Consider the following 72,089-nt stretch of genomic DNA (forward strand, 5'->3'; position numbering starts at 1 on the left):
CCTGATGCATCCTGAACGGATTTCTCTCCATTCAGAATGCATTAGGATAATCCTGATCAGGATTCTTCCGGCATAGAGCCCCGACGACGGAACTCTATGCCGGAAGAAAAGAACGCAGGTGTGAAAGAGCCCTAAATCCCATTTTCTCACTAAGTGTCCTATTACACCTGGAGATTCTGCAGACGATTGTCAGGAGGGAAGCATTCCTTCCCAGCAATCGTCTGCTCGTTAATGTTGGAGACACATTTACATGCAGTCATCTTTTCCACTGTGTGGGGAACAGTGATCTCTAATGCCATCGCTCGTCTCCACACAGAAGCGTTCCTTCCAGTTAATCGTCTGCTTGTTAATGGAGGAGACACATTTACATGCAGTGATCCCCTCCACAGTATGGGGAGCAGTGATCACTAATGTCATCCCTCGTCCCCATATAGAAGTGTTCCTTCCCAGCAATCACCTGGCTAGCTAGCGGAAGAGACTGCTGCTATTACATGCCTCGATCACCTCCTCAGTGTGTGGAGGGGTGATCGCTAATGACATCGCTCGTCCCTCTACTGAATCCTTGACGACAGCAGAGGGCTGATTATATGGCACAATCTGTCTCCAGAAAACGATTATTTTTAAACCTGTTGAGAGACTCTGATTACTCGATGAACAAGCGTTTTCTTGTTTATCAGGTAATCGGCAGCTGTATTGCAATGTCAGACCATCGCTAACGAGCATACGAACGCTTGTTAGCGATGATCTTCATGATTATCTGCAAGTGTAAAAGGACCCTAACAATAATGGGTACTTTCTTATCCTGAAACTCCAGACCTAAAAAGTGATCTTGAACAGCTCCCTATAGAGTATCCTTGCCTCACACAGAATACACCTTTATGACCATGCACACTCACAGCCTCCTGACTGATCTCCATTATGCCCACCTCCTCACAAACTGCACCCTCCACCAATGTTTGCACTCTAAAACTACAATCCAAAGCCACTGGACTGATATATCCAGCCCCAGAGACTCAACCACACAGCCCTATACGTCCTGTTTTCACACTCAGCCTCTGTCTGTACAGGATCCAGCACTGGAGTGCTCCTCTCCGTCTGTACAGGATCCAGTGCTGGAGTGCTCCTCTCCGTCTGTACAGGATCCAGCAGTGGAGTTCTCCTCTCCTTCTGTACAGGACCTGGCACTGGAGCACTCCTTTCTGTTTGTACAGGATCCAGCACTGGAATGCTCCTCTCTGTCTGTACAGGATCCAGCACTGGAGTGCTCCTCTCCATCTGTACAGGATCCAGCACTGAAGGGGGACACTCCCCTGGCTTTAGTAACTGGACACCTCTCTCCTGTGCCATTCAGCTCCCTGGAATAACATCTATGGGGTGCAAAAACAGAAACATGTCACCACACAGCCACATAAATAGAATATTTAAGATGAGGCATTAAACCTCAGACCACCATATGAAGCCCAAACCCAGGACCCACATTCCAGACATACATGCCGTACAACTCTCTGTAACTGCCTTGAGCTAATTCACAGCAACACCCCCTACTCCAGACGGTGTAGTTCCTACACCCCTTAAACATATTATAACCGACAGCCCCCTGGCTTTACAGATTCCACTAAATTAGGACCGCTCCTCATGCCACCCCTGAGATGTGTGAATATCATTCTATATTTTGTATCTCTAGGACTGTGTAACTGTATGATTTTTAAGTCGTTTCTTTATGCTGCTTGTTCCTTATCTCAAGTGCCTCCCCGCCCCTTTGCTAGACAAGCTGTCTGAAGAGAGAAGGGGGGCACGCAACTGCGGGCAGTGCTTGTCCTCTCCTCTGCCTACAGATGTGCCAAGAGTGATGTATAGACTGTAGAAGAATGCTTGAGCCAGTTAGTTAGGTGATACCCATGTATACTCATTGCCTATAAAAAAGCACCTCCTTGAAGTGTCATATATGACATATGTAGTATTAATGTTAGTGAGACACCATTACAAGATGGCGCTAGAATATGAATGCTTACATAAGTTCACATACCAAAGTTTGTAAGACAGTGCATACTGCGCAGAAGCCAAGTGTTATCTTCTTTTCCTTCTTAGCCAATTAAATAATGGCATGAGCCTCATAGGGCCCCCCCCCCCCCCCCGAAGATGTAGAAAACTGCTACCTCTGCTACCTTGATTTGGAGCACCAGAGTGCATCTTAAATGCATCAAGTGGAAGCATCTTAAATAGTTGGCGCCCAAAGTGGGGCCCCCGGTGAAGGGAACATCGACAGCCGACCCTCAGGAGCTCCCAGGACCTGACGAACAGCAGAGAGGAGATTACCGCGCCTTTAGTAGAAAGGTAAGAAAACCATTTATCTTACCTGCCTTTCTGCTATTCAGTTCGTCACGCACTGGTGGCTTAGTCTGCTGTACGGTAGAGCCCATTTGAGTATAGTAGTCGGCTGAAATGCTGAAAGCCTGGGGGTCCATAGAACCATAATCTGAATTGATAGCTCACTCTGGTGTGTATATGTGTAGATGTTAGTGTCCGAGGAGTGAATTGAGCACGAACGGTAAGACCACAGAACTATAATAGGTTGATGAAGATTACAGGATGTGATATTAATGCAGAACTGAATGTTGGAATATGGAAAAGAGTGGTACAGCGATGTCGGGGAAAGTTGAGTGATGAAGGAACAAAGATGTACATGTATACTGTGGGACAAGATGAGCCAAATGGGCTCAGAAACAAAAGGTTTTGCATCCCCCCTGTAATAGAAATATTTGTAGTAGAAATTCGCTTGCATCCGACTTTGTGTAAGGAAAGGTAAATCTCTTCAAGACACAGACAAAGGTGTTATCACGTTGAGTTCTGCTGAGCACTCTCTAGCTCCTGCCCAGTCTAGGGTTGGGTGATATACCGGTGTTGGCGGTATACCGCGGTATTAAGAATCAGCGATATGACGATATCGCTGTTTCCTAATAACCGCGGCATTTTGTGACGTCATAGAAGCGGTCATGTGCGCTGACCGCTTCAAAATCTGCAGCCGCCCGCCCCAGCATAATTCCGTACCAATTGCTACCCCGGCTCCTCCACGCAGGCTCCCATAATGCAGTCTCCCCCCACCGATGTCTGAGTCAGATGACAGGCCAGGCTGCGCAGGACAGGACAGGAGTCCAACCAACGCTTCTGCTTACAGCCTGCAATACACCCTCTAGTAGGAGATGATACACGAGATTACTATAAACCACTCGTTCTGGTACAGAATTAACCCTGTAATGGTACACAACAGCTTGTGAACACGGCACTGATGGCAGCAGCCAATCATAGGCCGTTTCACATTTGTATCTCCCTGAGTAAACATTGAAAGCAGCGCTCTGATTGGTTGTTGTGTTGCAAGGTCACATAAGTCTCCATCAAGGGCGACATAAAAACATATGAGATACAAAGGTAGTAAAAAATAAATAAAATAAAGAACATATACCTATTTGGTATTGATGTGATCGTACAGCCCCATAATACCTTAGTTATGTCACATGCTGAATAGCACAAAATATAAAACACAAAAATCTATGTTGGAATTGTTTTTGTTTTTCCATTGGCCCCTGAAAGTGTTACTAGAAGTCAATGGACTAGTTACAGACACCCGAAATGGTGAAAAATATGACATATAAAAGTATAACAATTAACGTCTCCTTGTGGCTGCTTGGCTGTCCCCATACAGTATGTCTCCTTGTGGCCCCCATACAGTATAGTGTCTCCTTTTGGCTGCCCCCATACAGTATACTGTCTCCTTGTGGCCCCCATACAGTATAACATCTCCTTGTGGCTGCCCAATACAGTATAACATCTCCTTCTGGATGCCCCAGTGCCCCATACAATATAACGTCTCCTTGTGGCTGCCCCTATACAGTATAACGTCTCCTTGTGGTGGCCCCCATACAGTATAACGTCTCCTTGTGGCTGCCCCCATACAGTATAACATCTCCTTGTGGCTGCCCCCATACAGTATAACGTCTCCTTGTGGCTGCCCCCATACAGTATAACGTCTCCTTGTGGCTGCCCCATACAGTATAACGTCTCCTTGTGGCCCCAAGTGTTTTTTTTTTCTAAATGGGCATTTATCACGATATATATCGTTATTGCGATAAATTTCTTAATATCGTTATCATGGGAATATTTTTGTTATCGCCCAACCCTAGCCCAGTCTCTTTCACTTTTATTTCTTACTCACAAAAGGTGTAACAATAGAAAAGGGACTGGCCCATCACCCGACCACTTACCTCATGTACAAGGATGCAGGAAGTGATGACATAGGAAGACAAGACACCATCATTTAAAATAACATAGCCAGCTAACAAACACATGTATACTATAATCTCCCATTACCACTGGAGTGAACTTTATCCAGCCTTGCTCAGTGATCAATGCCAAATAAAGTTACTATGATCCTCATGCATGTTTATTTACAGGACAACGTCATTATCTCCAGTGGCTGATCAGGCGCACTAGACAACAAACGCACGTTCCTTTCATATATTGTTCTCTTAACAAATGCATCCACATCAAGCCAATAAATCCACGTCTTGCGCGGGGGCCCTAGCCGGCATCCATACATTTGCCAAGAAAACACTGCTCTGCTGAATACATCAGTCTCCCCCAGCCCACAGCATAGCACATGGACCATTCGCAGACAGAGACCTCTGCGCCCGGCAGCTGTGTCTCCACATACACAGGAATATATCCACTCCAATGGTTTACCCTGACACTGAGAGACATGATGACAATACACAATATATTAAAAACACATCCTAATAAAATTTCCACAACACCCCATTCTAAAGTGCCCTCCCCCAACAGAGACCTGAGAGGTGGATCTGTAGTGTCTGCGGACAAACAAAATCTTGAAGTCTCAGGAAAGTTGGATGTCTCCTTGAGAGATAAGAGTCAGGGAAGCGGGGTTGACGGCTGTGGTGGGCTAATTTCATCCCCCAGCTTTAACAGAGAAGCATATAGTTTGCTATGCAAACATTCCTTAGATGAGGGAGGGAGTATGCTATGCGGAGTAAGTAAAGTGATATGTGTAATAACCTTTTACAAAATGAAGAAAGGTGAAGATTGCTTAATAATTTAATTCTTTCCCAAGCAGCTAACTGTAATGTGGGTATCCAGCCTTTAACAAAAATTATTATATATGTGCAACACCAATTAAGACCACGTGGCATATAAGATGATTTGGGTTTAACAAAAATTATTGTATGATTATAACTTATATGCTGTCTTGTGATAAGATTTTGATTAATCACAGATTGAAGACCAGAAGGCGTGGGAAAAAACGGAAGAACAACAGAGATCATCAGCAATTCTGGGTGTGGTGTGTCTATCTGTTTCCAGGAAAGCTGTGTTTGTTTGTGCTGCAAGTTTTACAATGAAACAAAGAAAACTGTGTGGCTGGTATGGAAGACATAAATCATTCAGTGAAATGTGAATGGGTGTGGCTTTAAGTTGTAGTTGAATTGAATTTGTGTGAAGACTGATGGATGCTTAGCAGAGTTGTGTGTGCAGTCTGTACTGCAGGCGTGGTTATGAGCTGTCTGTGAAAATGAATAAATGATGCTGCAGCAAGAAATGCACAAATGAAAATGTGAATGTGTATGGAGTAGGATATTTGTTTTTATATAATATGCGCATTGGGGATTTTTATTTAATTTTTCTTGGGAGATTTTGTGCTTTTATTAGTGCCAAAAGTGTTGATTGAGCTCAACTTTTTTTTTTATCGAAGTCAATGAAATATTTCTTATGGGCCCTTCTTGTGTTCATGTCTGTATTGTCAGATCTGTTTGTTTCGATGTTTGTAGTTATGTGTTATATGTTAAATGTTGTGCTAACATCAGAGATCTGTCCTCATGAACAGTCGAGACAATACTGACGGAGAGAGGGAGGATCACCATCCGACTGAAGGGGTGGACTTAGATAACTTAGAGGGGAGGGAGGAGGACGTCACAGACAATGACAGCCCTTGTGCCCATCCCCTAGTTACAAGACACCCCTATGAAAGATGAGAAGTCCTGTGTTTAAGTCTATTAAATTCCACATTAGGAAAAGCTGGGTACTTCGGTAAACCAAAATGCAGAGTAACATCAAACAGCATTGGTAGTTCAGTGGTGCCAACCACAGGTAGTGTTTCTTGGGCATTGCCTCAGCCCTGATGCCAAATGCCTCATTGAAGTGAGGAAAAAGTAAGCTTGTCGCCCTATAATGGTCCTGGGAGATGGACCTGCAGTGTCTGCGGGACCCAGAAGAGAGAGAGTTGTGCTGTGTGTGGCACTCCTCGTCCACACCACATGAGTGGATTGTATTCTGTGTTGACCATGCCCGGATCACTGTTCGTCCCCACAGACACCCATGTTTTTGTCATGAGGATGACACAAAGACAGGTGAGGGGGAAAACTTAGACCAAGATTAGGAAACAGGCAATCCAGTATCGGCTGTGCTTTTAAACAGTTTAGCAGATTCACTCTGGGTGATACAGAAGTAGTCCTATTTTTGATTGATACTGGAGCAGCCCAGACAGTTGTGCACAGCAAACATGTCCTCCCCTGACTTAATCTCCAAGGACACTAGTCTTTGGGTAAAAGTGGATGGGAAAGTAGTACACTCCCCTTTTAACAGAATCCATCCGTATCAGATTTGCCCTTAACCAAGAAGTGCTTGCCCGTTTGCTGTCAGTGATAATGCCCCTTGTTGCCTTCTGGGTACAGACTTGCTTGCAAAAGTACATGCTAGCATCTCATATCAGGACGGCACTGTGAAGCTTACAGGTGCCCTCAATGAACAAGAACTTTGTTTGTTGGCCATTACTGATAAAACTCCCTGGTCCATGTTTGTGTCAGTACTCCCAGAAGATGAGAAGGAACCCCTGCTTGCGGGAATGTCGGGACATCTGTGGGCTACTGGACCCACTGATGTTGGCAAATTCTTAGTTCCTCCTGTGGAAGTGGAGATAAAAACTGATGCTCCACTTCCCAGGAAGTATCTCTTGAGTATGGCACAGTCGGATGCCATATCTCAAACAGTCCGAGACTTTTTGAAAAAAGGGAGATTGTATCCCCTTCTAACACTCTTTTGTTCCCTGTGAAAAAGAAAAGTGAGAAGAGCAAACCCACTCCACTGTGATTGATTCGGCAAATGTTTTCTTTTCAGTACCACTACATCCAGACAGTAGATATTTGTTTGCCTTCACACATGACGGTAAACAGTATACCTGGGTGGCACTGCCGCAGGGAGCCTAGAACTCACCCAGTATGTATACTGCAGCCATGTTACTCCTGTCCTTTTTTGGCCCCTTTCACATGGGCGAGAATTCCATGCGGGTGCTATGCGTGAGGTGAATGCATTATACCAGCACTGAATCCAGACCCATTTACTTCAATGGGGCTGTGCAGATGAGCGGTGATTTTCACGCATCACTTGTGCATTGCGTGAAAATCACAGCATGTTCTATATTCTGCGGTTTTCACGCAACGCAGGCCCCATAGAAATAAATGGGGCTGTGTGAAAATCGCATATCATCCGCAAGCAAGTGTGGATGCAATGCGATTTTCATGCATGTTTGCTAGGAGAGGATGTTAGTAAATTGATAAAAGTCAACTTACTGTATTATTTTCCCTTATAACATGGTTATAAGGGAAAATAATAGCATTCTTAATACAGAATACTTACAAAAATGTTGCTTGAGGGGTTAAAAAAAAACAAGAACTCACCTCAGCCACCTGATCGCTAATATACCAGAGTCCACAAAAAATCTGCTACTAGATGAGATAGACGAGGCGGCAAATCATAATGAGGTGGTTATTATGGGGGTCTTCAACTACCCAGATATACAGTAGACTGGGAAACTGAAACTTGTATATCTCATAAAGGAAACAGGTTCTTGGCAATAACCAAACACAATTACCTTTCCCAACTGGTTCAGGACCCGACTAGAGGGACGGCCATACTGGACTTAGTATTAACCAATAGGCCTGACAGAACAACAGACGTGCAGGTTGGGGGACACCTGGGAAATAGTGACCATAAAGTAATAACCTTCCAATTATCATTCAAAAGAGCGTTTCTACAGGGAGGAACAAAAATACCAAACTTCAAAAAAGCTAAATTTAGCCAACTATGAGAGGCCATAGGCCTAACTAACTGGGACAAAGTCCTCAAAAATAAAAATTTGTTTTTGCAAATCGTCCATTTTGACAGTTTTTTTCTGTTACGCCATTTACCGTATTGGATTTTTTTGTGGATTTTAATATTATGGGTGTTTTTCGGTCGCGGTGATATCCAGGATGTTTATATTTATTGTTATTTAGTTTTTTTTTTTTATTATACGGAAAGGGGGGTGATTTAAACTTTTATATTTTTTTAATTTTTTATCATCATTTTAAGGATTCTTAAATGATTCATAAATGATTCTTTAAATTATGTTTTTGAATTTTTCATTTTCATCTTTTAGCGATTTAAAAAATGACAATTTCTTAGCATTTTGCTCATTTCTTATGTTGGCCTGCCATCTTGTGGCCAAAATAAGAATTGCAGCAATAATGCTCTGAATTTCTTAGTAGAGATTCGGAGCATTCAGCGCATGTACTGAAGTCCCGATTGGCCGCACGGGGCTTCAGTACTAAACCCGGTTTTTGCGCAAAGGAAAATTGGAAGCAGATTCTGTTGCAAATTGGTATTATCATTGTTGTTTTTATTTTGCTTGTACTAATTATCTGCTGTGTTATTCCCTGTGTAAAAAAAATAGTTCAGCAAGACAGTTGACGAGGTCACACCAGAGATGATGATGGGAGAATTGTATGAAGACTTCGATCCAGAGAAATCAGGAGCACAGATGACCTCCAGTCTCCCCCCATATAACGTCAGCGCAAATTAGGGAAAGATCATCTGACTTCCCCATGCTCAAGTCCAGTGTCATGGGAGACTATTCATTAAGAACAGGTTGTCATGGAAGCTGGTGAAGAGGAGTCGGAGAATTGGGACAGATGTTTAGGTAAAGAATGAGTTTCAAGGGGGACTGATAGAGATGTGTGAATATCATTCTATATTTTGTCTCTCTAGGACTGTGTAACTGTATGATTTTTAAGTAGTTGCTTTAAGCTGCTTGTTCCTTATCTTAAGTGCCTCTCCTCCCCCCTTTTCTAGCCAAGCTGTCTGAAGAGAGAAGAAGGGGGTGCTTGTCCTCTCCTCTGCCTACAGATGTGCCAAGAGTGATGTATGGACTGTAGAAGAATGCTTGAGCCAATTACTTAGTTAGATGATACCCATGTATACTCATTGCCTATAAAAAAGCACCTCCTTGAAGTGTCATATATGACGTATATAGTATTAATGTTAGTGAGACGCCATTACAAGATGGCGCTAGCATATGGATGTTTACATAAGTTCACATACCAAAGTTTCTAAGACAGTGCATACTGCGCAGAAGCCAAGTGTTATCTTCTTTTCCTTCTTAGCCAATGAAATAATGGCATGAGCCTCAGAGGGGGACACACCCCCCCCCCCCCCCCCCGTCAGAAGATGTATAAACTGCTTTACTTATTGTAATAAACAGAGAGACTGTCTTTGGCCTGCCTTTGTGTCAGCGTATGTCTCTGCCACGCGTGGATATTAACCCCTTAGGGTACCTTGATTTGGAGCACTAGAGTGTATCTTAAATGCTTCAAGTGGAAGCAGCTTCAACACCCCACTGTAGCAGACAGCAGGACAAGTACCCCTGCATATACCCACACATACCCCCACATTGCCAGGGCCACTCGTCACGCCACCCCTCTCCCACAGACAGCACAATGAGTACCCCTTGTTTGATCTGCATGGGTCCCGCACACAGTAGTACCCACTGACCTCTTTTCCCACACAAACACACTGCCCCCACAGAGCCTGGACTCCCCCACATTAAGACCTCACTCTTGCACTCATGATCTCACGATTATGCCTTAGAAAGTATACTGCACAATCTGTACAAAGGGCCATTGACCAGACATCTACCCTGGATAGGCATTCACTTATTTTTCCTAGTGATACACCAATGTTAAAACTGAATAAATGCCATCCTAGAGTTTTTAAACAAAAACAAGTCACGTTTACCACGCAGTACAGTGAGGAGTATCAGGATATATGTGAAATAATAAGACGTCATTTACCTGTTTTGAATTTTGACAGGGACTGGGGTGAAATAGTATCAGATGGTATCAGGTATGTCGCACGGAGAGCACCTAATTTAGGTCAACTATTGAGCCCCAGTCTGTTTTTGGACAAACCCCCTACAGAGCCCACCTGGTTGAAATATATTGGCAGCTATAAATGTGGTCAGAATAAATGCATCTGTTGTTCCCATATGCAAACAAGCAGGACATTTTGTTCTACAGCAAATGGGAACACACATAATATCAAGTCATACCTGAACTGCAACTCACAGTTTGCGATTTATCTGATCACATGCATAGCTTGTAACCTGCAATATGTGGGATGTACATCAAACGCGATAAAGACACGAGTACGAAAACATATTTCAGACACACCACACCATATGACAAGAAATGTTTCTGCAGTGAGCTTGCATTTTGCGGTAAAGCATCTGGGTAATACTGCCAACTACATGTCCAGGGGGATTGAAAGGGTTACTCCACCAGTGAGAGGGGGAGATCATAGAAAAAAACTCTTGAATAGAGAAACTTTTTGGATGCATGAACTGGGTACCTGTGTCCCAAGGGGCCTAAATAAGAAATATGATCTGATTCTGCAATATTAGGCTACTTTCACACTTGCGTTCAGAGCGTATCCGTCTGATGTCTGCCCAGACGGATCCGCTCCTATAATGCAGACGTTTGGATCCGTTCAGAACGGATCCGTCTGCATTATAACTTAGAAAAAATTCCAAGTGTGAAAGTTGTTCAGACGGATCCGTCCAGACTTTACATTGAAAGTCAATGGGGGACGGATCCCTTTGAAGATTGAGCCATATAGTGTCATCTTCAAACGGATCCGTCCCCATTGACTTACATTGTAAGTCTGGACGGATCCGTTTGCCTCCGCAAGGCCAGGGTGTCCGCTTGCTGAGCGGAGGCTGAACGCTGTACGGATGTGTTCGGGGCCGCTTGTGAGACCCTTCAAACGGAACTCACAAGCGGAGCCCCGAACGCTAGTGTGAAAGTAGCCTTAATGACAGATACCCCTAGCAATTGCCATTCTTTGTCGAAAGAGAAAAAATGTTATTTTAGTGTATATGTATTTTTCTGTAGGTGAAGGGTTAATGTGTGGTGATTGTCCAATTGCCTACTCCAGGTGAGCCCGCTTAGCTTCCCAGTGTTTGATGGGAGTTAGGGGGGTTTATATGGAGTGGCATTTGTAGGGCACTTTTGTCATGAGTAAGGACTGTAATTTGTGAGTCTGAAACGCGTAGATTGTATACTACTGTCCTGTGTATGGAAAACTTTTAAACCGCTGGAATAAAGAAATTGGATTTTTAGAAGCTGGACCTTCCGTTTTTCTTCATAATACAAGTCAGCAGCTGATCGAGGCTGCGTCCGTGCTTCTGGGAGTCGTTTTTTAGGTGAGCGCTGCTACCTTTGTATGCTCTATATTTCTAAAGGTAAAGATAGTACTCCCTCCCCCAAACAGGTCACCATCTCTATCTCCCCTCTCAGCACACAGATCGCCATCTCTGCATCCCACCCCCAGCACAAAGATCGCCATCTCTGCCCCTCCCTTCTAGCACAACAGGTCGCCATCTCTATCTCCCCTCTCAGCACACAGATCGCCATCTCTGCCCCTCCCTTCTAGCACACAGATCGCCATCTCTGCCCCTCCCTCTCAGCACACAGATCGCCATCTCTATCTCCCCTCTCAGCACACAGATCGCCATCTCTATCTCCCCTCTCAGCACACAGATCGCCATCTCTATCTCCCCTCTCAGCACACAGATCGCCATCTCTATCTCCCCTCTCAGCACACAGATCGCCATCTCTATCTCCCCTCTCAGCACACAGATCGCCATCTCTATCTCCCCTCTCAGCACACAGATCGCCATCTCTATCTCCCCTCTCAGCACACAGATCGCCATCTCTATCTCCCCTCTCAGCACACAGATCGCCATCTCTGCCCCCCTCTCAGCACAACAGGTCGCCATCTCTGGACCCCCCTCAAAGATCTGCACCCTCATGGCCCCCAGAATACACCATATGCCCCCTCCTCACAGATTTACACCCCATACACTAGAATACACCCAGATCTGTACCCTAAACCCCTAGAATCGCACCAGATTCCACTCCACCCCCCAGATACTCCTGCACTGCTCCCCATGTAGCTCAGTGTACCCCCGGACTGCACCACATCCTCCCTCACACTGCCGCCTGCAGACACACAGCTCATGCAGAGACAGTCTGTGTTTACCAGCACTTCCCACATTCGGTCATGTGACCATGAAGGAGCATGTGACCAGTGACGTCACAAACATCCGTCTGACAACTCCATTCTAGCTTCTACCGTTTTTTTTGTCGCACGGCCTTGATCAAGGGGCGGACTTCAGTGACACGGAACTGGCACGTCCATGTGTGTGACAGCGCTCCGTGCAGGGTCCGTGTCCTGCCCCGGCCTGCAGGTGCGTTCACACCCGTATCACTCCTGCTGAGACCCCAGGAAGCCGGAGGCCCGGAAACCGCAACCTGAGCCCGAAAGTCTCCGCTAGGACCGTTCTCTCATGGGGGAGGTCTGAGGACGGAGGCTGCCATGTTGTCATTGTACTCTATGGCTTTTGGGTGCTTTATTTGTCTTCTATGCTGGGCGCTAGATGGGTCAGGGCGGGGACTTCATGGCCCTGTTATTTGTCTGCTGCACTGATTTGTATGGACTCTGTATGGCCCTGTTATATACGGGCTCTGTATGGCCCTGTTGTGTATACGGGCCCTGTATGGCCCTGTTGTGTATACGGGCCCTGTATGGCCCTGTTGTGTATACGGGCCCTGTATGGCCCTGTTGTGTATACGGGCCCTGTATGGCCCTGTTGTGTATACGGGCCCTGTATGGCCCTGTTGTGTATACGGGCCCTGTATGGCCCTGTTGTGTATACGGGCCCTGTATGGCCCTGTTGTGTATACGGGCCCTGTATGGCCCTGTTGTGTATACGGGCCCTGTATGGCCCTGTTGTGTATACGGGCCCTGTATGGCCCTGTTGTGTATACGGGCCCTGTATGGCCCTGTTGTGTATACGGCCTCTGTATGGCCCTGTTGTGTATACGGCCTCTGTATGGCCCTGTTGTGTATACGGCCTCTGTATGGCCCTGTTGTGTATACGGCCTCTGTATGGCCCTGTTGTGTATACGGGCCCTGTATGGCCCTGTTGTGTATACGGGCCCTGTATGGCCCTGTTGTGTATACGGCCTCTGTATGGCCCTGTTGTGTATACGGCCTCTGTATGGCCCTGTTATTTTGGCACATTGTGATTTTTATGTTTGGACGGTTTATGGGCCTGTTATTTTGGCACTGTGTTATGTCTTCTTGACAGCAATTAATAGCCCTAAATGCCGCACTATTCTTACCATCAAAAGTGCAGGAATCCGTGACACAATGTCCTAGCACATGTGTGAATGTGGCCTACAGCAGTAGAGCCATCAGATGCCAAACATGGTAGCCAAAATATGAAACTAACAGCTACAAAAGCTTCTGGTTGGCAGTGGCACTACTCAGCGGCTCTGGCTCATGGCATAAGATTGTTGTAATGATGAAGCATCTCACTTAGTGAAAGTGAATCAGGTCTCGATCCGACCTGAAAGTTGCCGCAACTTGAGAGTCAAAGGAATCCTGCTGGTTTTCTAGCAGTTTTTGGGTCACGGTCACAACTGGGATGCTGCAGATCTACACTGTGATCTGTGGCCAAAGTCACCAGATAGCCCCAGCCTAGGTAGGAGGTAAAGACTCCTTCTCTACCAAGGGGTGGACATAACACAATCATATAGTCAGACACAGCAAACTGTTTAACCCTTAGGATACCGGAGTTTTTTGCGTTTTTATTTTTCTTCTTTATCTTGAGCCATAACTTTTTTATTCCGTTAATTTAGCCGTATGAGGGCTTATTTTTTGCGAGACAAGTTGTACTTTTTTAATGGCACCATTTAATATGGCATAGAATGTAGTGGGAAGCGGGAAAAAAATTCCAAATGGGGTGGAATTAGAAAAAACGCAAACATTTTTGGGAGTGTGTGTGTGACTTTTGATCAAATTTTCTTCAATTTTTTGGGTAAGAAGCAATGAAAAATGGCAGATTAGCCATTTTGACTTTTTTTTTTTTTCCCGTTACTCCATTCGCCTTATTGGAAAAATATTTTAATATTTTAATAGTACGGGCATTTTGGATGCGGTGATGCCCATGATGTTTATATTTTTTGCTATTTATGTATTTTTTTTATTCAACGTAAAGGGGGATGATTTCAACTTTAATATTTTATTTTTTATATATTTGTGTTTTTTTTTAACTTTTTTATGATTTTGAAGCTCTTATTTGAGCCTACAAAATCCTTAAAAAAAAATAAAATAAAATTATGAACAATCAGGGGTCTTTTAGACCTGCCGGTTGCGGTCATTAGCCGCGGGTCTCTGCTGTTTGAAACAGCAGTGACCTGCCGGCCACGACACCGCTGCACGCGCGAGCGGGCGGCATGCTTGCACTTCGCTCTGGAGCTGGTAGCAAACAGGTTCAATCTCGGTATGGCTGTGTTTGCATCTCTGGTAAACTGTTCTGGCAGAGAACAGCCTATCGTCAATTTTCTGGAGCTGGATTCAACAGATTACTGCTGAATCCATATTGACTATAATGGGATCTGGCAGTGATCTGGTTGTTTTCCTAAATGCCAGCTGTTGGCTGGATAAAAAACTTTTGGATCATCTCTAATGGAGATGTAAACACAGCCTAAGGCCCCCTGCACACGAACGTGTGGACCCCGTGGTCGTGCTGCGGCCCGCAAAATGCGGGCTGCAATGCACGAACACAGTCTGTGGGGCAGCCGCAGCGGATCGCGGACCCATTTACTTTAATGGGTCCGTGATCCGGCCGTTCCGCAAAAAGATAGGACATGTTCTATCTTTTTGCGTAACGGAAGTACGGGACGAAACCCCACAGAAGCACTCCATAGGGTTCCGTTCCGTGCTTCTGTTCCGCATCTCCGGATTTGCGGACCCATTCAAGTGAATAGGTTTGCATCCGTGATGCGGAATGCCCACGGAACGGCACCCGTGTATTGCGGGTCCGCAATACGGCAACAGGAAGCACACGTTCGTGTGCAGGGGGCCTAAGAGAAACAGAGAACACGTCTTCTCTTTTGAATCTGATCTGTGTTTTTGGGATAAAAAACAAACACACCAAATGTGACGCCACCACGTTGTGTTGAGCTGACCTTACATTGTTTACAGCATATTTTACCTGGTTTGTGGACCAGGGTAAGATTAGATCAGGCCTACCATAGAATATATAGGATAACATATTTTGCTCCCAGTGTTTGGACCTGGATGTCATTTCAGGTTTGTTGGTCAATAAAACAGGTTCTCCGTGTTCCTCCTAAAACTAAAAAGTATGGATGATGAGAATACCAAGTGAACATTTACATCAACCTGTGTCATCAGTCATTCCTCACTGATTTCTTTGACCTTCTTTACAGTAATGAAGAATTGATCTGAGAAGTGTGAGCCTTTTCAGCATAATTAAAGTAGACGCAGTGGGCCACCACAGTTTCTCTGCCTCGCTTATGATACCTAAAGAAACAAGAGAAGATCCTAGACCTCACTATTGACCTGCTGACTGGAGAGGTAAGCGCTGCTGGGACCTTATACAGTCACAATGAGGTATGATGTGTTTGGATGATGACTACATCGTTGTGTGTTTCAGGTTCCTGTAAGGTGTCAGGATGTCACTGTCTGTTTCTACTTGAAAGAGTGGGAGTATTTAGAGGATAAGGATCTCTACCAAGACGTCATGATGGAGGACAACCAACCCAACACATCACCGGGTAAGAATAGACTTTCACTAATTGTAAATTAGATGGAAGGTATGATAATGTAGATACAGACATGTAGTGTAAGTTAACATTGATTATCTCATGACAGTGCTGCCTATCAAAGAGGTGGTGTGTGTGTGTGTGTGTGGGGGGGGGGGGTAATATTGAACAGGCGGTTCTTGAAGTTGAAGTGCCGCAAATTAAAAATGTCGTACAGTCAGGTCCATAAATATTGGGACATCGACACAATTCTAACATTTTTGGCTCCATACACCACCTTAATGGATTTGCTTTAACTGCAGACGGTCAGCTTTTAATTTGAGGGTATTTACATCCAAATCAGGTGAACGGTGTAGGAATAACAACAGTTTGCATATGTGCCTCCCACTTGTTAAGGAACCAAAAGTAATGAGACAGAATAATAATCATAACTTTCACTTTTTAATACTTGGTTGCAAATCCTTTGCAGTCAATTACAGCCTGAAGTCTAGAACGCATAGACATCACCAGATGCTAGGTTTCATCCCTGGTGATGCACTGCCAGGCCTCTACTGCAACTGTCTTCAGTCCCTGCTTGTTCTTGGGGCATTTTCCCTTCAGTTTTGTCTTCAGCAAGTGAAATGCATGCTCAATCGGATTCAGGTCAGGTGATTGACTTGGCCATTGCATAACATTCCACTTCTTTCCCTTAAAAAACTCTTTGGTTGCTTTTGCAGTATGCTTTGGGTCATTGTCCATCTGCACTGTGAAGCGCGTCCAATGAGTTCTGAAGCATTTGGCTGAATATGAGCAGATAATATTGCCCGAAACACTTCAGAATTCATCCTGCTGCTTTTGTCAGCAGTCACATCATCAATAAATACAAGAGAACCAGTTCCATTGGCAGCCATACATGCCCACGCCATGACACTACCACCACCATGCTTCACTGATGAGGTGGTATGCTTAGGATCATGAGCAGTTCCTTTCCTTCTCCATACTCTTCTCTTCCCATCACTCTGGTACAAGTTGATCTTGGTCTCATCTGTCCATAGGATGTTGTTCCAGAACTGTGAAGGCTTTTTTAGATGTTTGGCAAACTCTAATCTGGCCTTCCTGTTTTTGAGGCTCACCAATGGTTTACATCTTGTGGTGAACCCTCTGTATTCACTCTGGTGAAGTCTTCTCCTGATTGTTGACTTTGACACACATACACTTACCTCCTGGAGAGTGTTCCTGATCTGGCAAACTGTTGTGAAGGGTATTTTCTTCACCAGGGAAAGAATTCTTCAGTCATCCACCACAGTTGTTTTCTGTGGTCTTCCGGGTCTTTTGGTGTTGCTGAGCTCACCGGTGCGTTCCTTCTTTTTAAGAATGTTCCAAACGGTTGTTTTGGCCACGCCTAATGTTTTTGCTATCTCTCTGATGGGTTTGTTTAGTTTTTTTCAGCCTAATGATGGCTTGCTTCACTGATAGTGACAGCTCTTTGGATCTCATCTTGAGAGTTGACAGCAACAGATTCCAAATGCAAATAGCACACTGGAAATAAACTCTGGACCTTTTATCTGCTCATTGTAATTGGGATAATGAGGGAATAACACACACCTGGCCATGGAAAAGCTGAGAAGTCAATTGTCCCATTACTTTTGGTTCCTTAACAAGTCGGAGGCACATATGCAAACTGTTGTAATTCCTACACTGTTCACCTGATTTGGATGTAAATACCCTCAAATTAAAGCTGACAGTCTGCAGTTAAAGCACATCTTGTTCGTTTCATTTTAAATCCATTGTGGTGGTGTATAGAGCCAAAAATTTTAGAATTGTGTCGATGTCCCAATATTTATGGACCTGACTGTATATCTTCTATATAAAAAGAATCTTCATATAAAAGAGGATCAAAAAAATATATATACCGTATTTTTCGCTTTATAAGATGCACTTTTTTTTCCCCCAAAAGAGGGGGGGAAATGACAATGCGTCTTATAAAACGATGGTTGACTTTTTTTTTACAGAGCTGACACTGATACATCGCCGGCCGCTATGCTGCACAGCGTGGCCGGCGATACATCAGTTACAGTGCGGGGAGGGAGGAGGGGCTGGAGGCAACTCACAGCGGGGCCCGGTGCAGTCACTGTATTACACCGGGCCCCGCGCACAGAAGTCTCTTTGTATGTAAAATCTTTCATTATTCCTGAATCAATCGCTCTCCTTTTGATAAACTAGCCTAATCGCCTGCATCAGTACTCACTATGAATGTAGTGTGCGGTCCCTCCGGCGCATGACTTCATCCTGCTCCTGCTTCATTAATGAAGTGGGAGGAGCGTGACTGACTGAGTGACGTCAGTCACACGCCGGCCGGACCGCACACTGCATTCATAGTGAGTACTGATGCAGCCGATTAGGCTAGTTTATCAATAGGAGAGCGATTGATTCAGGAATAATGAAAGATTTTACATACAAAGAGACTTCTGTGCGCGGGGCCCGGTGTAATATAGGGCCATGAGGGGGACACATATTGCATCCACACATATAGCATCTTATCCTGGCCCCCCTCATGGCCCTATGTGTCACAGCACACATCCCTCATAACAGTGCATCATCCATAGATCCCCCCCCCATAACAGTGCATCATCCACAGATTTCCCCCCCATAACAGTGTCATCCACAGATCCCCCATAACAGTGCGTCATCCACAGAGCCCCATAACAGTGTCATCCCCAGACCATTAGTTCAAAATCCACCAAAAGCACACCTTTTGGTTCAAAATATATTTTTTCTTATTTTCCTCCTCAAAAACCTAGGTGCGTCTTATAATAAGGTGCGCCTTATAAAGCGAAAAATACGGTATATATATAAAAAAAAATTATATGATCCTTCAGGCAGACATAAACGCCTCTAAGTTCTTTTATCGAGTATCTTAATTTGATTTTTGCAAGCAGTGAAACAAAGGGACAGTTGTCTATGCAAAATATAAAGGTCATTTATTATAAAACAAAGAATATAAAATCAATACAATTGCAAAACAAATGATGAAGTTACAAAATAATACCCAAAATATGCCACACGGTGGTGCTAACACACCCCTTTCTCACCAGCACAGTACAACTTAGTTACTTATGACAACCAGTGCCATACTTTTTAACAAACAGGCCAATAATTTATATACCAGGAGAAACGTAGGATCTTCTGTTTATCAAACAGGCTATAACAATAAAACACGGATTATACAGGAAAATAAATGTTATCCCTTGACTCTGTTTTCCTATGACCAATCAAAAATATATGATATTAATATGATAAAATATTCAGCTCGGCAATCAGACTATGGAAATAACTTTCCAAGGATTTAGTCCTCTTTTCAAATAATGTCAGATCTTCCATTACCAATATGCATCTTTGCTAAGAGAATAATCAGTATTATGGAGGCACCTAACACTATATATTCCCACAGTATGGGGACTCTTGGCTATATACCGAGAGAAATATCTTATTAATATCATGAGCAGTAAACACAATATACGTTACCGGGTCAGAGGTAGACAGAGTTCAGATGGGACCAGTTCTCAAGAACTTTCCTAGTAGTCCAAAAAAATAATCCAAGTTTCTTCTGGTGTAGTTTTCTTTCTTTTCTTGATCCCCTGATGCTCTGCACACGAGTAATTATTCCCCACCTTATCTAAGAATCATCTGGATTTGGGATTTCCAATCAGGTAAGGTGGGTGTATTTGCGTGTTAATAACACAATGATGTCATATTAACCCTTGACATGGCATAAAACAAATGGTAAAATAATATAATATTGTCCATCTGCCTCCAGATGGCACTGTGGTACTGCAGATGAATATCACAACCTTAAACATTAATTCTAAATGCCTAATAATACGTTCACATGACCTTCTTAACCTTTTTAATATACATAATTGAGGAAGGTCTTTTCCTGACACTTTTTTAATTTGGGAGGCATTGTCTTCTCCTATTTTTTTGAATAATATGTTAATAGATAACTGTGTATGTATAAGGGCCTTGATACTCGGCATCGGGACTTGTATACTTTACTTATCTACATGGATGAATAACTACCGTCTGAAATAACATTTAACTCTTCTCAGAAATCCAATTACCAGAAACTTACTTCAGTGTTTCTGTATCTTCTACAGGATACATTCTAAATGACACATACATGATATAATATATATATATATATATATATATATAATCGATACATTGTTACACATAAATAACACATGATATGAATTATTGGTTAAAATATGTTGGAAAAACTAAATATACCATACAGAAATATATATAATATAATTATAAATATATGAATTGGACCTCACACAGCAGGTGTGCCTTAAGGATATAAATTCTTATCTTGTCATGGCTTATCCATGAAACAACATTGTTCCCTTCAGACAGACATGTTTGAAGGAGCTAGTGTACTCCCCATAAATAAACCCATATCTTTAGCAATAACTTTTAAAATACAATGTCTGTTCATATTAACGATTATTCTTATATAAACTGAACTTGCCATGAACTCATCTTGGCTTCTTCAGCCACATAACAGAAGATTTTGGCTATAATATCATTAGATAAAATGGTATACTGATGAAAATGCACAGCAAGTATAAGTATCTGAGTAACTTTGACAAGTATCAAATTATGATAAATGATCAAAGCATCTCCTTGTGGGGTATTCCAAGTATACTGTGGTTTTACCTAATAAATGTGGTCCAAGGACAATCAACTGGTAAACCAGAAACAGGGTCATGGGCATGCAGGGCTTCTTGATGCACATCGGAAGCTAGGTGTCTCACATCTTAATGTGTTTGGGGCTGCGTAGCCACAGACCAGTCAGTGTACCGCTGCTGAGCCCTGCTTACCACCTAAAGCACCTATAGTTGGCATGTGAGCACCAAAACTGTTTATTTACATTATGTGGTCCGCTGGTGAGTTTACATTACTCTCCTGAGGACGAGGTGGCTCCAGGATGCACTATGGGAAGAAGGTGGAGCTACTGGGCGATGTTATAAGGGAAATCCTTGGGTTCTGGCACTTAAAGTTTCACAGATTTCAACCTAAACAAGCATATGTGGGATGTGCTGGAAAACAAGTCCAATCCTAGTAGGCCCTCACAACTTACAGGAGTTACAGGATCTTGTAGCATTTACCACAGGATATATTTAGAGGTCATGTGGTGTCAGTGCCTCAACAGGTCAAGCTGTTTTGGTAGTTAGAGGGACCTACTCAATATTAGGCAGGGAGTTATCACTCTATGGCTAAACGGTTTATATACATGGCAAGAAATCCATATGAAATAGAGTTATTGAGATTGATCACCCCAATAATAAAGTAAATGGGGTCCTGGGTCGCTCATCCCTCGTCTAGTTAGCAACATCCGTGAAAATCGTATCGCGTCCGCACTTGCTTGCGGATGCTATGCGATTTCTCGCCCATATTCCTTGGGGGACACAGAAGACCTTGGGTATAGCTCAGCTCCCTAGGAGGCGTGACACTAAGTGAAAACTGTTAAGCCCCTCCTCCACAGCTATACCCTCAGCCTGGAGAGAGAGACTGACAGTTTTTGCTTAGTGTCCAAGGAGGCAAGACACTCCCTGCTCCGCAGGGCTGTTTCTCCTTGTTGTTGTTTTTATTTTTTCCTTTTTAATTTTTAATTAAATTTTTGTTCTCTAGGGATACCAGAGACGCACTAGACCTCTCTGCTCTCCCGGGGTCGAGTTGCGCCAGTGCCGGTCACCCGCACTGCTGCCTCCCCCACAGAAGACAAGGTGGACCAGGGCAGCCTAGCTCCCCTGCATCCCGCCAGCGTAAGGGTCGCCCGCACGCCAAGTCCCTCTTCCAGCGTCCTAAACGCAAACAGGCCACAAGGGGGATATGTGCATGGTAACCACTGCGTTCGCGAAGAGCGGAACAGCCCGCCTAAGGGAGGGGGGATGCCCAAGGCTGGTACAGTCCGCAAGAAGCACTGCACAGTGTGGAGCCCATATATGCGGCCAGTACCGCAACCAGAAACATCACCACACCCTTGGAATCATCAAAGTGAAAAAAAACCTCTTCACCCTCCTTCTCTGGGAAACAGTATACACAGGGCTTCACTTACCACTTTTAAAACAATATATTAAGAATATGTCCCACAAGTGTCTCCAGCGTTGTCCTTAAATCCACAATCTCCTTATGTGATCTTTTATGTCGGCGTCTCTTCCCCTGTACAGCGGTGCATATCAATGTTTGATGGTCCCAGATAGAATGATAAACTGAAGTAGTTTTTATTTACTCACAAAGTCAGTAAACCAAACTCCTCAAATAAAGTCGTAAAAAATCTACGACAAACCTTTTCACCCGACCCAGGGTTTTGCATGTGTGGCGGCATCTTCCAGGGCATGGTTTGAATTCTCCCATTTGGTGTTTAAATATTTAACTAATAATTATTCTTCAGTTAATTTCATATGTGCACTTCATGTGTGTTTAAAGGCTATGTACACCTTTTGGGGGCAATTTTATTTTTATTACTGCATTGTGCTTATTTTGATATATTGTATGTTTGTAAATTTTAACTTGTATTTAATAAAATATTGATTTATTTTCATATAAATCTGTGTATGCTGTGTGCTTGCTATTTATTTGTTGGTGTTTATTATTTTGAGGTAAAAATCATTTTTTCAATTGGTCTTTATTAAAAATATGGAATCCTTTTTTGTTGTCTTTTCTGTCAGTTGGGGAGCAGACGGACTCCTTATCTCTGCTCTGACATTATAAATATTCATTAAAGCTTAATCCTTATCTTGCGTATAAGAATGTGACTTAAAGGGGTTCTGCAGTTTTTTTAGCATCTGATAGGCGGGGGTCCGACACCCGGGACCCCTGCCGATCAGCTGTTTGAGAAGGCAGCAGCGCTGGCAGTAGTGCCGCGGCCTTCTCGCTATTTAGTGCAGGCCCAGTGACATCACGACTAGTATCAATGGCCTGGACGGGGCTAAGCTCCATTCAGGTGAACAGAGCTTAGCCCCGCCCAGGCCATTGATACTAGTGGTGACGTCACTGGATCTGCGGTAAACAACGAGAAGGCCGTGGCACTACTGCCAGCGCCGCTGCCTTCTCAAACAGCTGATCGGCAGGGGTCCCGGGTGTCGGACCCCCGCCGATCAGATGCTGATGATCTATCCAAAGGATAGATCAGTTTAAAAAAACTGCAGAACCCCTTTGAATAAGTGTTTGACCTCTCAGTAGTTTAGAGATGAGGGTTATTAAAGTGAGTACCAGTCACACAGCTAGAAAAACAGTTAACCCTTTGTGACAGAATGGCTTAATATTTTTAATAAAAGCCAATTAAAAATATGATTTTTAGCCAGAATTGAGTAAAATGCAATCATAAGCAAAAATTGCCTCCAAAGGTGTACATAGCCTTTAAATCTAACATAATATACATCCAGGACAAACGGGCAAGTTTTTTTAATTTTTTTTTATTTATCAGAATGTATTTAACATTTTCTTTCAATTTGCAAACATGAAAAAGAAAATAGAAATCCTTCATGAGATCTAGGATTGAGTATACACAGTCCGGTTGATCATTCAGACAGATATTAAGATATTTTCATAAACGGCAACCAGCTTTCAATAATAAAGGCACGTTATACAGAGATATACCCATTCAATTGTGGTACAAAAGAGTATTGAATAAATCACCCCTCAACCGCCCACCCCCTTTCCAGCGACAATATGGGCACTCTACCGCCAACACAGGTACAATGTATCATGGCATCGAGGAAGACGCAGCCGACACCCTAAGTATAAGCCCATCCCCTCCTCTTACCATTAAAAGCTATTCTCGGGGCTTCTCCACTCCAGATCCTCCACCATAATTTCCCTTCCCAATCTCAGTCTCGTACATGCATGACCCAGAACTCTATGTATCACTGAAACCACTCCTCCCAACACAGCCCAGATACTCATATGCCATATCACATCACAGTAGTCCTATAAGATACCCACTTGTCCAAAATTTTGGAAAACTTGGCTAAGCATTGCCTTTTAATATATACCCCATTCTCCAGGCGGATAATCTCGTCCATTCTGTTCATAAAAAATTCAGCCCCAGATGGTGGCTGAGGTCTAAGCCAGTATTTAGCAATTAGTTTCCTGGCCTGGAAGAGCAGACGCTGCACCCCCAGACGTGAATTACGGTTTTTAATGTCCAATATTCGCAACACACATGCCCTCGGACCAGGCGGAACTTGAATGCTTCTTTAACCCCTTAGCGCTCTTTTTGACTTGTGTATACTCGCCATGGAGCGCCAAGTAGCAGTGCTCCATGACGAGTATACATCATGGCATTAAACTGTCACCATGTCTGCAGACATGGTGACAGCGCTGAGACCCCGGCTGTTACACACAGCCAGGGATCTCGGCTAACTGGCCCGGGACCAATGAGGGCGGTCCCGGGCCGGCGATCGCTCTGATTGGGTAGTCTGTACAGACTATCAGAGGATTCAAATGCCGGCTGAAAAGTTCTGATCCCCACAGTCTGTGGTCTGCTTGAAACGGCTGACATCGGTGCTGGCACCGATGTCAGCCCTTTAACCCCTTCCATGCCCTGGTCCATAGGCTGTATGGAAGGGGTTAAGAGATGGAGGGAGCTCCCTCTCCCATCAGACTGCTGCTGTGCTGTGGCAGCGGCCGATGCTTGATGGAAGCACCCTCCCTCCCACATCCGGCCGTTGCGCTGTTGTGGCAGGGCCGGATGGTTACCATGGCAACCGGACGCCTTCACAGGCTTCCGGCTTGCCATGGTATAGCTGTTCAGGCTCCTGCCTATTTCACACGACCGTTTTTTTTCCTGTTTACTGGCCGTTTTTTGCGTTCCGTATACGTAACCATCCATTTCAATGGTTCCGCAAGAAAAACGGAATGTACTCCGTATGCATTCCGTTTCCGTATTTCATTTTTTCTGTTCCGTTGAAAGATAGAACATGTCCTATTATTGCCCGCAAATCATGTTCCGTGGCTCCATTCAAGTCAATGGGTCCGCAAAAAAAACGGAACGTATGTCTTCCGTATCTGTTCCATTTTTGCGGAACCATCTATTGAAAATTTTATGCCCAGCCCAATTTTTTCAATGTAATTACTGTATACTGTATATGCCATACGGAAAAACAGAAACGAAAACTGAAAAACAGACCGCAAAACACTGAAAAAGCCATACGGTCGTGTGAAAGAGGCCTGTGAGTGACAATACTGCAGTGTATTGTAAACCATCAGACCCACTGGATCGTTAAGAACCAACTGGGTCTGGGTAAATATTTTTTTTAAAAAAAGGAAAAAACAAAGTGGGAAAAAAATTCTTCTTATAGCCACACATTTATAATTGATTAAAAAAAGAAAAAATACACTACAAATGTTTTTGTTATCATCGCGTCTGTAATCAAACCGTCACCTCATCCCGAAAAAAGAAGAGCCCCTACATGAGACAATCGCCCAAAAAATTTTAAAAAATATGGCCTTCAGAAAATGGAGACAATTTTTTTTTTTTCAAAAATGCTGTTATTGTGTAAAACTTTAATAAATAAAAAAAAAGTAGACATATCAGGTATTGCAGTGGCAAAAAAGCCATTTTTTTTTGTCACCTAACATCACATAAAGTGCAACACCAAGAGATCAAAAAGGCGTATGCACTCAAACTGTCACCTCATCCCGCAAAAAATGAGAACCTACCTAAGACAATCGGTCAAAAAATAAAAAGGCTATGGCTCTTAGGCTGAGTTCACACGAACGTGTGTGACCCGTGCCTGTGCTGCGGCCCGCAAACAGCGGGCCGCAATGCACGATCGCCTGCCGTAGGTCAGCCGCATCGGATCGCGGACTAATTCACTTTAATGGGTCCGCGATCCGCCCGTTCCGCTAAAAGATAGGACATGTTCTATCTTTTTGCGGAACGGAAGTACGGGACGTGACCCCACGGAAGCACTCCGTAGTGCTTCCGAGGGGTCCCGTCCCGTGCGGCCGTTCCACGATTCCGGATTTGCGGACCCATTGAAGTGAATGGGTCCGCATCCGTGATTCGGAATGCACACAGAACTGTGGCCGTGTATTGCAGCCCGCGATTTGCGGGCCGCAATACGGCCACGGATCACACACGTTCGTGTGAACTTAGCCTTATACTATGGAGACACTAAAACATCATTATATATATATTTTTTTAAATGCTATTATTGTGTAAAACTTAAATAAATAAGAAAAAGTATACATATTCAGTATTGCCATGTCTGTAACGATCTGGTCTATAAAAATGTCACATGACCTAACCCCTCAGGTGAACGCTGTAAAAATAAATAAATAAAAAACTGCTAATACAACCAATTTTCTGGTCACCTTGCCCCATAAGGTGTAATAATGAATGATCAAAAAATCCATATGTACACAAAAATAGTATCAATAAAAGTGTCAACTCTTCCTGCAAAAAACGAGCCACTGCACAAGACGATCGGCAGAAAAAGAAATATGGCGTTCAGAAAATGGAGACACAAAAACATAATAAAGCATTTTTGAAAAAAAATTATGTCAAACTGAAACAAACAAAGAAAGTAGACATATTTGATATCATTGCGTCCGTAACAACCTGCTCTATAAAAATAGCACATGATCTACCCTGTCAGATGAATTTTGTAAAAAATAAACTGTGCCAAAACAGCCATTTTTTGGTTACCTTGCCTCACAAAAAACGTAATATAGAGCAATTAAAAATCATATATACCCCAAAATAGTACCAATAAAACTGGCACCTTATCCCCTAGTTCCTAAAATGGGGTCACTTTTTGGGAGTTTTTACTGCAAGGTGCATCTGGGGGGCTTCAAATGGGACATGACATCTAAAAACCGGTCCAGCAAACTTTTCTTGTGCGCCCTGCCGTGTGCCCTTACATCAGTTTACGACCACATGTGGGGTGTTTATGTAAACCGCAGAATCAGGGTAATAAATATGGAGTTTTGTTTGGCTGTTTAACCCTCGATGTGTTAAAGAAAAAAATGGAGGCACGAAATGGCACTCTATGTGCTCTTTCAATGGCAAATACACGAGTCAGAGAGTCCTTGCCAAATTTAAGGGTCGGCCAATCTTCAAAAAACACCACTGCTTCAGACCCCTCAGCCTTTTTTGGGACCCCATCACCCTGAGATTATTTCTGCGAATCGTTGGTTTTGGACATCAATAAAGACACTTTATGTATAATTCTGCCAAGATCACTCTTCACTGGGGGTAGCTGATCCTCAATAGTGCTCACTCTATCTTCCACCTCCTTAGGACTAGTGTTGAGCGAACTTCTGTTTTAAGTTTGGCGTCTAAAGTTCGGCTTCCGGTTAGCGGAGAATCCCGATATGGATTCCGAATTCCGTTGTGGTCTGTGGTAGCGGAATCAATAATCGGCCATTATTGATTCCGCTACCACGGACCACAACGGAATTCGGAATCCATATCGGGATTCTCCGCTAACCGGAAGCCGAACTTTAGACGCCGAACTTAAAACAGAAGTTCGCTCAACACTACTTAGGACTCTTTCACACGAGCGGATGCCGTGCGTGGAATCCGCTGTGTGAAAGAATGCCAAACCCCGCTCCGGACAGCAGAGACATGGAGCATTAACATGATTGATAATGCTCCGTGCCTCTCTGATCTTTTTACTACAAAATCACAGTGACATAAAGTTGTCACAGTGATTTTGTAGTAAAAAGGTCACAGAGAGGCACGGAGCATTATCAATCCTGTTAATGCTCCATGTCTCTGCTGTCCGGAGCGGGGTTTGGCATTCTTTCACGCAGCGGATTAGCCGCATGGCATTCGCTCGTGTGAAAGAGCCCTTAATCCTCTTATTCACCTGCCTGAGGTCTTGTCTGGGGAGACATTTTCCTGTAAGCTGCCCATATTTGTATTAAGAATGTGTAGAGAGCTGCTGGAGTGTTTCACCGCATTAAAAATATCTGTGATGGTGGGCTAATTTCCAGGAGCAGCAGGGTTCTCCAGCTCCATGTGTGTAGCTGATGTCTCAACTACGGGGGCGCTTTCCTGCTCTTCTCGCCCCTCTGCTGATGATGTGGCCGCCATCTTGGGGACCATGTATGTCCTTTCAGGGCCTGCAGATTGGTCTTGTGTGGGCTCATCCCCTGAGGGTTTTGCTGGGGAACTGTCACGGGGGGGAGTGGGGAAACCCCCCCCCCCCCCCCCCACACACCGTACAATGTCACCACTTACTAGGCCATAGACAGGGAAAAGGGAGCTGGTCACCTCCTAAAGTTTCCCTTAAATAGCCCTAGTCTCCTGGCTGTATGAGCCGCCTTCAATAGTAAGGGGGCTTATACCCACGAACCTAGAAGTCTAGAAATCCCTGCATTACCCTCAACATCGTGACAGGGCAGAGACCTCCTGTTCATCCATCTCCACGGATGAAAGGCGTCTCCAGCGGCCCAGTAGCTAACAGGGAGAAAGACAGAATGCAGCAACTGCACGGCAAGTAAATAAACAGTGTAACAACAGAACACTAGCCAACACTTACCTGCCACAGCAGAGATAGAAAGATGGCACCAAACATCTACCCGGACCTCCATGCGAACAACTGATACACGGAAGCTCCAGGCAGTGCTGCATACAGGCTAATGGTTCACCCCTCCGAGGAAACCAGCCCCCTTCCGGAGGTAACACACACAAAAGGGGAAAACGTCAAACGTCCATGCAGGCCAGTACACACCTACATGAAACAAACACGCAGATGTATCACAAACCTCCTTCTAACAGGGTCTAACCTTCCCCCTCTTCCTCTTTATGGGCGCAGGGTTGTCAGTATGTCCGAGCCCAGGCCCCAGGCCCCGAAGCAGGCAGTCCCTTCTGTGCGTCATTTTGCTTGTTCATCGTGTCGTGCAAAATTTCCATCCCCGCAGTCAGACTCCCTCTGCTTTGCATGTGCTGCGCCGCCATCAAGTGGCTCGACCCCGGACCCAATGGTCCCTGCTGCCCAGCCTATGGCAGAACCGGAGTGGGCGCGTTCCCTGTCCAGGGTGGTACAGAAGGTCTCCAATACCAACAAAGCCATTATGGAGATATTGACGCCTTTGTCGGCAAGGCAGTCCTCTGACCGGTCCAATTCTGGGGATCAGGGGACTCGTGCCCATCACGGCCGTCCCGCAAAATTGGCCAGAACATCCTCCCCAAAAAGGGTGTCTGTGTCTCCCATTTCCTTGGCCTCTCCTCCTCTTACTAGAGAGTCTCACTCCGACGTGTCCTCAGTGGAAGAGGCATGTTCCGAGGAGAGAGGGTCAGGTGAGGATGTGGTCTCGCGGATGTGGTCTCGCCAGAGGGTCAGTCGTCCAAACTGTCCTCCATGGTGGACAATCTTATTACGGCGGTTACAGAGACGTTGTAGGTTGAGGACCCTGCACCTTCATCTGCCAGCTCGGGTTTGTTGTGCATTTTCATACGTATACAATATTATCTAATGACATTATAACCAAAATGAATGCTCATTGCCTTTAAAGGGCTTCTGTCAGCCCACTAAACCGTTTTTTTTTTTTTTTTGTTTAATAATAATCCCTACACTGCGATCTCTGCATAGATAAGTAAAATAATAATTTTCGTTCAGTAGAATTTGCTAAAACGCTATTTTTATAATATGTAAATTACCTTGCTACCAGCAAGTAGGGCGGCTACTTGCTGGTAGCAGCCGCATCCTCCGATCGTAATGACGCCCCCTCCGCTTGTTGATTGACAGGGCCAGGGAACGGAATCGTTCTCTGCTGGCCCTGCCTGTTTTCATTCAATATCTGGCGCCTGCGCCGCGGCCGTACCTATCTTCAATCTGCGCAGGCGCACTGAGAGGCGGCCACTCACTCGGCCACTCCATCCTCAATGCGCCTGGGGAGGGCGACCGACCGTCTCCGCTCCCAATACAGTGTCCTGATGCTGGGGAAAGGAGACTGGGCTCTCTATTCCCTGCTGGACACTCTGCCGCTGGGGAATGGAGACTGGGCTCCCAATTCCCAAAAAATCACTCTGCTGCTGGGGGGCAGGAACAACTACCTCTGCCCCCTGTAACTCAGCCTGCCGCTGGGGAGGGAGGACGCTGCTCTCCTCTCCCTGCATTTCACACTGCCTTCCCGGCATATCACTCTGCTGCTGGGGGGCAGGAACAACTACCTCTGCCCCCTGTAACTCAGCCTGCCGCTGGGGAGGGAGGACGCTGCTCTCCTCTCCCTGCACTTCACACTGCCGCTGGGGAATGGAGACTGGGCTCCCAATTCCCTGCAGGACCGGTGGAGAGACCTCGGTCCCATCTCTACCGGCCACCTGGGGTCCTTCCCAGTAACACTCTACAATATCTGCCCAGCTGAATGGGTCTGGATCTGGGTCTGTCACCTTACCGTCCTGCTGAGCCTTCTCAATGGAGTGGAAGAGATCTCGGTAGTCCTGCTCCAGTTCCCACTCCAGGGTTGCTAGGTGAGCCAGGTCTTGCTCTACCTCATGGGGGTCATCCCACTCATGCCTAGCCTCCCTCTCATAGAAAATGTCCTGAAGTCTGGACTGTGCAGGGCTCCCGAAGTCAGGCTCTGCAAAGGACTCCCATAACAAGCCAGGACCATCAAACGCCTCTCCCTCTAGCTTGTCATGTTCGGCTGTCCAGGGTATATACCTTGCCATATACCACCAAAGCGCCTGGTATGCATCCTCCAGCCATAGCTCCTGCCATACCCGGTGCTCTAGATCCTTCACCCATTCCTCCAGGGGCTGCTGTCCCAGGAAGGGCATCCGCAGGGCCACTTGCTTCTGCAACCGCTGCTCTTCACTGGGGAGACTCTCACCCCGCTGGTATTGTACACTATCCAGGGCCTGGTACCAGATGCCTTTCCTTAATGCATCCCGGCCATCCAGGTCCTCCTCCTCGTATAACACTGCTGGTTCCATCCTGTTGCTTTTAGGGTCGCTGTACTGGGACATGCGTTGCCTTTAAATTGTAGAATCCAAAGAAATGGTGTCTCCTGTAGCTGTCCTTCTGGCTGTAGGAACGATCCCACTGCTGCCACCAATGTAACGGACCGTTTCAGCAGACAAGGGGTTAAAATCCGTTTAGGCGATAAGCCCCTTTCTGAGAGACAGGCACAGCTACTGCAGGATACACCAAACTCCCGAACTGGATACAAAATAGCACTCCAAACTGGAACCTCACGAATAGCTGCTAGCAGACGAACAGGAAAAGCATACAATCAGCTTACACTCCTGGTAATCAGTCTCAGTGAATCCCCCCAATAACGAGACAAGGCTCCGTGTTGAGGGTCAAGCAGTGGTCTGAGGTGCTGGCACACCCAGCCTGGTTTTTATTACAGTTGTTGCAAATACAGGTCCGCCCACAGGGGTTTGAAATACAGCCAATCAATATGTTACAACACATACAATGTAAGTACACGCCCCTAGGGGACCAGAAGGAAGACTTGTGACATAGGACCGATACAACATATCCCCACAATGCATCATGGTCTCCTCCTCTCTGTCCCGGAGACAACCTGAGGAGCAATTCAATTATCTCTGAGGACAAAGGGAGATCGCCAATACACATGTGAGGACAACAGAACAGACATCACCATTTAAACACACAATGGGACAATGGCACAATAGAAACACACCCAGCATTTTCCTCCCAAGCTGACAAGTTACACTTATTATAAATTGTTACAACTTTGTGAGTTTACATTGGCCATACATATAACTTACATCAATTTAAACAGTATCGATTTAAATAGATATTATACCATGTATTTATCATTAGAAACATTGAAGTAAGTTTATATTAATTGGATTTCTGAGAAGAGTAAATGTTATTTCAAAACAATAGTTATTCATGGATGTAGATAAGTAAAATGTACAAGTTCCGATGCCAAGCATCAAAGCCGTTGTATAAATTTTTTATCAAGTCATTTCAAAAAGCTAGGAGAAGTCAGTGACTCCAACAAGTCCAGGATATAGGTAATAAAAAATGTCAGGAAAAGACCTTCCTCAATGATGTATATTAAAAAGGTTAAGAAGGTCATGTGAACGTATTAGATATTTAGTTTTGATGCTTAAAAGTTGTGATGTTCATCTGCAGTACCACAGTGCCATCTGGAGGCAGATGGACAATATTATATTATTTTATCATTAGTTTTATGCCATATTAGGAGTTAATATGACATCATGGTGTTATTAGCATGCGAATACACCCACCTTACCTGATTGGAAATCCCTAATCTAAAGGGGATGATTCTTAGATAAGGGGGGGAATAATTACTCGTGTGCGGAGCAGCAAGAGATCCATTAATCCATCCATCCATCCATCCCATTCATTCAATCAAGACCAAAAGAAAACTTAAGAAGAAAACTTTATCAGAAGAAACTTGGAATATTTTTTGGATTACTAGGAAAGTTCTTTAGAACTGGTCCCATCTGAACTCTGTCTACCTTTGACCCGGTAACGTATATTGTGTTTACTGCTCGTGATATTAATAAGATATTTCTCTCGGTATATAGCCACGAGTTCCCATACTGTGGGAATATATAGTGTTAGGCGCTTCCATAATGCTGTTTATTCTCTTAGCAAAGATGCATATTGTTAATGGAAGATCTGACATTATTTGAAAAGAGGACTAAAACCCTTGGAAAGTTATTTTCCATAGTCTGATTGCCGAGCTGAATATTTTATCCAATTAATATCATATATTTTTGATTGGTCATAGGAAAACAGAGTCAAGGGGTAACAGTTATTTTCCTGTATATCCGTGTTTTATTGTTATAGCCTGTTTGATAAACAGAAGATCCTAAGTTTCTCTTGGTATATGAGTCTGTTTGTTAAAAGTATGACACTGGTTGTCATAAATCACTAAATCATACTGTGCTGGTGAGATAGGGGTGTGTTAGCACCACCGTGTGGTACATTTTGGGTATTATTTTGTAACTTCATAATTTGTTTTGTGTAACGGACCGTTTCAGCAGACAAGGGGTTAAAATCCGTTTATGCGATAAGCCCCTTTCTGAGAGACAGGCACAGCTACTGCAGGATACACCAAACTCCCGAACTGGATACAAAATAGCACTCCAAACTGGAACCTCACGAATAGCTGCTGGCAGACGAACAGGAAAAGCATACAATCAGCTTACACTCCTGGTAATCAGTCTCAGTGAATCCCCCCAATAACGAGACAAGGCTCCGTGTTGAGGGTCAAGCAGTGGTCTGAGGTGCTGGCACACCCAGCCTGGTTTTTATTACAGTTGTTGCAAATACAGGTCCGCCCACAGGGGTTTGAAATACAGCCAATCAATATGTTACAACACATACAATGTAAGTACACGCCCCTAGGGGACCAGAAGGAAGACTTGTGACATAGGACCGATACAACATATCCCCACAATGCATCATGGTCTCCTCCTCTCTGTCCCGGAGACAACCTGAGGAGCAATTCAATTATCTCTGAGGACAAAGGGAGATCGCCAATACACATGTGAGGACAACAGAACAGACATCACCATTTAAACACACAATGGGACAATGGCACAATAGAAACACACCCAGCATTTTCCTCCCAAGCTGACAAGTTACACTTATTATAAATTGTTACAACTTTGTGAGTTTACATTGGCCATACATATAACTTACATCAATTTAAACAGTATAACTTGGGGACAAACCTATCCAAAATTCACTTGAATAGGTTCAGGGGTTTAAAAGTTAGTATATGGCCCATAATCCAGGGGCAAGAGGCCAGCAGCCAGTCCTCTCCAAAACCCAGTGGCGAGGTTGGTTTCGCCACATTTTGCAATTGTATTGATTTTATATTCTTTGTTTTTATAATAAGCGATTATATATTTTGCATATGCAATTGTCCCTTTGTTTCACTGCTTGCACAAATCAAATTAAGATACTCGATAAAAGAACTTAGAGGCGATTATGTCCGCCTTAAGGATAATATAATTTTTATGTTTTTTTTTATCCTCTCTTTTATATGAAGATTCTTTTTATATAGAAGATATATGACAGGTTTTTCCTTCAGAAGGTCCCGTCGCTCGCATAAATGTTTCCCCAACCATCAGGAGTTTAATTCCTCTCTGGACAAGGAGTGGAATTTTCCTGATAGATGTTTTGTTTTGCCAAAACGCTTAAACGTCCTTTATCCATTTCCGGAGGATTTGACTAATAAATGATCATTCTCCCCTATAGTGGATCCGCCAGTTTCCCGCTTGGCTAAGCATACTACCTTGCCAATGGTGGATGGGGCTTCTTTCTCTGACATCAGGGATAAGAAACTGGAAGCGTTTGCAAAGTCTTCTTTTGAGGCAGTGGGCACAGCACTGCAGCCGGTATTTGCTTCGACTTGGGTAAGCAAGGCGATGGGGCAGTGGGCGAATAATTTACGTCAGGGTCTCGACTCGGGAGTCCCCTCGGGGGAACTACCAGATATTTGTGAAGCATCTTTATGGCTCGTTCGTCTGCCCTGTTGGTTTCTATCTGCTGTACCCTATGGCTCTCCTGCTGGGCTGCAGATAATGCTTCAAAGCGGACCCTGATGGCCCTCCTCTTTACCGTCAACAGACTTTTTGGTAAGCGCCTGGATGAGATCATTTCGGACGCTACAGGGGGTAAGAGCGCGCATTTACCACAGAACAGGGGGCGGTCTAATAGGTCAAAAAAGTGAAAGCCTTTTTTTTTGCCCCTTTCAGAATTTTTCCAGCCTCAAGAGGGCGTCCGACAAGCTGGCCACAGATCAGAAGTGCAAACCTTCCTTCAAACCCCTCCCTTCCTGGCGTTCCCGTCAACAGGGTGCCAAGTCCTATAACCCTAAGCCCTCCGCGGCATGACAGGCAGCTCCGGGCGCCCTCTGTTCGGGCGGGAGGCCTGCTTCTTTTATTTCGGCATGTCTGGCTGGCTCACGTCTTGGATGCATGGCTAAGGGAGCTCATTGCAGAGGGCTACAAGCTGGAATTCGTCTTCCCCTTCGTCCCAGTTTTTTGGGTCGTCACCTCCGGCCTCACCCTCAGCCGCAAATTTTTTTCAGGCAATTTGCACGCTACTGCGGCAGTTGGTGATTGTTCCGGTTCCCGCGCAAGACAGTTTTCGGAGGTTTTACTATAATCTCTTTGTCATCCCCGGATGGTGGGCCCTTAGATGGTGGTTGGTCTCTCCAATGTTGACCTCGAGCCGCTCGTTCCTTCCTCTCCGGTGGACTGTGTTAACAACGGACGCAAGCCTTAGGGGTTGGGGGGGAGTGTTGGAAAATCTCAAGGTTCAAGGAGTATGGTCACGCGAGGAACGCTCCCTTCCAATCAATATTCTGGAGTTGAGGGCGATTCGTCGATGGCGGAGATGGCACTGATTCTCAGCTGGGTGGAGTAACATGTTCACATTCCCGGCGTCGACAACTGGATATCCGACTTCCTCAGCCTAGAGCGTCTCGATCCCGGCGAGTGGGCTCTTTTACCCGCAGTTCTTTCGAGCCATCTGCGAGAGGTGGGGTCGACCAGACGTGGATCTCATGGCCTCCCGCTTCAACAAGGTCGAGGACTTTGTCGGACTGTCCAGGGACCCCAGGGCCCTGGCGTGCGATGCGCTGCTGATTCCGTGGAGTTAGTTCACGTTTCCTTACATGTTCCCGCCTCTTCCTCTCATTCCGCGTCTCCTCTGCAAAATCAGGTCCGAAGGACTGCCCGTCATTCTCGTAGCCCCCGATTGTCCACGCCGGGTGTGGCACGCGTCTCTGGTCACCCTTCTCATCGACTAACCCTGGCGTCTTCCTCTTCGGGAGGACCTCCTGTCGCAGGGGCTGATCTTCCACCAGAATTTAGGGTCGCTACATTTAACGGCATGGCTGTTGAAGCCACTGTACTAAAGGCTCAGGGTTTCTCGGAGGCGGTGGTCCAGACCATGATTCGGGCCAGGAAGCCGTCGTCTTCCCGAATCTACCACCGGACTTGGAAGTCCTACTTTAGTTGGTGCGAGCGGCATCAGCTGTCTCCCGTTCAGTTCTCCTTGCCGCTTCTCTTGTCGTTTCTGCAGTCAGGTATGGACTTGGGTCTGGCTCTCGGCCCCCTCAAAGGGCAAGTTTCAGCTCTCTCTCTATTCTTTTTCAGAGGAATTTGCCTTCTCTTTCAGCGGTTCGGATTTTTCTGCAGGGGGTGGTGCATGCTGCTCCCCCTTTCCGTCCTCCGTTGGATACTTGGGATCTTAATCTAGTGCTCAACGCTCTCCGGTCTTCTCCGTTTGAGCCTTTGCAGCAGGTGTCGCTTTGCTTCCTGTCCTACAATGTGGCATTTTTGGTGGCTATCACCTCTATATGTAGGGTTTCGGAACTCGCGGCTCTGTCAAGTTGGTCGCCTTTTCTGGTCCTCTATAAGGATAAGATGGTCCTTCGTCCTGTTCAGGCCTTCCTTCCGAAGGTGGTGTCGGCATTTCATCTAATTGAGATTATTCTCCCTTCATTTTGTCCGGATACGGCTTATCCTCAGGAGAGGTTGCTCCACACTCTGGATTTGGTACGGTCCGTTCGCGTCTATCTGTCTCAGACGGCGTCTTTCCGGCGGACGGATTCCCTGTTTGTGATTTCGCAAGTGCTGAGACGAGGGCTGGCAGCATCTAAGACTTCCATTTCCTGATGGATTCGTTTGGCCATTGTTGAAGCGTACCACATTTAAGGACTGGGCCCCACCCTTCCGGGTGACTGCTCATTCGGCTCGGGCAGTGGGGGCCTCTTGGGCGGTGCATCACGGGGCTTCGGCCCTTCAGGTATGCAAGACGACGACCTATATGATATATATGATAGTAGCATGGTGCCTCAGTGGTTAGCACTGCTGCCTTGCAGCGCTGGGGTCCTAGGTCCAAATCCAACCAAGGACAACTGCATGGAGTTTTTATGTTCTCCCTGTATTTGTTTCCCCTGGGTACTCCGGTTTCCCCAACTCCCCCACCACCACACATACTCGCTCACACACAGACATACTGATGGGGACAGCAAGTGATGATAATGTCTGTAAAGCACTGCGGAATATGTCAGCGTTATTTAAGGCCCCATTCACATGACTGTATTTTTCTTTCGCATCCGATCCGTGTGCTGTCTGCATCCGTATGTCCGTTACGCCACACCACCAGAAAGACAGAAAATGTCCAATTCTTGTCCTTTTTGTGGACAAGGATAGACATTTTTACAACGTGTCTGGAAAAAAACAGATGCAACATGAACGTCATACATATTTTTGCGGATCTGCGTTTTGCGGACCCCAAAGTACAAACAGTCGTGTAAACACACCTCTACAGCCAGGTGAGTTAAAGGTAACCTGTCACCTGGATTTTGTGTATAGAGCTGAGGACATGGGTTGCTAGATGGCCGCTAGCACATCCGCAATACCCAGTCCGCATAGCTCTGTGTGCTTTTATTGTGTAAAAAAAATGATTTGATACATATGCAAATTAACCGGAGAGGAGTCCTGTCCCTGACTCATCTTACATACAGGACTCATCTCAGGTTAATTTGCATATGTATCAAATCGTTTTTTTTACACAATAAAAGCACAGCTATGGGGACTGGGTATTGCGGATGTGCTAGTGGCCGTCTAGCAACCCATGTCCTCAGCTCTATACACAAAATCCCAGTGACAGGTTCCCTTTAAATTAATATAAATTGGATAGATATCAGCAGTTGTACACACAAAGGCATATGCACATATACATTCATAAACCGACACTGCGCACATTATACATATTCACAAGCGTACAGTACATCTATACACTTCACATGGTATATTCATATCACACATGCATATACACACATAGGGGCACATTTATTAAGACCGGCGTTTAAGACCTAAACTGGCGGTGGATCCTCTGAAGTTATAAAGAGGCAAAGGCCTCTGCTTAATTTTCGGCGCATTCAGCGCTAGTTCTAAATGAAATCCAGCTTCTTTGCTGTCTTACATTTAGACCGTTTTCTACACCTAAAACGGGTGTAGAATATAATCAATAAGACGGGCCTGCAGGCCCATCCCTGCCACGCCCACGCCTGAATTTTTATTTTTTTATATATAAAAAAGGCAATTTTTTGTTATGTACATGTATATAGTAATCCAATTTGTTGCTGGGTACATAGCTTAATTGACACATAATGGAACATTCCACAGACGTCTTAAGATGGAGAAAAATTAGATCATGCAGAGTTGACAAGACTCCGGATATATGGTGAAGGAAAAAGATACACGTAGATGCTACTGCGCAGGGTATGGTCAGATAGATGTTGTCAAGGAGACCCGTATGGAATAACACAATGAGGTGCATGTACGTTATAGCGTGCTATACATTCACTCATGATTTCCATGCACCCCATTGTGTTATTCCATACGGGTCTCCTTGACGACATCTATCTGACCATACCCTGCACAGTGACATCTACGTGTATCTTTTTCCTTCACCATATATCCTGAGTCTTGTCAACTCTGCATGATCTAATTTTTCTCCATCTTAAGACGTCTGTGGAATGTTCCATTATGTGTCAACTAAGGCTACTTTCACACTTGCGTTCGGGGTTCTGCTTGTGAGTTCCGTTTGAAGGCTCTCACAAGCTGCCCCGAACGGATCCGTACAGCCCCAATGCATTCTGAGTGGATGCGGATCCGCTCAGAATGCATCAGTATGGCTCTGTTTGGCCTCCGTTCCGCTCAGCTGGCGGACACCCGAATGCAGCTTGCAGCGTTCGGGTGTCCGCCTGGCCGTGCGGAGCCAAACGGATCCGTCCTGACTTACAATGCAAGTCAATGGGTACGGATCCGTTTGACGTTGACACAATATGGTGTAATTGCAAACGGATCCGTCCCCCATTGACTTTCAATATAAAGTCAGGAGTCCCTATTAATATACCATCGGATCGGAGTTTTCTCCAATCCTATGGTATATTTTAACTTGAAGCGTCCCCATCACCATGGGAACGCCTCTATGTTAGAATATACCATCGGATTTGAGTTAGATCGGGAAACTCAGATCCGACAGTATATTCTAACACAGAGGCGTTCCCATAGTGATGGGGACGCTTCAAGTTAGAATATACTGAGAACTGTGTAATAACTGCCCCCTGCTGCCTGGCAGCACCTGATTTCTTACAGGGGGCTGTGATCCGCACAATTAATCCCTCAGGTGCCGCACCTGAGGGGTTAATTGTGCGTATCATAGCCCCTCTGTAAGAGATCAGGTGCTGCCAGGCAGCAGGGGCCAGACCCCCCTCCCTCCCCAGTTTTAAATTCATTTGTGGCCAGTGCGGCCCCCCCCTCCCTCCCCAGTAATATATTTATTGGTGGCCAGTGCGCCCCCCCTCCCTCCCCAGTATTATATTCATTGGTGGCCAGTGCGGCCCCCCTCCCTCCCCAGTAATATATTCATTGGTAGCCAGTGCGGCCCCCCTCCCTCCCTCCCCAGTATTATATTCATTGGTGGCCAGTGCGACCCCCTCCCTCCCTCCCTCTCCAGTATTATATTCATTGGTGGCCAGTGCGGCCTTCCCTCGCCCCCCCCCACCTAATTAAAATCACCCCCCCCCCCCATCATTGGTGGCAGCGGAGAGTTCCGATCGGAGTCCCAGTTTAATCGCTGGGGCTCCGATCGGTTACCATGGCAGCCAAGACGCTACTGCAGTCCTGGCTGCCATGGTTACTTAGCATTTTTAGAAGCATTATACTTACCTGCGATGTCTGTGACCGGCCGGGCGCTCCTCCTACTGGTAAGTGAAAGGTCTGTGCGGGGCATTGCTTATAGCACAGACTTTTCACTTACCAGTAGGAGGAGCGCCCGGCTGGTCACAGACATCGCAGGTAAGTATAATGCTTCTAAAATTGCTAAGTAACCATGGCAGCCAGGACTGCAGTAGCGTCTTGGCTGCCATGGTAACCGATCGGAGCCCCAGCGATTTAAACTGGGACTCCGAACGGAACTCTCCGCTGCCACCAATGATGGGGGAGGGGAGGCCGCACTGGCCACCAATGAATATAATATTGGGGAGGGAGGGAGGGGGGCCGCACTGGCCACCAATGAATATAATACTGGGGAGGGAGGGGGGGCAGCACTGGCCACCAATGACTATAATACTGGGGAGGGAGGGAAGGGGGCCGCACTGGCCACCAATGACTATAATACTGGGGAGGGAGGGGGGGGGCCGCACTGGCCACAAATGAATTTAAAACTGGGGAGGGAGGGGGGGTCTGGCCCCTGCTGCCTGGCAGCACCTGATCTTTTACAGGGGGCTATGATACGCACAATTAACCCCCTGAGTGGTTATTGTGCGGATCACAGCCCACTGTAAGAGATCAGGTGCTGCCAGGCAGCAGGGGGCAGTTATGTACACAGTTCTTTTAGTATATTCTAACTTGAAGCGTCCCCATCACCATGGGAACGCCTCTGTGTTAGAATATACTGTCGGATCTGAGTTTTCACGAAGTGAAAACAGATCTGAAAAAAACAGTTATGCAGACGGATACGTTCTGAACGGATGCAAGCGTTTGCATTATAGAAGCGGATCCGTCTGTGCAGACACCAGACGGATCCGCTCTGAACGCAAGTGTGAAAGTAGCCTAAGCTATGTACCCAGCAACAAATTGGATTACTATATACATGTACATAACAAAAAATTGCCTTTTTTATATAAAAAAAAGAATTTTCAGTCGTTTTCATACCAACTCATGTTTTGCATTATATATTGTTTCAGATAAAAAAATGTGACCACTGATGAAGGTCTGAAATGACCGAAACGTCTGGTCTAAATATACTGTTTGTACCAAGGATTTGATTGGGCTTTTGGATGAAACTACTACAAAAACTTGAAAAACAAATAATAAAAAAAGTTTGATTGCAACAACCAAAATCTGAGTGCCTCAATTTTCGTAACAATTTTATACCTGGCATGAGCACGGTGAAGTAGTAGATAGCGGCGCAACTAACCGTTGCACTGCTATCTGCTCCTGACATGTGCCTAATTTATGCGTATTTCAGCATAGTAAATGACCCCCATAATACATACAGTTGCTAGAAAAAGTATGTGAACCCTTTGGAATGATATGGATTTCTGCACAAATTGGTCATAAAATGTGATCTGATCTTCATCTAAGTCACAACAATAGACAATCACAGTCTGCTTAAACTAATAACACACACAGAATTAAATGTTACCATGTTTTTATTGAACACACCATGTAAACATTCACAGTGCAGGTGAAAAAAGTATGTGAACCCTTGGATTTAATAACTGGTTGAACCTCCTTTGGCAGCAATAACTTCAACCAAACTTTTCTTGTAGTTGCAGATCAGACGTGCACAACGGTCAGGAGTAATTCTTGACCATTCCTCTTTACAGAACTGTTTCAGTTCAGCAACATTCTTGGGATTTCTGGTGTGAATCGCTTTCTTGAGGTCATGCCACAGCATCTCAATCGGGTTGAGGTCAGGACTCTGACTGGGCCACTCTAGAAGGCGTATTTTCTTCTGTTTAAGCCATTCTGTTGTTGATTTACTTCTATGCTTTGGGTCGTTGTCCTGTTGCAACACCCATCTTCTGTTGAGCTTCAGCTGGTAGACAGATGGCCTTAAGTTCTCCTGCAAAATGTCTTGATAAACGTGGAAATTAGTTTTTCCTTCGATGATGGCAATCCGTCCAGGCCCTGACGCAGCAAAGCAGACCCAAACCATGATGCCCCCACCACCATACTTCACAGTTGGGATGAGGTTTTGATGTTGGTGTGCTGTGCCTCTCTTTTTCTCTACACCTAGTGTCGTGTGTTTCTTCCAAACAACTTAACTTTGGTTTCATCTGTCCACAGAATATTTTGCCAATACTGCTGTGGAACATCCAGGTGCTCTTGTCCAAACTGTAAACGTGCAGCAATGTTTTTTTTTTACAGCAGTGGCTTCCTCTGTGGTATCCTCCCATGAAATCCATTCTTGTTTAGTGTTTTGCGTATCGTAGATTCGCTAACAGGGATGTTAGCATATGCCAGAGACTTTTGTAAGTCTTTAGCTGACACTCTAGGATTCTTCTTCACCTCATTGAGCAGTCTACTCTCCTAGGGAGAGTAGCAGCAGTGCTGAACTTTCTCCATTTATAGACAATTTGTCTTACCGTAGACTGATGAATAGCAAGACTTTTGGAGATACTTTTATAACCCTTTCCAGCTCTATGCAAGTCAACAATTCTTAATAGTAGGTCTTCTGAGAGCTCTTTTGTGCGAGGCATCATTCACATGAGGCAATGCTTTTTGTGAAAAGCAAACCCAGAACTGGTGTGCTTTTTATAGGGCAGGGCAGCTGTAACCAACACCTCCAATCTCATCTCATTGATTGGACTCCAGTTGGCTGACACCTCACTCCAATTAGCTCTTGGAGATGTCATTAGTCTAGGGGTTCACATACTTTTTCCACCTGCACTGTGAATGTTTACATGGTGTGTTCAATAAAAACATGGTAACATTTAATTCTTTGTGTGTTATTAATTTAAGCAGACTGTGATTGTCTATTGTTGTGACTTAGATGAAGATCAGATCACATTTTATGACCAATTTGTGCAAAAATCCATATCATTCCAAAGGGTTCACATACTTTTTCTTGCAACTGTACATGTACGCATACTTCAGAAATATACTCGCATACAGCACACATGCATATATACTTATACTTCACATATGCATACATATACACCTACAGACTGCATGCATGTGCACACACATTTTACATATACATATATGCACATGCATGCTGCACACACAACAAATTCCATTCACTCCTTTCACTTTGGATACCATTATTGATACTTATCTTCTTGCTGACGCCTGGTCCTGTACATTATTTGCTTGGCAACTTCCTTCTCTTCTCACCTTTTTGGCGGGCTCAGTCTCAGAGCTGGGGGAATGTGGAGTGCCGTAGCTGAGGTGTCTGACAGGGACTAAGGGGTAGAGAAGATGGGACTGAAGTAAAGCAGCAGGCAGGGCTAAGCGGACTATAGAACAGCAACCATCTATGTCGGCAGCACCATCTGACCAGCATAACTGGATGCAGAGCAGGGACGTTGGGAAGGTGTTTTACAGCTCAGCTGCCCAAGCTGCTAACAGTCTGCTCTGTATATACTGAACTCTCCTGTGCCAGCTGCCCGGGTCCAGCCTAGTCACCACCCTCTACTACTCTGACTCTCCAGGTCGACGTGACTAGTCAGTACCGAAGAACAAAGAAATTCTTCCTGTTGTGCTAAGAAAGCAACAGGGAGAAAGTTAAAGGGGCAGTGCAAGAAATAGAATACATGCATTTTATGGCCGATCATATATAAAAGAAAAACAAAAAATAATTATTGGTCTTACATCTCCACACGTGTGTCTCCTGCAGGTGGGTCCAGTAACAGAACCGCTCCAGAGAGGTCTCCCAGTCATCTTTATTCCCAGGATTCTCCAGAGGAAAATCACAGCGTCCCAGAGGATCATCAGGTAGATGACGCTGAGATGAGTCTACATTTTATGATCTGTCCAAAAGATATTTTGGTCACGCGCCTGCTCTGCCCACTTTATAAATGAAGCAGGCGGCGCAGGTGCATGACATAGTGAGCTACGCTGCGAGCGCCCGCCCGGCCTCCTGACTGCCAAGAAGTTAGTAGTAAGTAGTACAGCGCTGGATTTAAGAGGATTTGAATACTTTAACAATACCCTCAAGTTAGATAAGATTATACTACAGTGAGCGGGGCCCGGTGTAGTAGAATACAGTGACTGCACCGGGCCCCGCTGCCATTACAGAACCAGATGCCGGCCCCCATTCACTACACAGGGACACCCTTTATGGGGGATCTGTGGATGACACATTAGATAATTAGTTCAAAAGCACACCTTTTGGTTCAAAATATTTTTTTTCTTATTTTCCTCCTCAAAAACCTAGGTGCGTCTTATGGGCCGGTGCATCTTATAGGGCGAAGAATACGGTAAACAAAAAACATAAAATCCTGCCGTTTTTGCACTGGCCACTAAGCCTAATAATAGGAGCCACTTCTTGATCTCGCTTTACTGCAGTTACCTGCTTATCTATACACAGAGGTGATATCATTACAGGCAGGATCATATTGACAGATAAGACAGGGTCCACCATTCACAATAGGTGATTGTCAAAGCTATCTATTCTTTCTGGTTTTTAATGGCAGATAAAATTTTTGGTAGCACATTTCCTTTAACAGTTTGGTCACCTTTCCTTATTTTTTTGTGGGCTCTTTAAGGCTGAAGACAAGCTGAGCATTAAAGTTGAAGATCCAGAGGATAAAGAATTATATGTTATGAGTGATGGCCGGTATGAAGAGAAAGGAGTTTCTGCAGACATCAGCACAGGTATGTAAAATACCGGCCAATTGAGAAGCCATTACTCCCTATTTATCTCACTCTACTTAAAGGTGTTGTCCAAGTTATATTTATTGATGACCTATCCCCAGGATAGGTCATCAATATCAGATCGGCTGGGGTCCGACACCCGGCACCCCCGCCGATCAGCTGTTTGAAGAGAAGGCGCGTGTCGTGCCAGTGCCGCCTCCTCTTCACTGTTTACTTTCTCGCCGTTGCAGCTGCAGCGGTGAGCAGGTGTAATTAGACCTAACCGTCCCATTCATTTCAATGGTCTGGATCGCTCCTATAAAAGTGTGTGGGAACGATCCATCCCATTGAAATGAATGGGACGGTTAGGTGTAATTACACCTGCTCACCGCTGCAAATGCAACGGCGAGAAGGTAAACAGTGAAGACGGGGCGGCGCCCGTTTGTGTTCCGTATGTCTTCCGTTTCTTAGGGTCAGCAAAAAATGGAAGGAAAAAAAAAAGAGAGAAAAAAAAAATATATAATTATTAAAGCCTTCAATAATACGGAAACGGATCCGCAAAAAACGGATGACATAGGGCTCGTTCACACGAACCTGTGATGCTCCTTACCGTGTTGCGGACCGCATTTGCGGGTCCGCAATGCACAGGCACCGTTTCGTGGCAATTCCGCTTCACAGATGCAGACCCATTCATTTCAATGGGTCCGCAAATCCAGAGATGCGGAATGGAACACTACGGAAGCACCACAGGGTTGCTCTATCTTTTTGCGGAACGGAAGGATCGCGGACCCATTCAAGTGACTATGTCTGCGATCCCCATGCGCCTGCAATTTGGGGACCCATACGGAAACGAGCCCATTCCGTATGTCATCCGCAATTTGCGGATCCATTGACTTTAATGGGGCTGCAGACCGATCTGTGCGGACAATAGTAGTACAATCTGCATATTTTTGCAGACTAGAAATGTGGAAACACAGATGCGGACAACATACTGAATGTTGTCCGCACATTTTATTCACCCATAGGAATGAGTGGATCCGCATCTATTCTGTAAAATGCGGAACGGATACGGATAAAATTATACGGTTGTGTATATGTACCTTAAGTCTCTTGGTCGTTTACAACAAATTTAACTCTTTGATATCTGCTGTTTTTTTTTATAGAGATTTCAGAACTGGGAAAGACCTACGGGAATTGCAGTGAATCTTCAAATGAGAAGTTGGATTTTGCGGAGCATAAAAGAACCCAACCCAAACAGAAGCCATATGTTTGTCCTGAATGTGGGGACTGTTTTACATTTAAGGGAAACCTTGAGAGACATAAGAGGATTCACAGAGGCGATAGGCCATTTCAGTGTCTGGAATGTCAGAAGCGCTTTCTTCATAGATCAGAACTTGTTAACCATCAGAAAAATCACACTGGAGACAAGCCGTATGCATGTTTGGAATGTGGAAAATCTTTTATTAGGAAACCCGTTCTCATGAAACATCAGAGAATTCACACAGTAGGGAAGCCATTTTCATGTTCTGAATGTGGGAAACGGTTTTCCCTGGAAACTCGTCTCTTTGAACATCAAAAAATTCATAGAAATGAGAGACCGTTTTCATGTTCATATTGTGGGAAAAGTTTTACCCAGAAAGCAGGCCTTGCTGAACATCAGAGGATTCACACAGGAGAGAACCTTTTTTCGTGTTCAGAATGTGGGAAATCATTTACCAAGAATTCTGCTCTGATTATACATCAGAGATTTCATACGGGAGAGAAGCCATTTACGTGTTCCTTATGTTCAAAAAGTTTTACTCAGAAGTCAGATCTTATTAAACATCTTCGAATCCACTCAGGAGAGAAGCCTTTCTCATGTTCAGTGTGTGCAAAGCGTTTTACCCAGAAGCCAGATCTTCTTGAACACGAGAGAATTCACACAGGGGAGAAGCCATATTCATGCTTGGAATGTGGAAGATGTTTTACCCACAGATCAAATTTTGTGAAACATCAGATTATTCACAAATAGTGTTTTAGGTTATGTGTGAAATCAAGAAATGCTACAAAACACTTAAAGATGGAGCCAATTGGTCCTTAAACACAGAACTGAGTTGTGTTTTTGAATATCCCTCCTTGGCGTTAAGATTCCTAGATTCTTTGCCCGATATCATGAGAAGGATTTAATCAGGAACGCAAATTATTGACCCCGGAACACAGCAGACTTTTCAAGTGAGATAAGCAGAATCTTTTCTATAGTACTTCACAACGGCACTACGCTAAGATAGCCCTGCTTCAACCAGGTAGAGCCAGGAAGAATACATTTGACCACCCTCTGGCTCTTCCTCAGGGTCTTCCTGTCCCCTTCAGGTGGGGAGAGGATCATCAGCACCACAGCATGTGTCTGAGTCCCGCTCCCTGTGAAGGCAGACAGTAGAGGTATGTCAAGAAATGCCTGCCACAAGTTGGAGATGCAAGGAAGTGAATGCAATATACGCTACAAATAGATCCTTTCCGGCCAGGCAGCAGGCCGCATGTGACCGGACCCTCATTGAGTCCATATGGTCTTCATCTGCCCCTTTGCCATCTGATACAATCAGCGCTCGTGGATGATGTCAGAGGGGGCTTGATTGAGGCATCTGTATTGTACTTGTTTGGCCACTTCTGGTGTCAAACCACGCTCTATAGAGTGGTGTGGGCGGAAATGACTGGTGCAGAACTTCATGGCGGATTTCACCGCTGATCTGAGGTAGGAAAAACTATTTAAAGGGGTTCTCTGTGAATGATTTAAGATGGCTGCTAGCAACCTGTGCTAGAATGTAAGCAAACCTGGTTGCTACCGGTATCACTTGCAGAGATGCCTCGGGGGGGTGGGGGGCCCTCGATATGGGGCCTCTGGCACCTGCATATACTACATATTAGTGAGTTTTCCTGTCAGCTGCTGAGCCATAATGGCATATTAAAAGCAGGATCATATTATTACCATCTATTGTAGAGCAGTGTAGTGAGGACCCGCTCATCACTCCCCTAGACAGCCCAGCAAGTGGTCACAACCAGGCCTGGCAGCCATTTTAAATTATTCCCAGGGAACCCCTTTAAGAAATCATTTGAGACCTGGCTGTTCTCCTACAATCATGTCAGAATTAGGAGACAGCATGGAAACTTCTCAGTGCTCTACTGTTGTAACAGTATATGGTGGTGTTTCTGTCCCATATTATGGATTCCTTATGTTGTTTTCCTTCCTTGTGTGCATGGTGATACCTCTCATAAGATTTGATCTTAAAGAGGACCTTTCACTAGTTTAAAAACTAACTATATCAGTGGGCAGAGCGGCGCCAAGGGGTCCCCCTGCACTTACTAGTATGTCTGGGCACCACTCCGTTCGCCCGGTATAGGCTCCGGTGTCTGCAGCTCCCTCTGTTGTACGGGGCAGAGTTTTTGTATTAGGGTTGTCCCTTGCTGCAGCGCTGGCCAATCGTAGCGCACAGCTCATAGCCTGGGACTCCTGTGTCAGCTGTCTGAAGAGGAGGTAGAGCTCGTACGAGTGCTGCTTCCTATTCAGGATTACACTGAGCGTCGTCTTGCTTGCAGCTGTGGTGCAGTGTAATTACAAGTGCTCGTTCCATTCAAGTGAATGGAACAAACGCTTTTAATTACACCGCGCCGCTGAGACTTCCAAGGCGACACTGTCATTTTGACGAGGAAGCAGCGCTCATACGAGCTCGGCCTCGTCCACAAACAGCTGATCGACAGGCTGCCAGGAGTTGGACCCCAAGCGATCAGATATTGATGACCTATCCTGTGGGTAAGTCATCAGTATTACTGGCTGCACAACCCCCCTAACTATCTGGGTCTCATTTGCATAAACATTGTCTCGGAACCTGTACGAACTACAACTTATCGAAGGGAAAGCAAAGTGACTCAAACTCTGACATTTTGTACCAGGAACTCTGAATATAAAAAGTGTTAAAGGGAATCTGTCAGCAGTTTTATGGTGTCCTAAGGGCAACATAAACTCGTGACAGGTTTCACCTTCTTCTTTAATTGACTCTTGTATAGAAAAGCTCCAGCACATGCCAATGAGTCCCTATATTTATGAGCTCATGTCTCTCCCCGCCCACCTTCTGCTGATTCATATGGGGAAATAAACTGTCAATCAGAGGCAGGTGGGCGGGGAGAGCTGTGAGCTCATGAATATCAAGACTCACTGGCATGCGCTGGAGCTGTTAGAACCTAGCAGCATAAAACTGCTGACAGATTCCCTTTAATAAAAGCTGTATCTGCACCTATGAATTTGTTGGGTGAAAACATTCAGAGGACAGTCCAGGACAAAACGGTTTAATAGCTTAGTGCAGGGATCAGCAACCTCCGGCAATCCAGCTGTTGTGAAACTACAACTCCCAGCTTGCACATTTACTCGGCTGTTCTTGTAACTCCCATAGAAGTGAAGGGAGGATTCTGAGAGTTGTAGTTTCTGAACAGCTGGAGTGCCGGAGGTTGCTGATCCCTGGCCTAGAGCAAATAAAAAGACAAGTCTTTCCAGGACATAAAAACTTGACTCTTTTGATTTAAAAAGTAATGGAAGGTTCCAGATAAACTCTTTGGGCAGTGTAATAGCAGCCTTAGGGCTAGGGGCTTACCATGATTCCTAGCAGGAAGGAGGTCACAGATGTGGGATAGATTTTGTTTGTGGTGTGATCGGTCTCGACTGGCTTTCAGTCAATTTTCCATTTAGTCGCTTCTACAAGGGACTTTTCTCTTTTGAGAGTTCAGGTTTCTGCTTTTAAGTTTGGTATATGATGAGTAAATAGCAGACCGCCCTACGGTTATTCGGTTTTTGACAGTTACAGACAGATTGAGGTATCCATTTAATCTGTTGTCCCTCCCTGGAACCTTAATCTGGTTTTATTGGGATTAACCTGTATTCCCTTTTTATAGAATTTCTCACTCTTAAAACAGTGTTTTTAGTAGCTATCTTGTCAACCAGAAGAACGAGTGAAATTCAGGCCCTGAGGATAGGGGAGCCATTTTTCTGGGTCTTGGAAGAAAGGATTGTGTTGAGGTCTAATCAGGTTTTCTTGCCGAAACTGGTATCAGATTTTCACAGACAAGATATTTCTTCCCTCTTTTTGTCAGAATCCTAAAACAGAGAAGTTTCTTTCCATAAATCTGATGTTGGTCCTACAATATATAGAAGCTACCAGAGAATGGTATTCAGTTCCACACAGCAGACATTCACTGGTAGTGTCTGTGATTGTGGATCACTCAGTTTATGGACATGCTAATTTTTACCTTACAGTGAACTCCATAAAAAAAAAAAAAAGAAGTAAAACAATGGTGCAATTGTGTTTCTTCCATTTCCATCCATTTAGAATTTTTTTCAGAATACATCGTATGGAATATTAAATGGTGCGATTAGAACATACAGCTTCTCACGTAAAAAAAAAGCCCTTGTACAGTTATGTGAACGGAGAAACAAAGAAATGATGGCAATTGGAAGGTGAGGGGAAAAAAAACAAAGATGGGAAAAAGAAAATTGGGTGCTTCGAGGAGGGGTTAATCAAAGCCAGGAGTGGATTCAAAGGGAATGGGAAATATAAAGGAAGGACAACTGGATCCACTTCTGGCTTTGGCTCAAAAGAGGACATCTAATATACTGTTCCAGCCTTTTGTAGAACATGATCACTTGTAGTTTTCCCTGCAATGTATATCTTTTTTTATTATGTCACTGTGTATTCCATTGATAACTCCCTTCTCTTTCCTTGGAAAACTGTCAGCAAGCTGTAGGCTGTGGTATCAGATCCAAGCTATTTTTAAGGCCTCATGCACACAGCCGCTGCCCGGCTGTGGCTGTATCAGGGCTCCAGATGGCGACCAAAATGGTCGCCAATGCGACTTAGGAATTACAAATAGCGACAAGACTTTTTAGTCTTGTCGCCATTTGCGACTAGACCCGCCACCGCAGCTCTGCCGTTGAATTCAGCGGCGGCACAGGAGATGATAGTTCTTTTCCCCGCCACCGATGTTCTTCTCAGCAGCGCAGAGGAGGAGGAGTCTCTCCCTCCCCCTGTGCTGCTGCCACCGCTGCCGGTATGAAGAGAGACAGGAGGAGGAGAGGGGCTGTGGCCACTGCGCCACCAATGAAGATAACTGACCTGTTAATACAAATACAGGAGGCGGGTGCCAGAATCAAATAGCCGGCACCCAACCTCTATGACAGGGAGCTGCGATCAGCGGCAGTTAACCCTTCAGGTGCGGTACCTGAGGGGTTAACTGCAGCGTATCGCAGCTCCCTGTCATAGAGGTCGGGTGCCGGCTATTTGATTCCGGCACCCGCCTCCTGCCGCTTGCATGAGGCCTAATGCTGTATCTCCATGAGGGGATGAGAAAAAGGCCTGTGGAACTGGCTTCCCTTTTCAGCATGGAGTTTGATAAAATGAATATATCACTGTAGGACCACCAGAAATAAATGTGAACCAAGAATGACAAATTTTAACAGGATTAACCAACTCAGAAACGATTGAGAAATGTTTATGGTTAACCAAAGAGGACCTTTTGTAAAGGAAAAAACTAACGATTTTGTGTGGCCTTCTTATCCATATAGTGTTATTAAGTTAGCCTCTGTTCACATCTGCATTGTGGCTTCTGTTGATAACAAGCACAGTGGACATCAGCAGTGCTTGACTGACCCTTGGCTTATAATGGAGTCCAGAAGGTGTCTTTCATTTGGACAGAAAAAATAGCGCTGGATGGAATCTGCAAAAGAGACTTTGAATTTTAAGTGGGACTTGACTGTAGCAGTTTAATTCCTTTTTAAAGCAGAATATTTGATTTGACATAATTTATTTGGTAGAAGCTTTTGTGACAGGTGTTTTACTCTGCTTAAAGGAAATCTGTCACCTGGATTTTGTGTATAGAGATGAGGACATGGGCTGCTAGATGGCCGCTAGCACATCCACAATACCCAGTCCCCATAGCTCTCTGTGCCTTTATTGTGTAAAAAAACCCGATTTTATAGATATGTAAATGAGACAAGTAAAAAGCCCAAGGAGCTGTTACTAACGTTTCCGGAGCCCAACACCGCCCCGCATCCTCCGACTCTCCTCCTTGCTCCCAGACGTCAGAAAGCTAGAGCGCCGTAATCTCGCGGTGCGTGAGATAGCGCATGCGAAGTGTCGGCATAGTGTTCCTTCCCTGTGCTGGTATCAGCCTCAGAGAACGAACTGCACATCGCGAGATTACGGCGCTCTAGCTTTGTGACATCGTGGAGCAAGGAGGAGATTCGGAGGATGCGGGGCGGTGCTTGGCTCCTCTCTGAAGCATGGAGGAGACAGGACTCATCTAAGGTAATTTACATATCTATAAAATCCATTTTTTGACACAATAAAAGCACGGAGAGCTATGGGGACTGGATATTGCGGATGTGTACAAACTGAAAAGACTAGCGTGGTATTAGCAGGAGGTGCTCAAACCCACATACAGTCGTGCATATACACTCACCTAAAGAATTATTAGGAACACCTGTTCTATTTCTCATTAATGCAATTATCTAGTCAACCAATCACATGGCAGTTGCTTCAATGCATTTAGGGGGGTGGTCCTGGTCAAAACAATCTCCTGAACTCCAAACTGAATGTCAGAATAGGAAAGAAAGGTGATTTAAGCTATTTTGAGCGTGGCATGGTTGTTGGTGCCAGACGGGCCGGTCTGAGTATTTCACAATCTGCTCAGTTACTGGGATTTTCACGCACAACCATTTCTAGGGTTTACAAAGAATGGTGAGAAAAGGGAAAAACATCCAGTATGCGGCAGTCCTGTGGGCAAAAATGCCTTGTGGATGCTAGAGGTCAGAGGAGAATGGGCCGACTGATTCAAGCTGATAGAAGAGCAACGTTGACTGAAATAACCACTCGTTACAACCGAGGTATGCAGCAAAGCATTTGTGAAGCCACAACACGCACAACCTTGAGGCGGATGGGCTACAACAGCAGAAGACCCCACCGGGTACCACTCATCTCCACTACAAATAGGAAAAAGAGGCTACAATTTGCACGAGCTCACCAAATCTGGACTGTTGAAGACTGGAAAAATGTTGCCTCGTCTGATGAGTCTCGATTTCTGTTGAGACATTCAAATGGTAGAGTCCGAATTTGGCGTAAACAGAATGAGAACATGTATCCATCATGCCTTGTTACCACTGTGCAGGCTGGTGGTGGTGGTGTAATGGTGTGGGGGATGTTTTCTGGGCACACTTTAGGCCCCTTAGTGCCAATTGGGCATTGTTTAAATGCCACGGGCTACCTGAGCATTGTTTCTGACCATGTCCATCCCTTCATGACCAACATGTACCCATCCTCTGATGGCTACTTCCAGCAGGATAATGCACCATGTCACAAAGCTCGAATCATTTCAAATTGGTTTCTTGAACATGACAATGAGTTCACTGTACTAAAATGGCCCCCACAGTCACCAGATCTCAACCCTATAGAGCATCTTTGGGATATGGTGGAACGGGAGCGTCGTGCCCTGGATGTGCATCCCTCAAATCTCCATCAACTGCAAGATGCTATCCTATCAATATGGGCCAACATTTCTAAAGAATGCTATCAGCACCTTGTTGAATCAATGCCACGTAGAATTAAGGCAGTTCTGAAGGCAAAAGGGGGTCCAACACCGTATTAGTATGGTGTTCCTAATAATTCTTTAGGTGAGTGTATATAGGGGAGCAAATCCTGCACTTGTGGCCCGTTGCTAATGGCGATCCCCAGCAAAAATGCATACGGTGGAGGATGCCCGCAGCGAACCACAAGTACCACAATAGACATCCTACACAAGGTAGCAATTGTGTGGATGTCATAATCAATATAACAATATAACAAATTAATAGCAAAGACAGGTGCACTCTGAGAGTGTTAGGTCCCGGGCTACTTGAGAAACCTTGGTGTGGTGCCCGGGCTTAGACATGTCCTACACCGTAGGACATGTTGACTAATCTCTCAATTTTAAAATCAGTTTGAGGGTTTAGTAAGACCACAGAGTGCACCTGTCTTTGCTATTAATTTGTTATAGTGGGGGTGTGCTAGCGACGATCTAGCACCTATGACCTCAGCTCTATACCTAAAATCCAGGTGACAGGTTCCCTTTAAAGGGGTTGTGTCACTTCAGCAAATGGCATTTATCATGTAGATAACCTTATTAAAAGCCAATTACTAATGTATTATTATTACCCATATTGCTTCCTTTGCTGGCTGGATTCATTTTTCCATCACCATTATACACTGCTCATTTCCATGGTTACGACCACCCTGCATTCCATCAGCGGTGGCTGTGCTTGCACACTATAGTTAAAAGTGAAGGCCTGTGATCACTCTTAGGCTGGTTTCACACAGGAGCGTTGCGGGAAAAGGTGCGTTGCGGAAACGTGCACGATTTTTTAGCGCGAGTGCAAAACATTGTAATGCGTTTTGCACGCGCGTGAGAAAAATCGTCATGTTTGGTACCCAAACCTGAACTTCTTCACAGAAGTTTGGGTTAGGTATTCTGTAGATTGTATTATTTTCCCTTATAACATGGTTATAAGGGAAAATAATAGCATTCTGAATACAGAATGCATAGTACAATAGCGCTGGAGGGGTTAAAAAAAATAAAAAATAATTTAACTCCCCTTAATCCACTTGATCGCACAGCCCGGCTTCTCTTCTGTCTTCTTTGCTGTGTGCAGAAAAAGGACCTGTGGTGACATCACTCCGGTCATCACATGGTCCGTCACATGATCTTTTACCATGGTGATGGATCATGTGATGACCGGAGTGACGTCACCACGGGTCCTTTTTCTGCACACAGCAAAGAAGAAGACAGAAGAGAAGCCGGGCTGCGCAAGCAAGTGGATTAAGGTGAGTTAAATGTATTTTTAATTTTTTTAACCCCTCCAGCGCTATTGTACTATGCATTCTGTATTCAGAATGCTATTATTTTCCCTTATAACCATGTTATAAGGGAAAATAGTAATGATCGGGTCTCCATCCCGATCGTCTCCTAGCAACCGTGCGTGAAAATTGCACCGCATCCGCACTTGCTTGCTGATGCTTGCGATTTTCACGCAGCCCCATTTCACTTCTATGGGGCCTGCGTTGCGTGGAAAACGCACAATATAGATCATGCTGCGATTTTTACGCAACGCACAAGTGATGCGTGAAAATCACCGCTCGTGTGCACAGCCCCATAGAAATGAATGGGTCCGGATTCAGTGCGGGTGCAATGCGTTCACATCACGCATTGCACCCGCGCGGAATACTCGCCCGTGTGAAAGGGGCCTTATAGTCCCAACCAGCAGAGAGGCCGACTCATTTTTCTTTGTGTGCAAGCACGGCCACCACTGTTGGATTGCAGGGTGGTCATAACCATGGAAACGAGCAGTGTATAATGTGATGGAAAAATGAATTCAGCCAGCAAAGGAAGCACTATGTATAATACCAATACATTAGTAAGTGGCTTGTATTAAAGGGGTTATCCAGTTCTAAAAATACCCCCTTCAATGGCCGGTTTCGTCCTGTAGAACATACTTACAGCGCTCCCCAGTACCTGCGGATCCCTGCAAGGGTGTGCAGCCAATAGCAGGCCGTGACGGTGACCAGCCTCCTTGCATCACAGGTGATGTCACCCATGCAGGGATCCGGGGAGCGGTGTAAGTATGATCTATAGTAGGGGCCCAGCCATTGTGGGGGGCAAATTTAGAATTGGATAACCCCTTTAACTTTCTCTACATGATAATTGCTCTTTGCTGAAGTGACAAAACCCCTTTAAGTAATGTCTATAAAGAGGTGTACTTCTAAAGGCTTTGCAATTTGATTGAAAGCTGTATTCTACTATTAAATTATTATTGTTGATACCCTTCTTTTTGCATTTCTTTACATGCTCTCACAAGTTTGTATGCAGTGCTGCTTCTTGCCATTACAGGGGTTATCCCATGATTGAAGGGAGTTTATCAGCAGTATTGACCATGCAGAACTGCTGACAGCACTAGGACAAACATACATTTTGTGGAGCTTTTATTATCGGGAGTAGTTTGAATATGAACTTTTATTATGCTAGGTACTGCTCCTGCAAGTGCACTGGGAGCAGCTGTTGTGGTCTCCTGGTTGGATGCTACAGCTGTCACTCAGAGCAGAGAGGAGTGTCTGTGAAACAGCTCAATGCAGCGAGCACTTCACAGTGAAGCTCCGCCTCCAGTGCATGAAATGGCACTGACAAATATAGCCGAGCATCATATTTGGTATCCTCATAATTGTACTAACCTATGAAATAAAGTTAATGGGGGAGATTTATCAAAACTGGTGTGAAATCCACCTTAAATTTTTTAGCGCTCCTCTAAAGTAAGGAAATCTGGTTGCTATGGGCAACTAAGACAGTTTTCCTTTACACCAGTTTGATGTCCCCATTGTCTTTATTCCTCATGTTAAAGTGTCTAAATTTAAACCCACAGAAGAGCTAATAAAAGTGAATTAATTATATGAACCCCAAAAATGGTGCATTTGAAGAGTTCAAATCCTCTTTCAAAAATACAAGCCCTTACATACATACAGAAAAAAAAAATATTGCTCTAGGAATGTGACAATGAAAAACACATCATAAAAACCCAAAACAGGTTGGTCCTTAAGGGTTTATGTGAAATCGGTACACGTGGAGAGTGATGTTATGACGTGGAACTGTGATTAACCCTGCCGCCTAAACCCTTGATTGCCACAATCAATACAAAATGGTGTCCTAGCTAGGATTCTAGTAATTCATCGGAGGCCCAGCCACCAGCATGCAGTCAGCTCTGTGATCTTATGAAGGACCCCTAGCATGTTAGGCCAAGCCTAGATATGCCCTAGCAACTGCCTCTGTCAATAATAACACAATGTAATGTACTAGCATATAGATGACATGAGAAATTGTATAAGAATGTTCTTAAAAATATATAGTAAACACGATTATTTTAAATAAAGTTTATTGCTCGCAAACAGGAAATAACACTGACATATTGGATACCCCCGCCTCTTTGGGAGGTCAGATTTTAGGTCTACTGTCTAATATAACACTTATTAATGCAGTTTTGGTTGGTGATCTCAGTGGTTTGACTGTAATTTATTCAATCTATTTTTTGGGCCTTCTCATCATTGAAGAGGTTTATGAAATGAAAATATCTCTGTTTTATTTCCAGAAACAGTGCCAGTTCCTGTTAAAGCGGTTGTCCCCCCCCCCCCCCCCCCCCAAAAAAAAAAATTCTACCTAGGGATGAGCGAATCGATATGTGTCACTAGTAAGAGTTCTACATCTGGATCGATCTAGCAATTATCACTCATAATCCCGCTTCAAACTGAAAATCTCAGCCTGAACAATCTGCCCTTTAAATGCGTTTACCAGGTGTTTAATATTGATGACCTATCCTCAGGATAGGTCGTATATGTCAAAAAACCGCAGCACTCGCTTGCCTTCAATTATGCAGGATTTATTCACCAACAAAAATGCTATGTTTCGACCGTCAAGGTTGCTTGAGAAAGACCATGACGGTCGAAACGTCGCATTTTTGTTGGTGAATAAATCCTGCATAATTGAAGACAAGCGAGTGCTGCGGTTTTTTGACATATACAACGCATCAAAGGGGGATCTTCAGACTGGCTCCCAACACGGCTGGCACCACCACAAGAAAGGTTTCATTTTTTCGTTGTGCTGCTATTAACATTTTTTCTATCCTCAGGATAGGTCATCAGTATCTGCTTGGTGGGGGTCCGACTCCAGGCACCCCCGCTGATCAGCTGTTTGAAGAAGCTGCATCGCATCTTCCTAGATCAGTGACCTCACGTTCATCGGTCACATGTCCTAGGCACAGCCTAGTACCCATCATTTAATGGATTGTGCTGTGTTTTGTAAGCTGTGAGGAAGCCATGGTGCTTACAGGAACTCCATGGCCTCTTCAAACAGCTAGTCGGTGGGGATGGTGGGCGCCGGACCCCCACCGGTCTGGAATTGATCAATATTAAGCACATGGGAAATCCCTTTAAAGGGAAGAATGTGCAGACTGAGGAGAACTTCTGATTGAAACAGGATTGAGTGACAATGATTACATTGATCTTTTTGGGGATAAAAAATGAAGTGTGTGTGGGGGGGGGTCATTGATTAAAGGGGTTTTCCAAGATTTTCTTACTGATGACCTATCCTCAGGATAGGTCATCAGTATTTTGATCGGTGAGGGTCCAACACTTGGGACACCCGCCGATCAGCCGTTTGAGAAGGCTGCAGCGCTCCTGTGAGGGCCGCGATCTTCTCTCTGCTTTTCTTAGGCTATTTTCACACTTGCGGCAGTGTGATCCGGCGGGCAGTTCTGTCGTCGGACCTGCCCGCTGGATCCGCCGATCTGGATGTGACTGAAAGCATTTGTGAGACGCATCCGGATGCGGATCCGTCTCACAAATGCATTGCAAGAACGAATCCATCTCTCCGCTTGTCATGCAGACAGACGGATCCGTCTTGTATCTTTTTTCACATTTTTACCGGTCTGCGCATCCGGCACTAATACATTCCTATGGGGAAAAATGCCGGATCCGGCATTCAGGCAAGTCTTCAGTTTTTTTCGCCAGAGATAAAACCGTAGCATGCTGCGGTTTTATCTTTTGCCTTATCAGTCAAAATGACTTAACTGAAGACATCCTGATGCATCCTGAACGGATTACTCTCCATTCAGAATGCATGGGGATATACCTGATCAGTTCTTTTCTGGTATAGAGCCCCTGTGACGGAACTCTATGCCGGAAAAGAAAAACGCAAGTGTGAAAGTACCCTTAGGCCAGTGACGACACATTCATCGATCAAGTGAATTTTGCTGAGTGTAATACAAAGCACAGCCGCTATACAATGTACGGCTCCTTTATTTCTTTTTTTTATATGGTTTTCTAGATGGAGAAAAGAATGACACATTATATTCCTGTAAAACACTGCAATAAACGATGGATATAAAAATACCAGCGTCTGTTGTCCAATCATTTTCTGTTCAGTAGAGAAAGAGCAAACCTCTGGATGTCTTGTGTCTTATTAGATTAGAGATGGAGAAGACACTCAGGGCTGCCATCAGAAACTTCTAGGCTCTGATAAACAAATTCAAAGGGCCCTCCATCATCCTCCATTAAAAAAAAATATTTTTAAATTGTGGGGGGAAAAAAACAGTTTATGCAGAAATGCCAGTCTCAACTGGAGTCTTGCCTGCTGCATGGCGGCCGCTATGTGGGACCACACCCTGAGAGGTAGCCCATGTTCACTTCTTGTAATTTTCCATATTGTAGCATAAAACATAATACAACCATGATGAATGAATTAATGACTACACGCTTGTATGTCAACTATTTTCATGCACATCATCTTCCGGCAGTTGGCAGTTAGTTGCCAGAACATCTCTTACCAAAGGTCCATGAAATTCCCTGAATGCAATCTGTGAGTGGTTTTCATGGACCCATAGTCTTCACAGGGAGTGTGGTCACTGTAAAATCACTAATGTGTGAATGGACACATTAAAATCAGTGGATGTGTGTGAACACAGCACACATCCATGAGTCGCTGATGGGACTTGCTCTTCCTGTCCACCTGCCACAGCCTTAACCTAGAAAGAAAAATTTCAATCTGCATCAGGTGGGTGAGGGGAGCGGGCGCTCAAGCTCTTATGACCACTGAGGTCCACTGACTGGTTAGGTGAACAATGACATAGGCATATGAAGGTTGCAGGCCCACAATGGGGATCGGGAGTGGCAGGGACCAAAGCGCAGTGTCTTGGGAGCAGAGGGACATTTGAAAGAAGAGTGAGGATTTATCTTCATTTCATACAGCCCCTGCTCTCTGGCACTTGGCAAATCCCTTTAAATGTTGTTATAAATCTCAATATATGCAATACGGAAACACCTGATTCACAAAAAGTTAATTTAGCACATGTACAATCTTTAATGGTTTTAAATTGAAGTGCAAGTAAGGCTCACTTAGTAAACGGTACTTTGCTAGCCACAGATTTTGGGTGATGAGTACTTCGCACTAACACTAGCGAAATAGACCAAAGCCATTGGGCTTGGCTGTGGCCTAGTTAGGGTCAAAATGGCCCCAAATAGGTAAACAGAACTTTAGAGGAAGAAGAGTGTCATAACTTAGGCCTAAACCATCCCTGGTTAACATCTGATTTTGCTGGGGAAGGGACAGCCAACCAAACATTTGCAGGAGAAATGGAATATAACATGGCAGCCATTTAGATGATTGGCAGCCCCTGCATAGAAGGACAACTCGAGTCCACTCCTACAGAGCAGCTCTCCATTCTGACTCGTAGAGGAGAGTCTGTAGTGGAGAACTCCCTCTATTGTCCATAAGACCTATGAACAGGGGTCATCTTGAGATACTTTTTATGTGAAATAAAGTGTTAATATTTACAACCCAAATGTCTCTGGTCAAAATGCAGGGAGAAGCAGAAGAAAATGGAGCAGAGAGCAATCGGTGTTAACAGCTATAGGTGCAGGAACATTGCAGGGGTGCAATATCTGCCGAGCACGGAGTGTCTTTTTTGGCGATATGTGATATCAGCTTCCATGGATCAGTCCTGTGCTGAGTGTCCTGGCTATTTCCTGTTTGGGTCAAACACAGGAAATCACAGAAATGAAGTTTGCCTGACTTCACTTGATCTTCCTATATATCTACCGATCTTAGCCCGGCCTTCTGACCCTGTCTATACCATATAATCATCTGCATGTTGCTGACCCAGATCTGTCCTGACTACGTCTTCAGCCTAGTCCACTAACAACTGTTCAACTGTCTATTGGAGATAATCCTGGGGATGATAACCTGGGTATCTAACAGGTAAAGTTCATATCTTCAAGTCCAATGTGGTCTCTCAGTCACTCTGCATTCTGTGAAATTCTTTATTACTGTGTGGAAAAGCTGCTGTCTGCAAACTTGGGCAGGAACTGGAATACAAATACAGGTGAAACTCAAAAAATTAGAATATCGTGCAAAAGTTCATTTATTTCAGTAATGCAACTTAAAATTAGAATATTGTGAAAAGGTTCAATATTCTAGGCTCAAAGTGTGCTAATTAATCCATACACTTGAGCAAAGGGTACCTGAGACTGTGACTTTGGGGTTTCATAAGCTGTAAGCCATAATCATCCAAATTACCATATAACAAAGGCTTGAAATATCTCGCTTTGCATGTAATGAGTCTATCTCATATGTTAGTTTCACCTTTTAACCGCCCCCGGACCGCCTAACGCAGGATCGCGTTCCGGAGGCGGCAGCCCTGCGCACAGTCATGCATATATGCGTCATCTCGCGAGACGCGAGATTTCCTGTGAACGCGCGCACACAGGCGCGCGCGTTCACAGGATCGGAAGGTAAGCGAGTGGATCTCCAGCCTACCTGGTCCTCTGGTGGTCCCTTTTGTTTGGATCGACCACCAGAGGACACAGGCAGCTCAGTAATAAGTAGCACCAAACACCACTACACTACACCCCCCCGTCACTTATTAACCCCTGATCACCCCATATAGACTCCCTGATCACCCCCCTGTCATTGATCACCCCCCTGTCATTGATCACCCCCTTGTAAGGCTCCATTCAGACGTCCGTATGATTTTTACGGATCTACGGCTACATGGATCGGATCCGCAAAACACATACGGACGTCTGAATGGAGCCTTACAGGGGGGTGATCAATGACAGGGGGTGATCACCCCATATAGACTCCCTGATCACCCCCCTGTTAGCGGAATTTTTTTTTTTTTCTTACAAAGTCTCATATTCCAACTAACTTGTGTCAAAAAAGAAAATCTCACATGAACTCACCATACCGCTCACGGAATCCAAATGCGTAAAATTTTTTAGACATTTATATTCCAGACTTCTTCTCACGCTTTAGGGCCCCTAGAATGCCAGGGCAGTATAAATACCCCACATGTGACCCCATTTCGGAAAGAAGACACCCCAAGGTATTCCGTGAGGGGCATATTGAGTGCATGAAAGATTGAAATTTTTGTCCTAAGTTAGCGGAAAGGGAGACTTTGTGAGAATAAAATAAAATCAATTTCCGCTAACTTGTGCCAAAAAAAAAAATTCTATGAACTCGCCATGCCCCTCATTGAATACCTTGGGGTGTCTTCTTTCCAAAATGGGGTCACATGTGGGGTATTTATACTGCCCTGGCATTCTAGGGGCCCTAAAGCGTGAGAAGAAGTCTGGGATCCAAATGTCTAAAAATGCCCTCCTAAAAGGAATTTGGGCACCTTTGCGCATCTAGGCTGCAAAAAAGTGTCACATATGTGGTATCGCCGTACTCAGGAGAAGTTGGGCAATGTGTTTTGGGGTGTCATTTTACATATACCCATGCTGGGTGAGAGAAATATCTTGGTCAAATGCCAACTTTGTATAAAAAAATGGGAAAAGTTGTCTTTTGCCAAGATATTTCTCTCACCCAGCATGGGTATATGTAAAATGACACCCCAAAACACATTGCCCAACTTCTCCTGAGTACGGCAATACCACATGTGTGACACTTTTTTGCAGCCTAGGTGGGCAAAGGGCCCCATATTCCAAAGAGCACTTTTAGGATTTCACCTGCCATTTTTTACAGATTTTGATTTCAAACTACTTACCACACATTAGGGCCCCTAGAATGCCAGGGCAGTATAACTACCCCACAAGTGACCCCATTTTGGAAAGAAGACACCCCAAGGTATTCCGTGAGGGGCATGGCGAGTTCCTAGAATTTTTTATTTTTTGTCACAAGTTAGCGGAAAATGATGTTTTTGTTTTTTTTTCTTACAAAGTCTCATATTCCACTAACTTGTGACAAAAAATAAAAACTTCCATGAACTCACTATGCCCATCACGAAATACCTTGGGGTGTCTTCTTTCCAAAATGGGGTCACTTGTGGGGTAGTTATACTGCCCTGGCATTCTAGGGGCCCTAATGTGTGGTAAGTAGTTTGAAATCAAAATCTGTAAAAAATGGCCGGTGAAATCCTAAAGGTGCTCTTTGGAATGTGGACCCCTTTGCCCACCTAGGCTGCAAAAAAGTGTCACACATGGTGGTAATGCCGTACTCAGGAGAAGTTGGGCAATGTGTTTTGGGGTGTCATTTTACATATACCCATGCTGGGTGAGAGAAATATCTCGGCACATTAGGGCCCCTAGAATGCCAGGGCAGTATAACTACCCCACAAGTGACCCCATTTTGGAAAGAAGACACCCCAAGGTATTTCGTGATGGGCATAGTGAGTTCATGTAAGTTTTTATTTTTTGTCACAAGTTAGTGGAATATGAGACTTTGTAAGAAAAAAAATCATCATTTTCCGCTAACTTGTGACAAAAAATAAAAAGTTCTATGAACTCACTATGCCCATCAGCAAATACCTTAGGGTGTCTACTTTCCGAAATGGGGTCATTTGTGGGGTGTTTGTACTGTCTGGGCATTGTAGAACCTCAGGAAACATGACAGGTGCTCAGAAAGTCAGAGCTGCTTCAAAAAGTGGAAATTCACATTTTTGTACCATAGTTTGTAAACGCTATAACTTTTACCCAAACCATTTTTTTTGACCCAAACATTTTTTTTTTAATCAAAGACATGTAGAACAATAAATTTAGAGAAAAATTTATATATGGATGTCGTTTTTTTTGCAAAATTTTACAACTGAAAGTGAAAAATTTCATTTTTTTGCAAAAAAAATCGTTAAATTTCGATTAATAACAAAAAAAGTAAAAATGTCAGCAGCAATGAAATACCACCAAATGAAAGCTCTATTAGTGAGAAGAAAAGGAGGTAAAATTCATTTGGGTGGTAAAGTTGCATGACCGAGCAATAAACGGTGAAAGTAGTGTAGGTCAGAAGTGTAAAAAGTGGCCTGGTCATTAAGGGTGTTTAAGCTAAGGGGGCTGAGGTGGTTAAGTTGCATTACTGAAATAAATTAACTTTGCACGATATTCAAATTTTTCAAGTATCACCTGTACACTGTGACTAAAACCTGTACAGAGCATAGCTGGTGTTAACCCCTTGGATACCAAAGTTTTTTTCTTTCGTATTTTCATTATTCTTCCCTTCCTTGAGCCATAATTATTTTTTTCACATATCCATATGAGGGCTAATTTTTTCGGGACAAGTTGTACTTTCTAATGCCACTATTTAATAGGGCATACAATGTAGTGGGAAGAGGGGAAAAAATGACAAAAGGGGTGGAATTGGAAATAAAAATGCAATTCTTCCACCTTTTTGTCCCTACAGCATTCCCTTTGCGGTGAAACTCACCTGTGCCCTTCATTCTCTGGGTCAGTACGAATACAACAATACCACATATGTATAGGTTTTTTATGTCTAAATAGTGTAAAAATAGATTTAAAAAACTTTGCCTTTTTTTATTTTTTACATTACTATATTCTAAACCCCATAACTTTTTTTTATAGTTATACCTACTGAGCTGTATGGGGGCTCAATTTTTACGGGATGATGTGTAATTTTTATTGATACCATTTTGGAGTGTGTGTGACTTTTTGATCACATTTTATAAAATTTTTGGGGTAAGAGCAATGAAAAAGTGGCGAATTGGCTATTTTGACCCTTTTTTCTGTTACGCCATTCACTGTATTGGAAAAATATTTTTATATTTCAATAGTACGGGCGTTTTCAGACGCTGAAAATGATGCCCATGATGTTTATATTTTTTATTTATGTATTTATTTTTCGATTCTATGGAAAGGGGTGATTTAAATTCTTATATTACATTTTTTTTATATATATATTTTTTAAAACTTTTTTATGGTTTTGTAGCTCGTATTTGAGGCTACAAGACTCAAAAAATTTTTTTTTTATTCTGTACCATCTTGTTTTGTATAGATCCATGATAAGAGCAGAATTGCTCATTTCCTATGTTGGCCTGCCACCTGCTGGCCAAAATGAGAATTTCAGTTCCAATACCCTGGGGCTCTTCAGAGAGACCCAGTGAATTGAAACCAATTACCGACATACTTATTGGTCGCAGAGGATGCCTGTAGAGGCCTGGATCACGGCATCTAAAGACTTTAATGACTGCAATCGGCATGCGATTTGTATAACATACAAAGCATATCAGAAAAATGTGTGCCAGTGGTCCAGTATGCAAGACAAGATGGGTCCATTTTACTAATTTAATGTGTGATCTACTTGGAGGCTCCTAGCAGATTAACTAACATGATAAAGAAATAATATTTGCACACATTGATGCGTTTCTCTATACTTATTAGCGAAATTGAGAATTCTTAATTATATTGCAATCTGGAGTCTTATCGCTGATTCAAATCTGTATTTAACTGAACTGGCAGAGGAGCAGCCTGCCAGAGTTCACTGCACACGTCCTGATCCGTCCACAATCCGGTATAAGTGCCGGCTTTGGCAGGAAAAAAAAGCCATGCATGCAGGACTTTTGGTCCAGACGAAGCTGGCACTTATGCTGTAAAGCGGCCGGATCACCATCAGATCCCATCATGGAAAATTATTTTTCTACCAGGATTTCATGTATTCTGCTGCATTCAATTAATCCTCTATCTTCACAGGGGAAGCATTCCAACACTGATGCGGATATCTACATACTTTATGGTAAGGATGTTGTCTTTTGGTGGTGTGTGGCTGATGCCAAATTTAACATTTTGTTTATACATAAAATAAAAAAATAAAATTCTAGCCAGGTTACAGAACCTTTCTACATTGAGGTTTCCCAAACATCATTTGACAAGTTTACAACTATAAGTTTGTTAAATGACTGACTTACTAGCGCTTTTATATTCTCTGCTGAAACAGCCTGCCGGATCTGTCTGAATTGCTGGAAGCTACCGCATCGCGGTCTTGCCCTGTTTACTATAATGGGGACCAGTGGAGATCTGGTTGCAAACATGCGGAGAATAGTCTGTCCAAAAACCGCTGCGAGCAGCAGTTTTCAGCCAGCGGCACGGTTGCTAGGTTGCGGCCAGATCTCCGCTGGTCCCCATTATAGTGAATGGGGCCGGTGGGTGTAAAGAAAGTGTCCTGAAGTGCCAATACTGACATCTCCAGGCTGCTCCTTGCCAGAACAGCCTGCCAGAGATGTCTAACACTTGTGTGAAAAAAGAAAGACATCTGTCCATCTAGTTCAGCCTGTTATCCTGCAAGTTGACCCAGAGAAAGGCAAAGAGACCCCTGTGAGGTAGAAGCCAATCAGAATAACTCCCTGGATTAACGACCCCTCTCTAGTAGCTATAGCCTGTAATATTACACTCCAGAAATACATCCAGGCCCCTCTTGAACTCTTTTATTGAACTCACCATCAGCACCTCCTCAGGCAGAGAGTTCCATAGTCTCACTGCTCTTACCATAAAGAACCCTCTTCTATGTTTGTGTAGAGACCTTCTTTCCTCCAGATGCAGAGGATGTCCCCTCGTCACAGTCACAGACCTGGGGATAAATAGAGGATGGGAGAGATCTATGTACTGACCCCTGATATATTTATACATAGTTATTAAATCTCCTCTTGGTCGTCTTTTTTTCTAAAGTGAATAACCCTAATTTTAATAATCTTTCAGGGTACTGTAGTCCCCCCCATTCCAGTTATTACTTTAGTTGCCCTCCTCTGAACCCTCTCCAGCTCTGCTATGTCTGCCTTGTTCACAGGAGCCCAGAACTGTACACAGTACTCCATGTGTGGTCTGACTAGTGATTTGTAAAGTGGTAGAACTATGTTCTCATCACGATCATCTATGCCCCTTTTGATGCAACCCATTATCTTATTGGCCTTGGCAGCAGCTGCCTGACACTAGTTTCTACAGCTTAGTTTGCTGTTTACTAAAATTATTTTCCATGTCAGTGTTACCCAGTGTATTACCATTTAGTATGTACGGGTGACATGTATATTTCCTTCCCATGTGCATAACCTTACATTTGTCAGTGTTAAACCTAATCTGCCACTTATCTGCCCAAGCCTCTAATCTATCCAGATCCCTCTGTGGTAGTATACTGTCCTCTTCCGTGTAAATTACTTTACACAGTTTAGTGTTATCTGCAAAAATCGATATTTTACTGTGCAACCCTTCTACAAGATCATTAATAAATATATTGAAGAGAATAGGGCCCAATACTGACCCCTGAGGTACTCTACTAGTGACAGTGACCCAATCTGAGTGTGTACCCTTAATAACCACCCTCTGTTTTCGATCACTGAACCAGTTACTTACCCACATACAGACATTTTCTTCCAGTCCAAGCATTCTTATTTTATATACTAACATAGAAACATAGAATGTGTCGGCAGATAAGAACCATTTGGCCCATCTAGTATGCCCAATATACTGAATACTATGAATAGCCCCTGGCCCTATCTTATATGAAGGATGGCCTTATGCCTATCCCATGCATGCTTAACCCTTTCATGACCAAGGGTCATTGATACCCCTGTGACCACGTCTAATTTTGCAAATCTGACGTGTCAATTTATGTGGTAATAACTTTGGAACACTTTTACTTATCCAAGCCATTCTGAGTTTGTTTTCTCGTGACACATTGTACTTCATAATAGTCATAAATTTGAGTCAATATATTTCACCTTTATTTATGAAAAAAATCCCAAATTTACCAAAAATTTTAAAAAATTTGCAATTTTCAAAATTTCAATTTCTCTGCTTTTAAAACAAAGTGATACCTCATAAAACATTTATTACTTAACATTCCCCATATGTCTACTTTATGTTGGCATCATTTTGTAAATGTCATTTTATTTTTTTAGGACGTTAGAAGGCTTAGAAGTTTAGAAGTAATTTTTAACAAAATTTCCAAAACCCACTTTTAAAAACCAGTTCAGATCTGAAGTCAGTTTGGGGCTTACATAGTGGAAACCCCCCATAAATGACCACATTTCAGAAACTACACCCCTCAAGTTACTCAAAACTGATTTTACAAACTTTGTTAACCGTTTAGGTGTTCCACAAGAAATAAAGGAAAATGGAGATGAAATTTAAAAATTTCACTTTTTTGTCAGATTTTCCATTTTAATCAATTTTTTCCTTTAACACATTGAGGGCTAACAGACAAACAAAATTCTATATTTATTACCCTGATTCTGCGGTTTACAGAAACACCCCATATGTGGTCGTAAACTGCTGTACGGGCACACGGCAGGGCACAGAAGAAAAGGAGCGCCATATGGTTTTTGGAGGGCATATTTTGCTGGACTGGTTTTTAGATGCCATGTCCCATTTGAAGCTCCCCTGATGCACCCTTACAGTAGAAACTCCCAAAAAGTTACCCTATTTTGGAAACTAGGGGATAAGGTGGCAGTTTTATTGGTACTATTTTGGGGTACATATGATTTTTAATTGCTCTATATTACGTTTTTTGAGAGGCGAGGTAACCAAAAAATGGCTGTATTGGCACCGTTTTATTTTTTACAACATTCATCAGCTATTTTTACAACATTCATGTGCTATTTTTATAGAGCAGGTTGTTACGGACGCCGTGATATCAAATATGTCTACTTTCTTTTTTTCAGTTTTACATAATAAGGCTGCGTTCACACGGGCGAGATTTCCGCGCGGGTGCAATGCGTGAGGTGAACGCATTGCACCCACACTGAATCCGAACCAATTCATTTCTATGGCTCTGTGCACATGAGCGGTGATTTTTATGGTGTTTATCGGACAGGGTGGATCATGTAATATATTTATAGAGTCGGTCGTTACGGATGCGGTGATACTTAATATGTGTAGTTTATTTATTTTCATATTTTAATCTCGCAATTTATTTTATTTTTAATTTACATTTTTATTTATTTTTGAAACTTTTTATTTTATTTTCACATTACACTTTTGATAGAAGATTGACTACGGACTTTACTGGAGTCGGGCACTCCCAGGGAGGATATTCTAGCTTCGGTTCCCATGCTTAAAGAGGACCTTTCACTTGTAAAAACAATGTGAACTAAGTATGCTGACATATAGAGCGGCGCCCGGGGATCTCACTGCACTTACTATTATCCCCGGGCGCCGCTCCGTTCTCCCGTTATGCCCTCTGGTACCTTTGCTCTGTAAGTTATAGTAGGCGGTGTCTTCCCTTGTCCTGTGGGCGTCTCCTTCTCCTAGGCTTCAGCGCTGGCCAATCGCAACGCACAGCTCACAGCCTGGGAGAAAAAAACCTCCCAGGCTGTGAGCTGTGCGCTGCGATTGGCCAGCGCTACAGCCTAGGAGAAGGAGACGCCCACAGGACAAGGGAAGACACCGCCTACTATAACTTACAGAGCAAAGGTACCGGAGGGGATAACGGGAGAACGGAGCGGCGCCCGGGGATAATAGTAAGTGCAGTGAGATCCCCGGGCGCCGCTCTATATGTCAGCATACTTAGTTCACATTGTTTTTACAAGTGAAAGGTCCTCTTTAAACAAGCCTCTAACTTCTTGGCAGATACCTCAGCTGATATTGTAAAGCTTTCAGCAAAGACAGCAGCTCTATCCAATGCCTCCCGCAGAGCAATTTGGTTGATGTCATGGTCAGGAGACACTGCGTCTAAAAATAGATTATGTTCCCTACCATGTGAATTATTATTTGGCACTGCATTAGACGACATCCTGGAGAAAGCCTCTGACAGAAAAAAGGGGTTTCCTACGGAGTCAAAATTCTTCCACCAAAGACTCTCCTTTCGCCCCCAAGGACGTACTAGATTTGACTAGAAGAAAAAAGAACCCAGTACTACCTGGCAGTCTTCTTGTTTAAATAATCAGTAAAGTCCGTAGTCAATCTTCTATCAAAAGAGTGCTTTATGATCACAATAGACCTCTCAGATGCCTATTACCAGGTTCCAATTCACTGGGATTATCAGAAATATTTGAGAATGGCAGTATGGTTCCAGGGAAGTTTACATCACTTCCAATTTCAGGTTCGGCCTATGTTCGGCACCAAAAATCTTTACGAAGGCACATCTTCAGACAGTATCAGACACTCTTTCAGATCTAGGCTGGATAATAAACTTGGAGAAATCTTTTCTTCAAGAAGAATATTCCTGGGAGTACTATTAGACTCCCACCAGATGTCTTCTTTTCTTCCAGACCAGAAGAAGATTTAATCTGAAGAATTCAGAAATTTCAACGGCTAAAGATATTCTCAATCAGGGAGATAATGACAGTGCAAGGTCTCATGACTTTCACCATTCCATCAGTGAAGTGGTCTCAAGCCCACTCGAGGATCCTTCAGTCGTTCCCGTCGAAAGCATGGGATCAGCAGCAAACCTCTTTAAACAAAAAGTAAAAATTCAGACGGAGGTGAAGATCTTTGTTATGGTGGACAAAGCGAGAAAATCTTTCTCGGGAGTGGAGTGGCCTTGGACGAATCAGGTGGTGATTACAACTGATGCAAGCAAGCAGGGTTGGGGAGCACACATAGAGAGTACCATGAAGCAAGGCCTATGACTGGCAGATCTGGAACGAGCATCTTTCAATATGTGGGAACTGAGTGCGGTCTGGCAGGCTCTAAAAGCCTTTGCTCCCTCGATTCGGTTGAAACACGTCTGCCACAAGAATTCTTTCAGACAACACCACCACGGTAGCTTATCTGAACAAACAAGGGGGGACAAGGAGCCGCTCTCTCTCATTTTTAGCAAGGAAGATCTTTGTCTGGGCCGAGGCGAACCTATTGTCCCTTTCAGCCGTCCATATAAAAGGGAAGGAAGGTCTTGTGGCAGACTTTATGAGCAGAAAACAGCTAAAAGAAGGAGAATGGAGTCTGAATCCACTGGTATTCAATCAAATATGTGTAAGATGGGGACCTCCAAGGATCAACTTGTTTGACTCAAGGAAGAACAGGAAGTTGAGAATGTCTACTGTCTGTCTCTCCAGGATCGGCCTCTGAAGGTAGATGCGCTGTCGATTCCTTTGCCCAGGGGACTACTCTACGCCTTCCCTCCCGTTCCCCCTAATCCCCAGGGTATTAACAAAGGTTATAGAAGAAAAGACTCAGATCATTCTAATAACACCATTTTGGCCTAGGAGGACTTGGTTCCCGGCTCTAAAAAATTTAGCAGGAGAAGATTACTGGACTCTTCCCTTCTTGCCAGATCTCCTATCCCAGGGTCCGGTGGTTCATCCCAGGATTCCTCAGGTCCGTTTAACTGCCTGGAGGTTGAAAGAGCCATCCTGAGAAATAAGGGCCTTTCCGACGCAGTAATCTCTACTCTCATGCAGAGTAGAAAACCGGTAACTCCAAAGATTTACCTGAGATCCTGGGAAACCTTCTTACGGTTCGAAAAAGACGCTTGGGACCCCTCTATGGAGCCAACATTGTACTGATCCTGGACGTCCTGCAAGAAGGCCTTGACAAAGGTCTGTGTCACGCTGGACAGGATACAAGATACCACAGAAAACCACAAACAAGTGTCTAGGCCAGAAGCTGGGGATAAAAGGTCACCTCCTTACAAATCCCTACCAGCTCTCCCTAGACTACTGTGCCCACGTTCAGACCCTGAAGGTGGGAATAAACGTGCCCCCGTGCCTAAGGCTGAAGATACCCTAAAATCCCTAAGATGTGGTGACAGGGGAAAAGAGACAGCCTGCTTCCTAAGGACCTGGAGGAGGCAGGCGTCTGCCTAATAGCCTAGACAGAACACCCAAAAGAAAACCAAAATCAACTTATCTTGTCACAGAGCAGAAATGGCAAATCCTTCCTTCCTTCCACAGAGCAAGATTGAAGCTATAACCCGCATGGAACACTGGGAAGAGGCGTGATTTAAACTCCTACAAACGACCCCACCCAGAGCACCTGAAGGGAGGCGGATACAGCTCAACTCCAAAACAAAAAACTACACATGGCCTGCTAACCTGGCAGACCTCCGCACATAATCTGAGCAGGGCAGGACAGTACCTTCCCTTCTACGGGTGACCTCCAGACACCCCGGCCCATCTTTATCCGGGTGGGATCTGTGAAAAGCCCTCACCAGTCGGCTGGCATTAACATCCACAGCCAGAACCCACATCCTCTCCTCAGGGCCGTATCCCCTCCAGTGTACCAGGTACTGAAGGGAACCCCTTAGAACACGTGAGTCGAGAACCCTAGAGATCTCGAACTCGAAATTTCCATCAATCAGAACAGGGGGAGGAGGCAATGGCGATAGTTCCACCGGTTTCACATATTTCTTAAGTAAAGACCTGTGGAACACATCATGGATCCTCCAGATCTGCGGAAGATCCAGACGAAACGATACTGGATTGATCACCCCAGATATTTTGTAAGGTCCAATAAACCTTGGACCCAGTTTCCAAGATGGTACTTTCAGTTTAATATTTTTAGTAGATAACCACACCAGATCACCCACACACAGGTCCGGACCAGTCATACATCTCTTGTCAGCCATTCGCTTGTACCTCTCACCCATCCTCTCCAAATTCACTTGAATCTTCCACCAGATAGAAGACAAGGCAGAAAAAAATCTCTCCTCCTCTGGCATCCCAGAGGAACTAGTCTCAGAAAAGGTACCAAACTGAGGATGAAAACCATATGCGCCAAAAAATGGCGACTTACCCGTGGACTCCTGCCTACGGTTATTTAAAGCAAATTCAGCTAGTGATAAGAATGAGGACCAGTCCTCCTGGTTCTCAGCCACAAAGCACCTCAAGTAGGTCTCCAGGTTTTGATTAGTACGCTATGTCTGTCCATTCGACTGTGGATGAAAAGCCGAAGATAACGAAAGTTGAATACCAAGACAAGAGCAGA

At 44.4% G+C, this 72,089-nt stretch overlaps 1 protein-coding gene and 1 long non-coding RNA gene across 5 annotated transcripts; both read left to right on the forward strand.

Moving 5' to 3' along the window:
* Positions 1-12,480: 12,480 nt before the first annotated feature.
* On the forward strand, positions 12,481-50,193 carry LOC121005405 (gastrula zinc finger protein XlCGF8.2DB-like). 4 transcript variants are annotated; one of them, XR_005779931.1, is made up of 7 exons: positions 12,481-12,625; positions 15,675-15,822; positions 15,902-16,022; positions 43,406-43,518; positions 44,277-44,385; positions 45,528-47,092; positions 49,728-50,193. XR_005779931.1 is itself a non-coding variant. In XM_040438150.1 (6 exons), exons 3-6 carry the CDS (start codon positions 15,989-15,991, stop codon positions 46,373-46,375), a joined length of 1,104 nt encoding a protein of 367 aa, XP_040294084.1. In that variant the 5' UTR covers positions 12,481-12,625; positions 15,675-15,822; positions 15,902-15,988; the 3' UTR covers positions 46,376-47,618. The 4 variants fall into 4 exon arrangements, 2 of the variants coding, with proteins under 2 accessions (XP_040294084.1, XP_040294085.1); XR_005779932.1 differs by having other exon boundaries at positions 45,528-46,782; XM_040438150.1 differs by lacking the exon at positions 49,728-50,193 and having other exon boundaries at positions 45,528-47,618.
* A 6,266-nt stretch (positions 50,194-56,459) lies between these two features.
* On the forward strand, positions 56,460-57,466 carry LOC121005408. Its single transcript, XR_005779934.1, has 2 exons — positions 56,460-56,781; positions 57,088-57,466. It is a non-coding gene; the product is annotated as an uncharacterized LOC121005408 (long non-coding RNA).
* The last annotated feature ends 14,623 nt before the right edge of the window (positions 57,467-72,089 follow it).

The sequence above is a fragment of the Bufo bufo genome, chromosome 6, assembly GCF_905171765.1.
Source record: "Bufo bufo chromosome 6, aBufBuf1.1, whole genome shotgun sequence".
Classification (NCBI taxonomy): domain Eukaryota; kingdom Metazoa; phylum Chordata; class Amphibia; order Anura; family Bufonidae; genus Bufo; species Bufo bufo.

Excerpts from the sequence above, each read along its gene's own strand:
- LOC121005405 (XM_040438150.1), top strand. The coding sequence starts at position 15,989 with ATGATGGAGGACAACCAACCCAACACATCACCGG. Across the intron at positions 16,023-43,405 it reads CCAACCCAACACATCACCGG|GTGGGTCCAGTAACAGAACC; the intron begins GTAAGAATAGAC and ends TGTCTCCTGCAG. Across the intron at positions 43,519-44,276 it reads ATCAGGTAGATGACGCTGAG|GCTGAAGACAAGCTGAGCAT; the intron begins ATGAGTCTACAT and ends GGGCTCTTTAAG.